The sequence below is a fragment of the Cryptomeria japonica genome, chromosome 7, assembly GCF_030272615.1.
Source record: "Cryptomeria japonica chromosome 7, Sugi_1.0, whole genome shotgun sequence".
NCBI lineage: Eukaryota > Viridiplantae > Streptophyta > Pinopsida > Cupressales > Cupressaceae > Cryptomeria > Cryptomeria japonica.
The window spans coordinates 181,401,856-181,473,944 of NC_081411.1; the positions used below are offsets into that span (position 1 = coordinate 181,401,856).

A 72,089-nucleotide genomic window follows, 5' to 3' on the forward strand; every position below is an offset into this window, starting at 1 on the left:
GAGAGAGAAATAGAGACAAAGAAGAGAATTTGGAGAAGACTCTCACCGAGCTATCACTTCACCTGCTTGACTAGTGAAGGTGAGAGTATAGTGCTTATTATATAGAAAAATATAAGCATATACATCCAAGGGGTGCATTAACTCCTATTCCCCATAAAAAGTGGGAGGTTTTACCTTCTTGGTAAATGCCAAAACATGTGGCATAACCTCCATACATAAAGACAAAAAAGGAGTTGAGAAAGTTGGCACATAAGGCCAAAAGAGGGTGTGAAACCCAACTACCCCATAACCCACTTAGGAAATGACAAAATAGTGGTTATGAGAGGTGGCACAACAAGCCAAAAGAGGGTGTGTAACTCAACTACCCATGTGAGGTAGAGAGTTACACATGTAGCTAAAGTATTTCACCGCGTGTCCTCATATAAACCACTCCTATTAACCTAAGCAAGCTTAAATAATATGTGTGTAGGAAAAAATAAATATCCCCTAACATAAGGAAAATAAAAAACCTACACTAATATATAAGAGGTATCTTTCACCAAGAATGAAGACAAAAATAACTAGGCTACTATGTTGCTATCCAAGTATGTTTGCACATTAAATTATACCACCTTTAATCACAAAGAGCTCTTAAAAAGGGAAAACTACATGTGTCTAATGGTGAGGAGCAATATAATAGGGCCAAAAGAGTATTAATGCACTACTTTTGAATCCAAACTTAGAAAAAGAATGAGATTACATGTAATATGAATTTGAGATGTAACACATAATTTTTGAACAATTTGTTTAAATGGAATACAATTATAAAAAGAGTGAGAATGACTTCAATAAAAGTTACAAAATACTTCCTTATTGTCATGTTTATACTTATTCATGTAGCTTATGTAAGGAAAAGTAATATTTTTATCATGTTTAAGTCTCTAGAAGATTCACTTCCCTAGATTCAAATGAGTGTCAACATAGATAGTTCTTTTCTCTTGTTGAATAGGAGGACAAGGATATGGTAACAAAATAGTTAAGGGGGAAAAATACTATGCCTTCTCTGGTGCATTGTGAAGGATATTTCATAGGGACTTTGTTTCCTTGTCCCATCTTTTCAAGACCTTGTCCAGTATATCTTTGTTTGGAAATCATATCATAGTCAATCTCATAAAGTTTTTTCGATTGTGAAGGTGAATGCATTTCATTATAGACCTCGTTGAAGTTTTCTATGTAAGTGTACTTTTAAAGAACAAAGAGATGGATAGATAGAGGATGCATACTTGTAGGGAGATTTTCATTCTTATCATTATGCATGTACACTTTGTAGGGTTGAAAAGATGTGTTTAATTGTTTTTATGTTAGGTGATATATCATGAAGGAAATCCTTGACATCATCATATCTAAAAATATGTTGATGACTAAAATAAGATCTTAGAGAATGAGGGGGATCTAAAGTGATAGCAATCTTATGATTAATATGATTAGCTCGTCCCTCTTGTACCAAAATATTCTTGTGAGAAGAGGATTCATCATTACTCTTCAATGGTTGCATCTCCATTCAAGAGATCATTAATGAAAGTATTAACTATTTCCTCATGATCAAGAGACACTCTAGGAGAATTACATGTATGATTTATTTCAATATCATCTCTAGGAGGATCATCAAAGGTCCCACTAGAAACATCCACTAAAGCTTTGATGGAATCAAAACATTTTATAAACTTCTTTAAGAATATCACTATATAAAAACATGAAACATTTATGAAAGCTTTAAGAAATAAAGTGAATTTAGGAAACATCCTTGAAATCCTCATGATGCAATACATTAGAGTGCTATGAATGAATGCAAGCAACATGAAGTGAAAGATATCATCATTTAACACATGATTTTGATAAATATAGCTAATAAATAATGTAATCATATGTGAAATTGCAAACCAATAATATTTTGTAAACTGCATAGTGAAAAATCAAATCTAAAAGTGAAACATCAAAAGTGAATGCAAGTATAAGACATGTCGGGCTCACCAAAATGTAAAGTTTTGTGAAAATGGGGTTCACTAGTCTAATCAGGCAAACTAGGAATCAAACCCCTTTGATTGCAACATCACATTGGGGAAACAACCAATAGACCCAACTTAGTAGAGTTGGGGATAATGATTGATTAATTTATTTTTGTTGATTTATTGTAATTGGATAAGATACGATGATTAAATGCAATGACATCAATTTTGTATTGCAAAGCTAGAAATAGGATTGGAAAAGAGCTAGGAGAAGAAACACTAAGGTAAGGTCACAAAAAAGAAGTATGAAATCCTAAGGGGTTACAATTTACAACACTAAAAATGGGTTGTTTCTTAGAATCTGTGGTACATAGAAACATTTTGTCTACACCTATAGATGCACACATGGTTGCAACATAGTAATCTCTCCCAGTTTTCAAAATCTTTGACCCATTTCAAAACTGTAACAATGTCACGGAAGTTGAAAAAATCATCAACTGCAATCAATAAAATTTGTTGCGAGGCATATTTTTCATTCTATATTTCATGGGGCTAAACTAACCATGTGAACACATTAGGGTGGGTGGATGAACACTAAGAGAGGCCTTGCTTTATATCACAACTATCCCAATCATTGTGGTTTACATAGTTATGATTATCGCAATGTTACAATGGATTATTATATGAATTAGGGTATCTATATAAATAAATCCAAGTACACACACATTTTCTTGTGATAGCAATGACTATAAGATCACATAATACTTTAATTTTTCTCAATGAGATAGTGGTATGAGTGTTACAGAACTCAATAGGTCATATGTATGTCACATAAGGTTTAAATAATATTTTGCTATCAATTTCATTTTGATAAGAGGTCTAAGAAAGGTCATGCGGATTAAATGAAGATGTGATAGTGTTAAAAGATAGTAGTATATGGGGTATAAGCAAGCAACATATAGGCCTATTAGGGTAATGCAAAGGAGATGTTAATAGGTGTCAAATCAAGAAGAAACAAGAATAGATGAGAGAACTAAGGATTTTTTGTAGGGATCTTTACACTGTTGTCAAAGAATCTAAAGAACATTATGGGAGATTGAGGGACTAAGAAAAGGAAGTCAAATAGTGAACTAGGCACATAGATGAAAATGTGCTTAAAAGGCTATGGGTAGAGGTTAATAATGAAATAAATTCATGTGTTGTAATTGGTGCACATGGTCTTGTGATAGAGTAGCCTAAAGAAATTAATGAGTGCTATCAAGTGACATGTGTGAAGATATTTTGTTAGGAAATGGTGACCTCATGAGAGCACACATTTAAGCCTTAAACAAATCCACAAGCCTATGAAAATTCTACAAATAATGTAAGAATGACATGGTAGAAGATAGTCCCTTGGATGAAGACTAAGCGAATAGTCAATACAAACTTCATCAATGTTTAAATCATCCTCTTACTTACAAGATGGAATTCGAAAATTTCTCTTATCATTTTGACTTTCATGTCTCTTGTTTGAAGAATTTCATGGCCAATATGTTCTTGCTAAAACTATTTTGCCTAAGCTCAATGCTAACTGAAGTATTACCCTCTAGTGCAAATCAATCTTGGATATATGCTTGCACTAGCTTCACAACCACATAACCACTAAGTTCCTAGTTTAGTGGCATGGTATGCACCTTGAAGATGCTAGTTGGGAATCACTTCACCAAGTCCAATAATTTACTTCCCCTAACTATTGAGGATAAATATTTTCAAAATGTAGGGGATGTTAGGACCCTTTAAACACTCTTATCCTAGTTCATTCTTTATTATGATAAAGAATTTGGACGCATAATCTTTTTAAGCCATCCATTGAGCTATTTTGAACAGTCCTATATGCTTGGAAAGCATTAATTAACTTTAATAAAATTAGTATAATAATAGGGCATAGTCTATTATTTTACCATCAATAAAATTATATTGCATTGACTATTGGTTAAAGCAGGTTGCCTCCTTACAAAGGCCTTGGATATTTGTAACATTTTTTTTCTATTCAATCCAATATAAATTTTGTGTTTCTATTTTAGAACTAATTTCTTAATATTTTAGGTTTTGACTAATTTATTGTAAAAATGATCATCAAACATAGATACAATTGAAAAATAGAATTGAATAATCATTTTGAGAGGTGAATTTTTTTATCTTTTATTGTTCTTGTATGAAACATTTTCATTGTCTCTTGCCAACTCATATGATCCTACTTTAGCATAAATATTTTTTTTTGAATTGAGGTAAGCCATTTATGTAAATGCAAAAGATGTATAGGATGTCTTAAATATATATTTCATTTAGACGATAAAAGATAATAGGATTTTTCTTGTAATATCATAATAGTCTCATTGACTGCTAGGGTTACTAGGAATTAAAGGTAGAAGACTATTTTCATATTTCTTGAGATTATGGTTTTCTACAAGTTTTCTAAAGTAGAAGCAAGTTAGAGAATGTAAAAAAGATTTCTTTATAATAATCATAAAACAAATCTTGTACTAAGAATTTGAATAATGACCTATTGTTTATGTCTTCAACTTCTAAGATAAATCTCTTGTATTACCAACATTTATATTATAACAATGACGTGGTAATAGTTGAGAAGGTCTAAAGCTTTTAAAAACTGAATCATTCAACTAATTCAAATCATAACTGGAGCCAAAAGATATGCATTTCAACTTTATGTAATTATTCATTCATTCAATTAATTACTTGCAATATAGATAATAGTGGTAAAAATGATTCATATTAACCAAAAATCCATATAGCCATACAATATTATATATCGATAAAGTATAATATATATCCAATAAAGCTATATAAGCTCACAACAAAGCCATACAGACATAAAATGTCACATATCTGTAATCTATAATATATGTTAAAAATTGCCATATAGGCATACAACAAAGAATCCTAAGGTAGTCATTTCCCTCTAGGGAAAAGAAATAGATCACAAGTTGCCTTTGATTATCAAGTGGATGGAAATGTAAATGGTGCTGATTTCTTTTGAGCTTGCTTACTCATCCTCTCTAAATTTTTTGGAGCTCCATCTAATACAATAAAAAGTATAAACATTAATATATATATATATATATATATATATATAGAATGACATATAATAGAATAATCACTTACCACATACAAATAATTATGTTGTTAATCTACGATAGGACCATGCTCACAATCTTAAGTCAAGCCCCTACAATAAGCATCAAGATAACAATTAAAGTACAAATGAGTATCATTAAATTTTTCAATTACAGATCAATAAGATAACGAATGTAATGTAAAATTTACTAGTATGTCTTAAACCTTTGTTAAATCAACCAAGCTTTCTACTGTTGTAACAACACCATATTCCTTTGTGCCATGAATATCAGGAGGAATACTTGATGTCAACATTTAAAAATGAAACAACAAATGTTACTCAACTATCAAAATTACCTAACATTAGTTTACAATACCATTAATGAATAAAGGTTACATGAGTGAAAGTTCACCAATGACCTTGACTACCAAGTGTTGTTGTCGAAAGTTGAACATCAACCTATTCAACATCGAAAATGAGTTAGAATAATACCATTCATATAAGGTCCAACAATTCAAATGCAATATTTATATTTATTTACTAATTACATACCCCATGGATTTGATGATGTCATGAAATAGGGAGGTGGAGGACCACTACAAGTAGGGTGAACACTCTTACCCTGAATTTTCATCATAATCATTCTAGACTAATTTAGTTAATCTTATGTTTCAAAATAAGATAAATAAATTAAATTAAATGAATTTATTGAACTTTACCTAACTATCAATGCCAAATGTTTCATTCAACAAAGCTTCTATCATGACCATCTGATTTGGTACAAATGTCTCCTAGGTAGGTTTATCTTGACTACTTTCAAAATCATAAACACATTAAGGTGTCCACCTTCACACTCTCCTTCACCTGAGTGAAAGTTCACCAATGACCTTGACTACCAAGTGTTGTTGTCGAAAGTTGAACATCAACCTATTCAACATCGAAAATGAGTTAGAATAATACCATTCATATAAGGTCCAACAATTCAAATGTAATATTTATATTTATTTACTAATTACATACCCCATGGATTTGATGATGTCATGAAATAGGGAGGTGGAGGACCGCTACAAGTAGGGTGAACACTCTTACCCTGAATTTTCATCATAATCATTCTAGACTAATTTAGTTAATCTTATGTTTCAAAATAAGATAAATAAATTAAATTAAATGAATTTATTGAACTTTACCTAACTATCAATGCTAAATGTTTCATTCAACAAAGCTTCTATCATGACCATCTGATTTGGTACAAATGTCTCCTAGGTAGGTTTATCTTGACTACTTTCAAAATCATAAACACATTAAGGTGTCCACCTTCGCACTCTCCTTCACTTGAGTGAAAGTTCACCAATGACCTTGACTACCAAGTGTTGTTGTCGAAAGTTGAACATCAACCTATTCAACATCGAAAATGAGTTAGAATAATACCATTCATATAAGGTCCAACAATTCAAATGTAATATTTATATTTATTTACTAATTACATACCCCATGGATTTGATGATGTCATGAAATAGGGAGGTGGAGGACCGCTACAAGTAGGGTGAACACTCTTACCCTGAATTTTCATCATAATCATTCTAGACTAATTTAGTTAATCTTATGTTTCAAAATAAGATTAAATTAAATTAAATGAATTTATTGAACTTTACCTAACTATCAATGCCAAATGTTTCATTCAACAAAGCTTCTATCATGACCATCTGATTTGGTACAAATGTCTCCTAGGTAGGTTTATCTTGACTACTTTCAAAATCATAAACACATTAAGGTGTCCACCTTCACACTCTCCTTCATAATGAAATGAATAGTCACATGCTCCAACTCAGGTCTAGCCAAGGGTCTCGATGCCTGATTTGGGTCATGTTGAAGGCCTACTCTATACTACATCAAGTGGTATTAGACCGAGATTCAATTCCTTTGGGAGTGGGAGTATTCCTGAAGAGCTTGGTGTAGCTAGACTGCCAACTTGAGATAGTCGTACTAGTTCTGAAGGAAGAATGCAATCAAGGATAGAGGGTCCGAAATGGACTATCTAGCCTTGCAGCCGAATCAAACACAAAAGAATGCAATCAAGGATAGAGGGACCATAATGGACTATTTAGCCTCGCAGTCAAATCAAACACAACAAAAGTAATTAAAAGAATAAAAAACTTTATTGATTCAAATTGGAATACAACATGCCTGGAAACCCTCTTACATGCAAATTACAAATTGGTGCACTGACCACAATCACATGCCCATAGACTGCTATAAACTTATTATTGACTATACGCAAAATTTATAAAAAATATAAAAAAAAAATTCAAAAATTATAAGAAATAAAAAAGACTATTTGAAATTAGTCCAAATTTCAATATTTGACATATTTTAAAATACTTGAAAATATATAACATATTTTTCAATAAATAATATATACACTATTTATTAAAAAATCATACTTTAAAAATAATATATACACTATTTATTAAAAAATCATACTTTAAAAATAATATATACACTATTTATTAAAAAATCATACTTAAAAAGATGTCCCATAAGCATAATCATTAGAAACAACTATAAATCACTCCGACTACACCTTAATCACCTAGTTCCAACGAGAGAAAAAATACAAAATCCTTTCTTTCGTACTCACCAATGAAATACGTTTTTTTTACGTTACCTTGAGATAATCAACAAATAACAGTGTTCTTATTTCTGATGTAGCTTATCAACAATTGTGGTCAAAGCGGGGAGAACTCTGCAATCATCCCATTTCCTCACAGCCCACGCACACCACTTCTTCGTTTTTAATCGCCAGGGAAAACAATATTCAATCCGCCGCTGCGCAAGGTCGACCAGCCTTGGGAAACAAAAGCGTTGAATGCCTCTACAGTCAAGAAGTTCCCAGCGATGTTGCTCCGTAATTACCGTGGTAACCGTAGTAATTATCCATTCTCCCTGTTCCAGGTCTTCTAAAGTCGAATATTTCATGTTTTCGCGTACGGTGCGACGAAGATCAGAGATATTGGCCTCGACCACACCGCATACGATTATTGCACTCCATGATCCCTCAAGATGACCTAATGTTTGAGACAGAGTGTCTGGATTCGCGCAGAAATGAGCCTCAGAGAACAGAGAAGGGTTTAAATTTGACTTCGCTTCACCCGCTGCTTTTCCAACTATTTGAATAAAGGCTGAGGGCACACTCTGAAACGAGTAAAGAAAAATCTCTTAGTTTTTACGAAGGAAATTATTTTCAATTGCAGATCCTCTTTAAACACTACTTCGAAAATCTGCAGAGTATTAATGAGAATAAAACTGATGGTTCATTATGAACTAAAAACCTATACCGTTGAGAAGAGAAATGCGATTGCATGTTAAAAGACAGGTTAAAGTTAATACCTTCAACTTGCGAAAGCAATCCTGTATTGCTGCATTGCTGTAAAATAGGAACTTTATTGCTTCTAATGCCTGCAATTCTTCAATACCTGCTATGTTTGCCAGCTTCTCACAAGACTCAATGCTAATACTCTTCAGGCAGCTCAATCTGGCAACACTTGGCAGCTCCTCAACGGTTGGACATTCACAAATATCTATACTTTCCAAGCAGCTCATTTCAGAAAGATTTGGCAACTCCTGAAGCTCAGGACACTCAGAAATGACCATGCCTATAAGCTTTGTAAGATTGCCAGTACTTGCCACTCGCTGCAATTTTGTGCACTGGTACACTGCTAGTTTCACGAGTGTAGTTGGCAGTGTTATGTTACGCAGCCTGTGATTGGAATGAATTTTAATACTTTCCATGCAGCTCATTTCAGAAAGATTTGGCAACTCCTGAAGCTCAGGACACTCAGAAATGACCATGCTTATAAGCTTTGTAAGATTGCCAGTTCCGACCACTCGCTGCAAATTTTCGCACTGGTTCACTCTGAGTTTCATGATTGTAGTCGGTAGTATTATGTCATGCAGCCTCTCACAGGAATCAATGTCAATACTTTCCAAGCAGCTCATTTCAGAAAGATTTGGCAACTCCTGAAGCTCAGGCAATACCTCAAGCTCAGGACACATGGAAATGACCATGTTTGCAATCTTTATAAGATTGCCAGTTCCGTCCACTCGCTGCAAACTTCTGCACTGGTTCACTCTGAGTTTCATGATTGTAGTCGGTAGTATTATGTCTTGCAGCCTCTTACAGGAATCGATGTCAATACTTTCCATGCAGCTCATTTCAGAAAGATTTGGCAATCGCTCAAGCTCAGGACACTTGGAAATGACCATGTTTGCAATCTTTATAAGATTGCCAGTTCCGACCACTCGCTGCAAATTTTCGCACTGGTTCACTCTGAGTTTCATGATTGTAGTCGGTAGTATTATGTCATGCAGCCTCTCACAGGAATCGATGTCAATACTTTCCAAGCAGCTCATTTCAGAAAGATTTGGCAACTCCTGAAGCTCAGGACACTCAGAAATGACCATGCTTATAAGCTTTGTAAGATTGCCAGTACTTGCCACTCGCTGCAAATTTGTGCACTGGTACACTGCTAGTTTCATGAGTGTAGTTGGCAGTGTTATGTTACACAGCTTGGGATTGGAATGAATTTCAATACTTTCCATGCAGCTCATTTCAGAAAGATTTGGCAACTCCTGAAGCTCAGGACACTCAGAAATGACCATGCTTATAAGCTTTGTAAGATTGCCAGTACTTGCCACTCGCTGCAAATTTGTGCACTGGTACAGTGCTAGTTTCATGACTGTAGTTGGCAGTGTTATGTTCCACAGCTTGGGATTGGAATGAATTTCAATACTTTCCATGCAGCTCATTTCAGAAAGATTTGGCAATACCTCAAGCTTAGGACACATGGAAATGACCATGTTTGCAATCTTTATAAGATTGCCAGTTCCGTCCACTCGCTGCAAACTTCTGCACTGGTTCACTCTGAGTTTCATGATTGTAGTCGGTAGTATTATGTCTTGCAGCCTCTTACAGGAATCGATGTCAATACTTTCCATGCAGCTCATTTCAGAAAGATTTGGCAACTCCTGAAGCTCAGGACACTCAGAAATGACCATGCCTATAAGCTTTGTAAGATTGCCAGTACTTGCCACTCGCTGCAATTTTGTGCACTGGTACACTGCTAGTTTCACGAGTGTAGTTGGCAGTGTTATGTTACGCAGCCTGTGATTGGAATGAATTTCAATACTTTCGATGCAGCTCATTTCAGAAAGATTTGGCAATTCCTCAAGCTTAGGACACTCGGAAATGACCATGTTTGCAATCTTTACAAGATTGCCAGTTCCGACCACTCGCTGCAAATTTTCGCACTGGCTCACTCTGAGTTTCATGATTGTAGTCGGTAGTGTTATGTCATGTAGCCTCTCACAGGAATCGATGTCAATACTTTCCAAGCAGCTCATTTTAGAAAGATTTGGCAACTCCTCAAGCTCAGGACACTCAGAAATGACCATGTCTCTAAGTTTGTCAATTCCTGCTACTTGCTGTAATTTTCTGGACCTGCTTACTGTGAGTTTGATGAGTGTAGTTGGCAATGTTATGCTGGGTATCCTTTCACAAGAATCAATGTAAATACTTTCCAAGCAGTTCATTTCGGAAAGATTGAGCTGAGAACACCCAGAAATGACCATGACTTTAGTTGGTAGTGTTATATTGTGCAACTTCTCACAGGTGTCAATGTTAATACTTTCCAAGCAGCTCACTCCGGCAAGAATCGGCAACTCCTCAAGCTCAGGACATTTACTAATGGAGATCATTTTAAGCTTTGTAAGATTGCTGATTCCTTCTACCATTTTCCATTTTCTACACTGGTGGACTGAGAGTTCGATGAGTGCCGTTGGTAGTGTTATGTTGTGCAGCTTCTGACAAGAGTCAATTTGAATCCTTTTCAAGCAGCTCAGTCTGGCAAGAATTGTTAACTCATACATCTCCTCACACTCACTAATGCACAGCTCTGTAAGATCATCCATTCCTACAATTCTTGGCAAATGTCTGCAACGTTGCAGAAAGAGTTTGATCGATTTTGTTGGTAGTGTTACGTTTTGCAGCTTATAACACGATTCAATGTGAATCGTCATCATTTCCGGATAATCACATATGGATAAATCTTCAAGCTCGGGACAATCACATATGGATATCCATTGTTTAAGATTATTGAGATGGGATATTTCTGACATATTTTGTAGTTCCGCACATCCTTCCAAGTGAAGAATCTTCAGATTTGTTGGCAAAGCCATTTCTTTCAGCTTTCCACACCTCAAAATGTGGATCTCCTCAAGGCAAGTTAGATGTACAAAACATGGCAGCTCTTCAAGCTGTGGACAATCCCATATCTTCAACTGTGCAAAATTACCCGAGACTCCTTTCAAAATCCTACAATCAGTCACCTCAAGGCGATTGAGCTTTTCACAATCAATAAGTGTAATCGTTTCCAGGCAATTTGGACCACAAATAATGGGCAACTCCTCAAGCTCAGGACACCTACTAATATAGAGCTTTGTAAGCTCTTTTAGATCATCCATTCCTTCAATCCTTCGCAATCCTCTGCAATTTTCAAGAATGAGTTTGTTAAATGTTGTTGGTAGTGTTATGTTGTGCAGCTTATCGCATGAGTCAATATGGATGCTCTCCATCCAGCCTAGTCTAGCAAGGTTTGGCAATTCCTCAAGCTCCGAACACTCACTAACATAGAGCTCTGTAAGATCATCCATTCCTGCGATCTTTCGCAAATGGCCGCAACATTGCACATTGAGTTTGACGAGTTTTGTTGGTAGTGTTATATTTTGCAGCCTCTCACAGGAGTAAATGTAAATGATTTCCAAGCAGGTCTTTCCGGCAAGAATTGGCAACTCCTCAAGATCAGGACACTCATTAATGAAGATCTTTGTCAGCTCTGTTAGATTGTCGATTCCTTCTAACATTTTCAATCTTTCACACCGGTGCACCGAGAGTTCATTGACTGTCGTTGGTAGTGTTATTCTGTGCAGCTTCTTACAAGAGTCAATTTTAATCCTCTTCAAGCAGCTCAGTCTGGCAAGACTGGGCAACTCACAAAGCTCCTCACACTCACTAATGCACAGCTCTGTGAGGTCATTCATTCCTTCAATCCTTTGCAAATGTCTACAACGTTGCATATTGAGATTCGTGAATTTTGTTGGCAGTGTTATTTTTTGCAGTTTATCACATGATTCAATAGTAACCCTCTCCAGGCAGCTTAATCCTGGACAATCAGATATGCATAACTCATCAAGCTGGGGACAATCACATATGGATAACCTTTCCACATCAAAGTTACCGGACACTCCCTTCACATTTTGACATTTGTTCAATAGAAAAGATCTGAGCTTCCCACATCCATCAAACGTGATGCGCTGGAGAGAGTTCATACTCTCAAGATGCAACTTAAGCTCAAGTTGCCAACACTGAGAAATAATCATTTGTTCAAGATTATTGAGATGAGATATTTCTGACACACTTTGTAGTTCTGTACAAGCATCCAAGTGAAGAAGCTTCAAATTTGTTGGCAAAGTTATTTCTTTCAGCTTTCCGCATCTGTAAATGAGGATCTCCTCAAGGCAAGTTAGATGTGCAAACCATGGCAGCTCTTCAAGCTGTGGACAATCCCATATCTTCAACTGTGCAAACTTACCCCCGACTCCTTTCAAAATCCTACAATCAGTCACCTGAAGGCGACAGAACTTCCCGCATCCATTAATTGTAATCCTTTCCACGCAGCTTGGACCATAAATAACTGGCAGCTCCTCAAGCTCCGGACAGTCACTAACGCACAGCTCTATAACCTCTTTAAGTTCAGGCATTGCTACAATCCTTTGCAAATGCCCGCAACATTGCACAGCAAGTTTGATGAGTTTTGTTGGTAGTGTTATGATTTGTAGCTTATTGCATGAGACAATTTTAATCCTCTCAAAGTGGCTTGCTTGGGCAAGGCTTGGAATCTCCTTAAGTTCTGGACACTCACTAATGTAGAGCTCTGTTAGCTCTATTAAATCTTTCAATCCTGCAATCCTTTGCAATTTTCTGCAATTCTGCACTTTGAGTTCTAGGACTGTCACGGGCAGTGTTATGCTGTTCATATTGCAACATTCAACAGAAATCAAATACAGGCAGTTCGATCCAGAAAGATGCAAATCAACCTCAAGCTCGGGGGAATTTTTTATATTCAGTTCTACAAGTTGTGTAAGGTCACATACTCCTTCTATTCTTTTTAATTCTATGCAAGCTTCCAATGTGAGCTTAGTGAGGTTTTATGGCAGCGTTATGGTCTGCAGCTTCTCAGATTTAATAATGGCAATATTCTCCAAACAGCTCATACCCGAGAGGCAAAGCTCAAGCTCCCTACACTCAGAAATTTCCAAGTCTACAAGCTTGGTAAGATGTGCAACACCCAAATCCTGGAGCTTAGGGCATGCATGAATATTCAATCCTACCAATTCTTTAAGAGCTGATATTCCTGTAAGATTTTTCAGTTCTCCACAAGCATTCAACTCAAGACGCTTCAGAGTCGTTGGCAAAGTTATGTTTTCTAGGTTTCCACACCGAAGAATGCGAATCTCCTTAAGGCATGTCGCATGCCCAAAAAATGGCAGCTCTGCAAGCATTGGGCAATCGTTGATGGACAGTTCGGCCAGATCAAAGTTACCGGATAATCCTTTCAAATTTCTACAATCCGTCAACTGAAGATAATTGAGCTTCACACAACCATTAATTGTAATTTTCTCCAGGCAATTTGCACCATAGATAACTGGCAATTCCCTAAGCTCTGGACAGGCACTAATGGTTACCATTTGAATCTTTGAAAAGTTAATGTTTGTTCCTGATACTGTTTCCAGATGTTTACAACCATCTAGCTCAAAAGATTTAACCTTGAGAGACGAATCAACTGTTATCCTCTTCAGAAAGTTCAAAGCCACCAGACGCAACTCAAGATGAAGCTTCCAGCACAAGGAAATGCTTAGTTCTACAAGCTTTGGAAGATAAGATATACCTGTCACACTATTCAAATTAGAACAGTTTTCAATCATAACTTTTTCGAGGCAGACCAGTTGTTCAAGGCTTAACCCGTTACGTAATGAACATCTACTAATGTTCAATTCTACAAGCTTCGTAAAACTGGATATTCCTCGCATACTTTTCAAATTACAATCTGAAATTGTAATTCTTTTGAGGTATTGCAGGTGGTCGAGGCTTGCCTCATCAAGCTGAGAGCATGCACTAATGTTCAATTCTTCAAGCTTTGTAAGATCGGATGTCACTGACAATCTTTTGAGATCTTTACAATCACTAATCTTAAGAGAATTTAATCTTTCAAAATCTTCACAATTGGTAAACTTCACTTCAATAAGATTTTCCATGCAAGAAAGTTCCAAGAATTGAAGTTTCGGACAATGATTTCCACTAATTACAAGCCTTATTATATTACATTGCTCGCTAATTTCTAGTACTTTCAATTGGGAAGGAGCCTGCAAATCAAAATAGAATTGTTTTGAACTTTCAATGGTAGCAAGGAAATAACCGTAACAAAAAGCATTTGGATTTGAAATTCTAGGATTTTATAATGTGATTTTTTATACAACATTTTGGATCATATCATCAGAAAAAAAAATGTCAACTCTCTTTTCCTTTCCTGGCACTTATATATGAAATGATATTTCAACCATTAACTTCTTTAAGAATCAAATATGACATTTTTATTTTTAAAACTATAATAAGTTTTTGTATTCTTCTTTAATATCGGTTTGTGATCATAAATATATACAGATATCAACAGATTATTCTTTTTCTTTCTATGGTAAAAATTTGAACCTACAAGGAATTAAATTTTTGGTAACCAAAAGAATAGAGGATTGGGTGCATGTTGAAATAGTCAGCATGGCAAGTATTACAGACGCGTTGAATATGGGAAAACTGCAAATAACATATTCAAAATGTGAAAATGATAATCTTTATGAAAATAAGGAGATCAGCATAATGGAATTTTGTAAGTAAAATATTTTGGAAAATGGATAAGTAAAAAAATATATAGAGAGAGGGGATTTGAAGGATTGTATTTTGTTTATATTAATTGTTATCCTTAAAAAATTGCACTCTATGCTAAGTTGTAGAACTTAGCTTTCTAGAGAAACATGGAAACACTCCTAGGCAATGGGTCACCTAAGACTTGGAGTGAATCTCTGGAGAAAGCTGGCTTCCTATCTGATACTTCACCTAAAAGAACTTAACTTGATGGGGATTATGAAAAATCAGAACTACAACACTTGAATTCCAAAATGACTAAAGTTGAATTTGCACAAGTCCTTACAACATGTCTCAGAATAAATATTTCACTAAAAGGCCACCACACACACTAACCTATAAAAGGAAGAAAAACTTCACAATTTCAGAGCCATATGTAGTATAGACACAATCAATAACCTGCATGAACATACTTTCTGCATAAAAGGTATAAAAATGAGACAAAGGTACTAGGAAATAAGAAATATTTCACAAATAACTTGATCAATCACCTGATAACACACAAAAATGCAATAAAAAGAAGGCAAAACACTTAATGAATGGTATCCAATGCTCTTTGTATTTCATATATCCTTGAGTTACAAAATCTGCTCAGTAATGCTTAGAGTCCTCTAAGACAGAAACTGCATCAAAATAAGAACCAAGTATAATGAAGTCCAAGAATGATTATATGGAATATCTCCCTCCAAAAACCCATGAGAATAGGGTTTCTAACTAACTTGGGCTGGATGCCTCCAAAAATCCTAAAATGTAGCAACTAGATCCTCACAAAAAGTGCTCCAAAAAGCTGAAAAGGTCAACTTTGACCAAGTTTACCATAAGCGCACCCCAAAAATACTCCAAGTTGCTCCAAAAAGCCTAAAAACCCTCCAAATGTCTCTCAACCTCCTCAACGACCCCTATATCTTTGACACATGATCTATATACTCTTTTGCATTATTTTTCCCTCATAAATTATAACAGCATTCCTTTTGACTATTCAAAAAGTAATAAATGTCAATCACTTTGCATCCCTAAATGAATAAATGATTTATACACATCATTTTAATATATTCCTCAATAGAACTTTGCATCCCTAAATGAATAACTGATTTATACACATCATGTTAATATAGTCCTCAATAGAAATTTGATGCAAGAGTTTCAAGGCATAGTAAAATATTACATTCTCAAAAGAAATTGATTCTAATATGAGAAATTTATTTATAATTTATAGGCCCAAAACCTAAATGCCATCGACATTTTTTAGGGTAAAGGGTTAACCCTAAACACAAAACGTGAGGCGAACACTTTTCTATTCATTTCATTTCTCATTCTCATTCTCTCGAAAACTCTTGGGCGCCAAAATGAGGGTTTTTCATCTTTGAGGTCTGATAGAGGTTTTGAAAATGATTTTGCAGATCGAGCTCCCTAACAAACTGCTTTAGGTGAGTCCCTCCACTACTCTAAGACTGCACATAGGAATTATTTTGGAAATGTTTATGTGATATCTTCTCAGATCACTGCGAAAACTTCTACCTTTGTGTTGCACTTGCTGTAGTTGATGTCTAAAAACAATGACTGTTTTCCTATGATCGTGTCATGATTAGGGTTCACTTGTGACTTCTTGCTTACTACCATTAGGTTTGTTCTTATAGTATGACTCTCAAATACTATCTAATCATTAATACTGCTTCTTAAAAGAAGCATTGTCCTCTAGAAGATATTGCTCCTTATAATTTACCCTTAACTGTCTCAGTTGTGATGCCCATTTCAAGTGATTCTTTCATGACTGTATTCTGTATGAGCAATTTGCCATCACTGTCTTTATATACTGGTACGTGAACTGTCATTGCATTTTCGATTGGTGAATGTCTATATTATCAGGATCATTCCCTTAAATCTGTTATGACTGCTCTCAAAGAGTTCATTGTGACAGCTCAAGACCTTGGTTGGACTGTGTATTATTCATTCATCTTCTATGCCCTTGTACAGTCCAAGGCTGTACTTGACTGTAACACATCCTTAACCTATATTATAATGCTTTACATCAATCCATGGATGTTGACTTCTTTTGACTGATTGTCATTCCCGACATATGTTATGGAGGAATTTTGGCTTGAATCCTATCCCTTCATAGAATTTATTGACTGTTAATGTAATCTCAATGAGACGTTTTGCAGCTTCTGTGCCTTTATATTTGTGATCTACATAATGCTCATTGATCTTTATGAATACTTGATACATGCTATAAATACTAGCATCTTGTGCTAATGACTGTTTCTTGTCACTTGTCATAATATGTTGTTGATCACTGTCTTATAATCATTTAGACTGTCTTATTTATATTTGGAGCTTTCATGACTGGCCTTAAGGATTTGGGCCCTCTGGATAATGCTTGTTTGATATACCATTTATTTCTTAGAATAAAGTAGATAACAAATGCCTGCAACATTCTGACTGTCTTTATTTCCTTATTCTAATTCGGCACTGAAACCTCAAGCTATATGCACTGTCTTCAGTGCTATCACTTACTATAACTAGTATTTCTTGTAGTCACCTTATTGTGTCTGTCATGGTATGATGGCTGCTTTATAATGCACTATCTTTTCTTTTAATCCAATCTTAATGTGTGAATGCTTTTACATTGTGACTGATTCATAATCACTTTTATGCTTTTGTGACCTTTCCACACTGTCATGAGCCTTACCTATCCACTGTCTATTACTCTTTAGATGATCCTTTAACTGTAGAATCCACAAAGCTTAAAGCACTAAATCTTGTCCCCCTTTGAGGCAGAACCTCCTTGTATGCCTTGTCTTTTGGATTGCTCTCTGTGAGTAAAGTGTTCTCAGCATTCTGATTTGTGTTGAATGAGATTACTGGTATAACTAGATACATTCTTCTCAAAACATCTTTGATTACTCTAACTATACAGGGTTCTTTTTGAAAGTGATCTTATGATTAAGCTTTGAGAATACACAAGTTACCTTTGAAGGTTCTTCAAGTTTCTGAAAGTCATATTTCTGTGTCAACACTCTATCACTTGTGATCTTTAATTACTCTAACTATACAGGGTTCTTTTTGAAAGTGATCTTATGATCAAGCTTTGAGAATACACAAGTTACCTTTGAAGGTTTTTCAAGTTTCTGAAAGTCATATTTCTGTGTCAACACTCTTATCACTTGTGACATTAGACTATAGATGACTCTTATCAATGATTCTATGGGCTTTGACAGTACTGATCGTGATCTTTATTAAACCATTGTTTTACGATGTATATCTTATACAACTGATAAATTTTATGCTATGTTGGTATCTCTGCTCACTGTTTTAAACCTTGTACTAAGAGATTGCCCTGACTTTGTCACTGTGTTCTTGGAAAGATGTGTGGAATTGATGTCGCTCATCATTCACCTATAATTTATGACTGTAACTTAGAACCTTGGGACTTTTGTTCCTCACTATTCTTTGTATGCTTTTGGCTACAAGGCTTTGGTCTCCACTATTCGGTGTATTTGCCCTGTTATATGAAGCTTACTGTTATATTCCTAGGCCATATTGTCCTATTACTGTCATAAATGGCACTGTGACTGCATTTTCAGAACATGCCCTTAACAGTGCTTGCGATCCTTGAACTGTATTTGATCATGAATTATGCTCCTCATCATGATTTTTTGTATTTGTAACGACGCATTCTAGGCTCAACCCTTGTGGGAAGCCCATTTTACTCCACATGCTGAATATGATTAGTCAAAAGAACATAATTTTTCTCTTGTAGTTGCACATGAAGAAAACAAGCTAGAAGACAAATGCATGTTTTGGAGGAGTATAATATGATGACTTGACTGTCTTCAGCTTCTTGTTCAATGTGTATTTGAGTCAGTATGTATATATATATATATATATATAGGGATAACTGTATATAGGATGCTTGAGATTTGTCACTGCTTTTCACTGCTTGGATTTTATGATCTAACATCATCCTCATTATTCAAAAGCAGGCACTAGGAGCTATCTAGCGCAGCGGGAGACACAAGAGACCAGAGACAATACACATAGCAGAGTGACACCACGAACCAATCATTCAGGCAACGACTGGTCTCAATTCTTATTTACATTTATTTACTTATTCATGTATATACTTTCTTCTATTCACATTGAATAAGTTAGTCTCGTGACTTATGTGAGACAAGTGTACTTTCTTTTATGATGAATAAAACTAACTTTCATATAGAAACTTGCGAAAACTTCTACATGTTGTCACACATTTGAGTAATTGCATGAAACTATCAGATAATTTTATACTTTTCCTTAAACACTTGAATGCAATTCAAAGAGGATTTTCTTCAGTTTCAAATCAATAAGCTCTACCGGAATGAGCTATAATGAAATTTAGGTAACACTAATATTGTGTCTTGAACATGTCATGTTTATTGCATACGTTGATGTTAAATTATAGAATTTTCTTTATCTTTAGTGATCATAAATTTCAAACATGTCTATACATGAAAGGTTAAATAAGAAATATAGTATAACCTCTTTATTAGTCTATCGCCAAGATTTCAAAAGAGAGATTATAAAGGAATTCATATAGAAGATAAACTTATTAGGCTTCCTCACAAATGTTTATGTTTACATAAAGCCATTATATGGACAAGAAATATTTTTTTATTTAGAGTATAGTTTAGGAAATATAGTTTGACATATTAATTCCAACTACGCTATGACTCATGGATATAACAAATAAAATGATCTCATCTTGCAAGGAACAAATAACTTGAGATGAAAACACATAAGTTTATATATGTATATGTATATATATTCGCCTAAGTTGTATTAATATGGATTGCATTCTTTTGATATAAAGTAGATCTAGAATATTTTGAGTTTAGTGTAATACTTTTCATAGATATTTTGGAAGGAGTAACTTGGAATGCTATGGATATGAAAACAATAAAAGGAGCAATAGTCTAGTTTATCCAATATCAATGTATGAAAGTTGTGAGAAAAGTTATTATCTTTGATTTTAAAAAAAAATACTTTTAGATAGAAATTAAGCTTCAGAAGTATAAAGTTCTTTGACTTATTTTCTAAGATAAAGCAATATAGATTCAAGCTAGGGTTTATCTTGGGATTTGATCTAGTCTTCTTCGTATATCTAAGGAATTACTTGAATGTGTATTGATCTTGTCATAATAATATCTCAAGTCTATATAATTTAAGATCATGTAATATTTTTTGATATTTTATTAATTAATTAGATATTTGGTTAATTTTTGGTTGTATGGCTGTTGAATATGAAGTAGCGGAGAAGGGTAGATTTCATCTATTAATCTACTTGTTGATAGTCAAATTAAAAATATGCTTTGGCTAAAGTCTACTAATCATTAGGGAATACTTACTATTTGATTATTTTTCTTTCTCTTTGCTATATCATGATATACTTACACTAGCATTTCATTATGCCTTAGAATGTTAGATATATCATTTTACACTAGATTCCATAACTCCAAACAATTCCAAATTGCAAATCATCCTTGTGCAGGGACAAATTCTTCATTCAAAGGACACCAATGAAGCATACACTTCATGGTTGGGTGGCAAATAACTTTAATGGTGTTCTCACATGGAGGTTGCATGTCAAGTTCTTTTATTATATAATTGTATGGAAGTTAAAATGACCATTGGGGCATTTTGTAAAAGGAAGTTTTTTCCTTTTGTTTATTTAAAATTCTTGTGTATATGTTGGAATCTAAATTAAATAATAAATAAATTTTAGTATTTAATAGCCACGATGGAACTCATGGATTCATTATATTTGATTTATTATTTTAATTCTAGGTAGGTTCGTACATAAAGTTAACAAGAGAAGAGAACAAATGAGTAAATAGTAGGCTGAGACCAACTAAATAGTGGAGGGGGGTGATGTGACATGAAAACCAAGACACAGCAGGGAGGAAATTGAGAAGAGTTAACTTCAATCTTAAAAATAAAAAGAAAGAAAGAAAATACAAAATATAAAAGAGGATGAAGCCCAAGAACTATTGAAAAATAGGAATGTTGGGTGGAAGAAAATGCGGAATGTTGGGTGGAAGAAAATGCTTTAAGACTAAAAAAATAATAATTTAAAAGTATGTCTCTGTATCACACGCGCACACACATGCATGCATGGACACACATGCGCGCGCACACACACACAAAAGAGGCTAAAAAATGAAATAATAAATATGTATGTGTGTATGACTACAAACATATTAGTACATTGTGTGAGCATATACACACATATATTCATATATAGATATACACATGCACATGTATATTTACATACTCACATATATATGGACATATGCGAGCACGCGCGTGTGCGCACACATATACAAGAGGACATATACTCATGTATATGTATATGTTGTGTGTGTGTGTGTGTGTGTGTGTAAGAATAAGCATGACATACATGCAAATACACACACATGTATATTTGCATACACATACATAAGAGGGATTGCAAGTAAAGATGGAAAAGCTAATGTGACGAAGAGAAAGGAGGTTAAAAGCACAAAATTGTGTCACGTTTCAAGCCAATTTATCAACACAAGTGAGTTTAAGTAACTATAAATAAAAATAAATTTTATTAAAACATATGGTTTATGGAGATTGAGCACAAGTGAGCACCTAGAGCATGAAATTGCTCACTTTACACGTTTTAAATTGAATGGTTATAAAAGAAAATATATAAAGAGATAGTTTAATCAAACTAAAATATTATTTTTTCTCCAAACTCAGGGATATTCCCCACCAAACACCTACATCACCTCTCTCTCCTATATTGAAGGTATCTCCAACAAATCCTCTAAGATCCTTCAAGGAAAGTGTCTATATTGTACCTTTAAATTCCTCTCCTTTAAGAAACCTTATCCCTTCTCTCAAAGACAATATAGATCCCCTTCTCAACTCAAGAGCCTACAAGGTGATGTGTTCTTGTGGCACCCCCTACATGGGTGAGATAAGTCACTACTCCTATAGCATTAGGACAAAGGGGCATAGTAACAACATCAAACATGATGATGCCTTGAAATCTTCCTTAGCTAAGAACTCCAAAACCAAATGCCATATCTACTTAGAAGAAACCCAAATTCTCGACAAACATGAAAACTATTTCAAGAGAAAACTCAAAAAGGCCATAAAAATCAATAACCACCCTTCTCCCTCCTCTCTATCACTTGCCTACCCATCTAACCTCTCTTTCCCATTGTTTTAAGATGAGGCACCTACAACTTTAAGACTTTATGTCTACTTCAATTTATTTATTTTTTCTTCTTTTTCTACCCTCCACTCTCAAAATTAACTTTTCTTTTTTTCTTTCTCCTTTTTCTCTTCTCCTTTCTCTTTGTCACATTAGTTTTTGATTTTGTTACCTAATCTCATTCATGCATATATGCATTACGCACACTTACCTACATGGACATATGTATATGTATGTATAAATGTATATGTGTATGTACGTGTATGTCTATGTCTATGCCTATGCATATATGATTGTGTAGGTATATGTATATGTATAGGTGTATGCGCACACACGCTCACGCAAAAATAAACATGTATATATGTGTGTTTTTATATATATTCACATATATTTTCATATAATTATTTATTTTTTATACTCACATGCTTGCATTCATAGATAGACATACTTTTAAATTACTTTTGCATTTTGATTTTTAGGCATTTTTCTTCTCCCATCCTTTCTCAAATTATTCTTGGGCTTTATCCTTGTTTCTATTTTCTTTCTTCTTTATTTCTTTTCATTTATTAATTTAAAAGTCAACTCTTCTCAATTTTCTATTTTTGCCTAAGTCTTCATGTCACTTTTCATCCCTCACAATTTAGTTGTTCTTGGTCTATTATCTATTCATCCATTCTCTTCTCCAACTTATTTTATTCTGATGATAGATTATAGAATATGATTCAAAAATGTTGATTAAAAAAATCACACAATCAAATCCAAACACTTTCGAATTCAATAATATAAACTATAAAAAATTTATATCTTTATTTTTGATAATAAGATTAATATAATTTTTTTTAAATGGAAAAGAAGAGAATACCTGGACATCTTGCCGCCACAATCTATTGAAATGACCACCGTTGATTGTACAACACTGCATATTTTGGAGTGGAATCCATGAAGGAATTGAATCGGATAAATATCCCTCCACATCCAGTTGAAGCAATAGCAAAGGAGTTGAAATCGCAGCACTGTCATCCAGTTCCCCCAATAGGAACGTAATTCTAGATTTAAGGGACTCGTCAAAAAAGGAATGGAAACACCTCCTTTTGGTTTGAATAAGAATGTTTTCAAATCCCTTGGGTTCCTGGATTCACAGAAGTTAAGATTTAGCATATCATTGGAGTGGATATATAGCAGATGTCTTAAGCAGGAACAAGCTTACCAAATTTTTAAGATCCCGAGGACGCCACAGGCGAGGAGGATGGCTAGGTTCGTTTGCCATTTCTCTTCCCAAGTCCCGCAGATGGTCATGCATTCTCAATACAGGCACGGAATCATTTATTTCTTCAACAAGACACCTGTCTTTTAATGTTTGCAGTCCATATTCAGCTTTCCATCCCGATGCCTTCCATACTCTTATGGCAGTGTCCGTCAAATTATCAACAAAAAAGCATGCAATATCTATGAAAATTTGTTTTTCTTCTGTCTCTAAAGCGTCATAGCTTATTTTAAGTATTTGTTTTATGTCTACATGCAATCTCTCGCCATACTTGTCCAGCGCTATCCTCCAGTAATTTATATCTTGATTATGAACATGCCTTCCCAAAACTTTTAGAGACAGAGGCAAGCCTCCACAAACACGTAAAAAGGCATCAACAAGATCTTCATATCCGGTAGCCGGATGTGGTTGGGAGAAAGCATGCAAACTAAAAAGATCTCTGGAATCAACTTTATCCATTCCTTGTAAGTGATAACAAACCTCAACTCCGGCCCTTTTAAGCACCCCTACATCACGGGTTGAAATAATTACAAGACTATTACCAGGTTTCTTTAGCAAATCCATTATCATAAAAGTCTCTAACTGGTCCAGGTGATTAATATCATCAAGAACAACTAGGAAGCTCGGAAGTTCGCTTCTCTCTATATGATCAAAGATAGAACTTGACCCTTCCTCTGTACTTTGAAAACTGGGCTTTTTTACACCAAAGAGATCTTTGAGGAGTTGCTTTTGCAAAGAAGGTAACTTGCTTCTAGCTGAGGCTTCCCGGACATCAAATAGAAAACAGGCTCGATCATATTCTCCACGCTTTCGGTTAAACAACTCTTTGCAAAGAGTTGTTTTGCCTACCCCACCGATTCCAAAAATGCCAACGATCCCAGCCTTCCCTTTCCTTTCATTCTGTCCACGCTTGATTTCAAAATCTTGTACAAGCTTCTCAAGGCATCGCCTTTGAAAATCTTGTACAAGCTTATCAAGTGCTACTGGATACTTGGCAACATGCAAACGTTTTCCCCTCTGAACTTCCTTTTGCACTGCTATTACTATCCTTTCGTAGTCACTGACGCTTCACAAGGGAAAGGGGAATTTGATGAGAAATAAATTTTACTTATTAAAAGCAACCAAATATTATTTGCAAAGGCTTAAATCAAAGTAGAATGGAAACAAAGAAATCTTACTTCAAATCTTTTATTTCGTGACCTGCGGTAAATGAAATATCTTGAAGAGCTTTCTTCCAGACATCAAGCTTCTCCAAGTACCTGGATTTGTTCTGGTATTGAATGAATGCATCAGCGTACGCTCCCTTTTCTATGTATCGCACTTCCCAGGGTTCCACCCCATAAAAAACAGGAATAATCTTAGCTTTAGTCTGTTGCATGAGAATCAGCTCCTGCAAGCACCAAGGGGATTCTGCATATCTCTTGGAGATGATAGCGATATGAACTAGCGCAGAGTTGATAGCAGTCTCAATGGCAGAAGGAAAGGATTGTCCAAGTTCCATCTCTTCCTTGTCAAGAAAAGCCCGTATTCCTAACTCCTCAAGAGACTCGTAGAGCGGAAGAGCCAGAGTTTGTTTGGAATCAGGGCCTCTGTGATTGATAAACACATCATACAGTGTTGTCGAGTCAGAAGCCTTTCGCCTCGTGCCTGGAGGTTCAATTCCTGAGAAGCCATCTTTTCTTTTCTTTGAGTGGGATGATGATGATGAAGATGCCATTGGTTTTAGCTCAAATGCTTACTGCACTTTCAGAAATGTGGAAGAGGAAGAGAAGAGTGAATTGCACTAGATTGCAGTTAGCATATAGATAGAATAGGCAGGTTCATTAGTCCCTAGAAGCAACGAGGAAAATAGGGAGAAGACCGACTTGTAAGTTGTACAAACGGAGAAATTGCATGATTAAAACCAGGAATGAACGAAAGAAAGGTTTGAAAGTTACTTTGTGGGCCACTTAGAAAAGTTGAGAACGACGTAGGTACTTAAAACCCATGTGTTACGAAGGAGAGCCACGGGTCTACCAGACCTATCTATTCACATGGCTGTGTCTTTTCCTCTGTTTTTCTTCATTACAAACTGTACATTAGCGTTAGTGGCTGTCTTTTGCGTTCTTTTCTAACGCAATGGGATCACCTTGCGAGATACGCCATCTCTTTGGCTTTACCCATTTCCCACCACGTGCATGCCTGTCTTTTCTGCCGTCTTAGCTTTACTTCCATAAAAATTGTCTGCAAGAGTAGTGGCTGTATATTGTAACAGAAAGATAAATTGCGCGCAATACGGATTGGCTTTACCCATTTCCCACCACGTGCATGCCTGTCTTTTTCTGCCAAAGTAGTGGCTGTCTATTGTAACAGAAAGATGAGGGAAATTGCGCGAGAGGGTTGAAAGCAATACGGAAAGTTATAAGAAATTTTATTCTGCACTGTAAAATAGGTATCACGCTTGTTTAAAGTGAAGTATCCACCAACCACGCTTGATTAAAGCGAAGTATCGAACCACTACGTTGGAAGAAAGGAAAATTCGAAGTGATGATAAGCATCTCTAACTTTTCAACAAACTCTTCATTGAATAAATTATGTCATTAGCTAGCTATCAAGATATGTACATAACTGTCCTTGTTGTTTTTGAAGACATCACACTCTAAACTGAAATGTTTTGTTGTTTCCCCATGTCTGGAAGTGCAAAAAATACACACTCTTTCTTCCCAAACTTCTTTTGGCTTTTTAGGAAAAAGATATATAGTCTAAAGACCTGGGACTTTTCTCCACATCATATAGAAATGTTAATATCTTTTCATGGGTTTAGTTCTCTTCACAGGTTTAGTTTTATTTAGATTAATTTTTATTGGAATACAAATTATATTCAGATTGCCATTCTTTCCATTCTTTTTTCTATCTGCTGCTAACAGAGATTTCAGATTGTTATTTTCTGCTAGTTTGGAGTATATTTTTATGTGAAGCATTTGAAGATTGCAGCTTTCTACAGAATCAAAATACGGAAACAAAAAAAAAATTGATTCAGGTGAAATCAATTTATTTATTTGTACAAGAATTTTATATCTTGTTATATTTGGTAAAGTTTGGCAAGAGATTTTGAGCAATCTTTTAAATTTGCAAACTCTACAAATTCTATATACATTTATTTTCAATTTACAATGCAGTCCATTGTTTCATTGATTGGGGAAATATTAACTGGAAAAGATACTTGGTTGGAATGGCATAGAAAAGTGGAAAATACATTAATTTTTAATGATTTATGGTATAAAATATGTGATGGAGATACCCAACCTACAGAACCAACAGATGTTAAAGAAAAAGAAATTTGGAATTTTGACAAATTAAAAAATTTATTTGATTCTCATTCAGAATTAGAATTTATTCAATTACAATTAAAATTGTTCAATCTTGAATTAAAAAATGGTGATATTATGAGTTTGGCTTCTGAAATTAGAGCTATAAAACAAGATGTTAATGTTGCTGGTGGGAAAGTTGATATTTATCTCACTGCTTTTATTAAGGCACTCCTTCCAACACATTCTACTTATCTAGAGTCCCTTCAAGCAAGTAACCAATTGAAAACCATTACTTTTGATTTATTGGTTGAAAAGTTGGCTGAACGTGAAAAGCTTTTGGAAGGAAAATAGATAATACTAATGAAAATGTTTGTTTTGCTCACCAAGAAAAACCTCTAAATAAGAGCTCTTCAAGAGGAGGTTATAATGATAGAGGCAAAGGTAGAGGTCAATGGAGGAAAAATGATAATCAAAATGATAGGCAACATTTATATTGTAAAAGATGTGGTAGAAAAGGAAGTCATGAAGCACATGAATGCAAGTTGTCATGGGATAAGATAGAAAGTTTTAAAGAAAATACTTTAAAGCAAAAAGATAAAATAAAAGTTTATAATGATGATAAACACTCAGATGATAAAATTCCAGGAGCAGCCCAATTTGCTTGTGATAGTGATGGTGATCAATATGTGCTTTCTGTTTTTGACTTTGCATCTAATTCCTCATGGTATGATTCTTGGATCTTAGATACTGGAGCCACACAACATATGACATTTCGGCGTGATTACTTTGAGGAATTTCATGAAAGTGCATGTGGTCCAATTTATTTAGCTAATAAATCAAGTCTCAAACCTATTGGAAAAGGAACTGTTCGGTTTAAGTTGTCTAATCTTCCAGACTTTGTGCTTCATGATGTATTGTTTATTCCTCAATTGCAACGTAATTTGTTATCACTAGTATTGGTTCGACAACAAGGCTACTCTATTCTGTTAAAAGATGGGCAAGTTATTGTTAGAAAACAATCAAATAATCAAATTGTATTCACTGGATGTGAGGATGGGAGATTATTAAAACTAAATGGCACTTCTTTTTCTAAAAATTTTGCATATCTTACTGAAGAAGGTAGTCTATCTCCTGTTCTTTTATGGCATGCAAGACTTGGGCATATTGATTATGATAACATTCATATCTTGCAAAAGCATGGTGTTGATGGCTTACCTATTTTGCCTAAAACAATTGAAAAATGTGAAACATGTATTCTTGCCAAGCAACATAGAAATTCTTTTCCTTGGTCCACTTGGAGAGCACAAAGAAAATTGCAGCTTATTCATTCTGATTTATGCGGGCCTTTACCAATAAATTATGTGGGAGGATCTAAGTATTTCATGTTTTTTATTGATGATTACAGTCACATGACTTGGATTTATTTCTTGCAACAAAAATTAGAAGCTTTTGAAATTTTTAAAAGGTTTCGTGTTATGATTGAAAAGCAAGCTCAATCTCAAATTGGTACTCTTCGAACAGATAATGGTGGAGAATTTACTTCTCTAGTTTTTTAGGACTATCTATGTCAAAATTGAATATGGTCCGTGCAATGTTATATTTTAAAGGAATAAAATTACATTTTTGCGCTGAAGTAGCAAAAACTGCAGTTTATCTTTGTAATAGATCTCCATCATCTACATTACATCAATCTATTCCATATGAAGTGTGGTTTGGATATCCTCCTTCCGTTCGACATCTCTGCATTTTTTGTTCCACTTGCTATGCTTTAATTCCCAAGGACAAAAGAAGTAAGTTACAGCATCACAGTATTAAGTGTATTTTTCTTAGTTATTCAGAATCTTCCAAAGCATATTGGTTGTATGATGAAGTCAACAAAACTTTCTTTATTACATGTGATGTTGTATTTGTTGAAACCTCCAACATTGCTAAAAATGATGAATGTAAATTCAAACAGCTTGATACAATTACAAATTTGTCTCCTTTCATAGAAAACTCGTGTGAGATTCCACATATAGAATCTATATCTCCAAGTGATCTAATTCACGTTGCTCCATCAATAAATGACCAAGAAGAAGCCCATCATGATGAGCTTGAACTCTCTGAACTATTAACCACTAATACAACATCTAGTAATGAAATGGTCACATCTTTTGTGCAACCAAAGTCTTCTCATAAGTGGGCAAAACAAGTCCAACAAACATTGAAAGATTTAAGACCTGATGAAATAGGTAAAACAGGTACGAGAAGCTCTTACAAAGCAAGGCTCCAAGCTCAAACCAATAGAGCAAATAACTTGGAGGCCATTGGTGAACTCAATCTCATAATTGACTCTGAACCATCATCTTATAATGAAGCCAAAAATATTACAGTATGGAGGAAAGCTATGCAAGATGAGTATGATGCTCTTTTGAAAAATGGCACATGGTAGTTGGTTGATCCTCCACTTGGTTGTAAACCTATTGGCTACAAGTGGATTTTCAGGAATAAATATAAAGCAGATGGTACACTTGACAAACACAAAGCCCAACTTGTTGCCAAAGGTTATGCTCAAAAGGAGGGGATAGATTATGATGAAACCTTTGCACCTACAACAAAATGGACCACCATTCGTGCTTTGTTGGCCCTTGCAGCTCAATATGGGTGGAAAATTCACCAAATGGATGTTAAAACGACATTCTTAAATGGTGATCTCAAAGAATCAGTTTATATGACTCAACCAAATGGGTATGCAGTCAATGGAAAAGAACATCAGGTATACAAGCTTGTCAAATCATTATATGGTTTGAAACAAGCTCCTCGAGCCTGGTATGAAAAACTTACCAAGTATCTTTTAAAGTTGAATTTCCAACATTTTGAATTTGATGATGCCACACTTTTTGTTAAAAAACTTGATAAGATTATTGTCTATCTTATTGTTTATGTGGATGATTTATTTATCACTGGTCCTGATGAGAATAATATTCAAAATATGAAAGAACAACTGAAGCAAGGTTTTGATATGACTGATTTGGGCCATCTTCATTACTATTTGGGTATTGAGGTAACTCAAACATGTCATTTTATTTTTATCACCCAACAAAAATATATTGGTGAACTTTTGCATAAGTTTGGCATGGCTGATTGTAAACCCCTTAGTACTCCTATGGAGCAAAATCTTAAGCTCTCTTCATATGACCCTTCAGCATTGGTTGATGCAACTATCTATAGGAACTTGTTGGTAGTTTGATTTATGCTACAACTACCCGTTCGCATATTTCTTTTGTTGTTGGAGTTCTTTCAAGGTTTATGCAACAACCTAGAGAAACTCATTGGTTAGCTGCCAAGCGCATTCTTCGCTATTTGCAAGGTACTCAACACAATGGGCTCAAATACTCCAAGACAAACCAATTTTCTTTGGTTGGCTATTCTGATTCTGATTATGCAGGTGATTCTACAGATGGAAAATCTACATCCAGGTATTTAATGTATCTTGGATCCGCTCTCATCTCTTGGAGATCTAAAAAGCAATCTGTTCCAGCTACCTCTTCTTCCGAAGCTAAATATATGGCCACCTTTGAAGCAACTCAGGAAATCTTATGGTTTTGAAGAATTCTTGAAGACTTGTAGACATCACAGATTTCATCAACTCCACTCTTCATTAACAATCAATCTGCTATCAAAATGGCTAAAAATCCAGTATTTCATGATCGCACCAAGCACATCAATACAAAGTTTCATTTGATTCGGCATTATGTGAAAGATGGCACCATATACCTTAAATATTGCCCCACTGCAAATCAACCAGCAGATATTCTTACCAAGGCTTTGGGTAGATAAAAGTTTGAGATCTTTAGAGAAATGTTCGGCTTAACCCCTTTAGTTTAAGGGGGGGATGTTAATATCTCTTCACGGGTTTAGTTTTATTTAGATTAATTTTTCATTAGTTTATTTATTAGGTTTTTCTGTTCCGGTAGTTTTGTATAACAGTTTACAACTATTTTTGCCTCCTCTTTATATCTACTTGTTTATTTTATTTTGAATGTACAATTTTTTTATTGGAATACAAATTATATTCAGATTGCCATTCTTTCCATTATTTTTTCTATCTGCTGCTAACAGAGATTTCAGATTATTATTTTCTGCTAGGCTAACAAGAAAAACCCAAATCTACATAAAAAAATGTTTTTTTGTCCAATTTTTTTGTGATTTAACAACAATATGGAGACAGATCATGAGGATTGACCAACTAAAAATTTAGTACAAATCTGTTGTGTTGTAATGCTCTTAGTCCATATTCAGCTTTCTATCCCGATGCCTTCCATACTCTTATGGTAGTATGCTTCGATTAACCAACAAAAAAGCAGGCAATATCGATAAAAATCTATTTCTCTTCTGCCTCTAAAGCGTCAAAGCTTATTTTAAGTATATTTTTAATGTCTACATGCAGTTTCTCACCATATTTATCTCCGCTATCCTCCAGTAGTTTAAATCTTGATTATGAACATGCCTTCCCAAAACTTTTAGAGACAGAGGCAAGCCTCCACGCGCGTAAAAAGGCATCAACAAGATCTTCATATCTGGTAGCCGGATGGGGTTGGGAGAAAGCATGCAAAATAAAAAGTTGTATGGCATCTTCTTTATCCATTTCTTTTAAATGATAACGTACCTTGATTCCGGCCCTTATAAGCACCCCTTCATCCTGGGTTGTAATTATTACTAGACTATTGCTAGGCATATGCATGATCCGTAGGGCATCTAACTGTTCCAAGTGATCAATGTCATCTAGAACTATTAGGAAGCTCCAAGAACTGCTTCTCTTTATACAATTAAAGATACTATTTGACCCTTCCTCTCTACTTTGAAAACTGGGCTCTTCGACACTGAAAAGATCTTTGAGGAGTTTCTTTTGCAAAGGAGGTAAATTGCTTCCAGCCGAGGCTTCTCGGACATCAAATATAAAACAGGATCGATTATATTTTTTACACTTTCGGTTAAACAACTCTTTGCAAAGAGTTGTTTTGCCTACCCCACCCATTCCATAGACGCCAACAATCTGAGCCTTCCCTTCCCCTTCATTCATTCCACAGTGGAATTCAAAATCTTGTACAAGCTTATTAAGGCATCGTCTTTCAAAATCTTGTACAATCTTGTCAAGTGCCACTGGATGTGCGGCAACATGCAAAAGTTGTGTCCTCTGAACTTCCTCTTGAACTGCTGTTACTATCTTTTTGCTTTCAAGGTTACTGACACTTCAAACGGGAAAGATAAATTTAATGAGAAATAAATTTTACTTACTAAAACCAACCATATATCAGTTTCAAAGGCATAAAATAAAGTAGAATGGGAACAAAGAAAATGTACTTCAAATTTTTTATTTCGTGACCAGTGGTATATGAAATAGATTGAAGGGCTCTCTTCCACTCATCAAGCTTCACCAAGTACCTGGATTTCTTTTCGTATTCAATGAATGCATCATGATACACTCCCTTTTCTATGTAGCGCAGTGTCGAGGGTTCCACCCCATAAAAAATAGGAATAATCTTAGCTTGACCAAGGAGACTCTGCAATTGCATATCTCTCGGAAAAGATAGCGACATGAACTGCGGCGGAGTTGATAGCAGTCTCAATAGTAGAAGGAAAGGATTGTCCAAGTTTCATCTCTTTCTTGTCAAGAAAAGCCCTTATTCCTAATTTCTTAAGGGACTTGTAGAGCGGAGGAGCCAGAGTTTCTTTAGAATTAGGGCCTCTGTGATTGATAAACACGTCATATAATGTTGTTGATTCGGAAACCTTTCTCCTTATGCCCTCAGGTTCAATTCTGGAGAAACCACAATGTTTCCTCTCCTGTGAATGGGATGACGAAGAAGATGCTATTGGTTTAGAAACTTTTCTCCTTATGCTCGGAGGTTCAATTCCTGAGAAATCGTGATCTTTCCTCTTGGATGATGAAGAAGAGGCCACTTGTCCAGCACAAATGCTTAACGCACTTTTAGAAATATGGATTCATATGGAAGAGGAAGATAAGAATGAATTCCGCTAGATCGGAGTTAGCATACATAGTATAGAAAACAGAGGTGTTGCAAGCAGGATCATTCATTCCTTGAAACAAGGGTAAACAAAGCTTAAGAAAACAGACAGAAGATCGACATGTAAGTTGTACAAACGAGAAGTTGGATTTTGATTTCAACAAGGAAGATGGATTGTCGGTCACTAGTGGAGAAGATGAGAACATGCATTAGGGATGCATTAGGGTTAAGGAGTTAGTAGTGGATATAGTTAATTTTGTGTATCTTAAGTTCTTAAATGGTTCATCGATGATTTTGTTTTTTGTTTTTTTTTGTATGCGACTTAACTACTTAAAATTATTGTTTTGGCTTGTGGATAGAAATGATGCACACTGTAAAATTCGTTATGTGCACAAAGGTCAAAAGTACAAATTTCAAAGCATGGTCCAATACATAATCACCTTTGCGTCAATAGTAGATAACCCAAAATAGCCAGTAGTAGTAGACAAATGCCCCAGCAGTTACGCACAAATGTCCTAGTAATGGACTAATTATGGTCAAAAAAGCTAAAAAATTATCCACTATTGGTATATGTGATATTTATTAATGGACCTCCCATTACCATTTTTTGGCTCTTACTATGTCTACTAATGAAGCGTGAGGTTGACAAAAAGATGACGGTTATTGGTCCTATGTCCATTATTGGCTCCTTTCCCCTGGCCAATTTTTTTAGTGTTGTGACAATATGGGTTTCCATATGGGATCCATTTATGGGTAAATAATTTGTTATTTTAATTTAAATTATTAATAATATATGACTTTATAGCATTTTTTTTTTTGCATAATATGCCACCAATTCCTAATGATGAACAACTATTAAATTTGACTTAAATTTGAGAGTAATATGGGAGCCTCCCACCACGAAGTAACTTAAGCTTAGGAAAGGTCGTAGTTTTAGTTTTAAAAACTAATTTCTTATCATCAATTTATATTTTAAAATATTCATTTTAAAATGATAATTACTAGTTTAAAATTTATAGGTTTTATAACAAGAAGTCAAGTTATCTAAATTGTCAAGAGGAAAAATGTTTTAAGAGAGATTTATTGCTTAAAAGTAATAAGTTGCATATAAATTAATATGTATTAGGCATTTGTTATTAATAAGTTTAATGGTTGTCTTGAAGAGTTGTTGTTCAATTCATTGAGCACAACTTATGTGGGTGATGGTACGTTTCCACTATAGCATCTACAAAGGATCAAATTTTAGATGACATAATTGAACCATGTTCAACCTCTATGTAACTTTCATGAATTGGATCCCCCTACTTATGATAACTTAATTGAATGGCATGAGATCATTCAACTGCCTTCTTTGATTTGACTTTGTAATCTTACTCCTTTTTCATGTAGTCTTTTTTGGACTTCTATTCATTCTTTTTAATCCTTGTAATATTTTCTTTGATCAATACAAAAAAACTTAATTGCAAGACAAATTCTAGTTTAAATACATCTCTCAACTTATAATATTGTGATTCACTATATGTTAGAGTTTAGGAAGATCCAGAGCAAATACGAATTAACAATTATATACAGATACAAACACAAAAGATGAAGAAAAATACATAACATAGATAAAACAAAAGATGAAAAAAAATAAATAACATAGAAAAAACAAAAGATGAAGAAAAATAAATAGCATAGATAACACAAAAGACGAAGAAAAAAACAAAATAAAGATATCATCTACATCAACACACACAAGAGAACACCAGATATTTGTGTGAAAACTCATTAGGGAAAAACCACAGAGAGGGTTAACTCTCAATTATAATATAACTATTTATAAAATATTACAAGTGATCATTGCAAGCCTCGCTGCTTGAGGCTCACTGCCAAAATGAAAAGGCTCACTACCAAGAGGGATTACCACCAAGAAGAGAACAAACAAAATGAACTACTAAGATTGCACATTACATATGCATGAATTACAATTCCAATTAAGCTCAGTAGATAGACTTCTCATACTTCATTCATTCTTTAGCTATCTGTTTGAAGCCACTTGCTCAGCAACATGTGAACCAACAAGTTCTTCATAATTCCCAAACTTATCTTCAGTGAGATCTACTTGAAGCCTAAAAATTTTATTGGCATATCCATTTCTCGATAACCGAACCTTTTGAGGTAACACAACTTCCATTAAGCAATGATCAATATCTACCAAGAAAGTAATGGTATCTATGTACTTCTCAACACATATTTTTGGGATCCTATATCTCAAAATTAAGCTCTTCCGAAGTTCATAAAATTATTCCTTGCATACCCTGTCTCTGTTATTTAGATTGTCTAAATGTATTTTAATTTTCTTTCCAACCAGTAAACTCGCATATGAAGCAACATTCTCCTTCAATGAATTATAAAAGCAGAAATCGAGGCATACAATCAATGATCTAAAGTGAAAGGGATAACCATCATTCTTAGTCAACTCAATATTACTAAACACTTGTTGTCTCAATAACTCACACAAATCATAGTTCATTCTTGTCTTAGCCATTTGATAAGAAACATATACAACAATAGCCAAAGTAGAACCTTCTATGTTTCGAAAATAAATCTTATAAGTAATGCTCATAGCAACATATCTTACCAAAGGGTCTAAAACAATGTCAATTCGTAAAGCTCTTTGATCTCCAATTAAACCTATCAAAGCTTGAAACTCTTTGTTCCTTACCAATTTCTTTGCAAGTACAATTCCATCCGAACAAAGACTAGTAACAACCTTCAAAGCTTCCTTTGTAATTTGATATAGTCTGTCTAGCCAAATACAGTCATCATGAATTTTGCTAAGTGAAATCTTGCCCATTTCTTCATCGATTAGCATAAAAAATTCACTCCAAATATCCAAACCCTTATTCCCTAACTCGATAATTGACTGTAAATTTTCCCTAGTTCAAGAGAGTCCTCAAAATTCTTGATTTTTACATTGTCATATCCTCAAATTGCACATCAATAAAATTATAAATATATTCAAGACACACCACCCTGGTCAGTATTGATGAAAATGCACTAACTGAAAAGCCTCTTATATGTTCTTTCATGAATTTATTGAATTCAGGTTGGGATTCATCTTCATGACTAATAAATTTACTGGAATCCATGAGATAAAGATTATAAATACCTTTGCAAAGATGATAACAATTTCTCTTGAACGCTTCTTTTTTCTTCTCAAATTATCAATTCACCAATAGCAAAATAATAAAAAAATCACTTTAAGTACTTTGAAGAAAGACATCGAGTTTTACTACCAAAAATTGTCAGGTCACCCAAAAAGCTGCTAAACCATCATGTTTGTGTAAATAGTAACTTTTCAAACCTTTGCAATCTATTGCACAACAATATTTTATGTTGCAATCTTCATCAGGAGTTCAGAGACATCATCATACTCAATATATCAATTTGTTGTGACAACAACATCAACTCATTTGGTCAGGAAAAAGGTTCTTAATTATAGCTCCCCCTAAGCCAAAGCTTCCAAAGTAGTTTCTAGAGGGGATTTCTGCACTAGAGCTAGATGTAGCAACATTCTCTGTCAAACCCATTTTCTTCTTTCTCTAATTATTTTTCATTTCATTCCTCACTTCTTCTACATCAATCTTCTTTATTGCTTCTATAGCTAGGAAATCAGAATAAAGCATCAAAGCCTAAATATTAGGTAACCATGAAACATAACAAGCAATGAATATGAATCCTAATACATTCAATAAAAGAACAAAAGATAGGACATTCAAATAAAAGGTGCAAACCATCACTAGTGTCTCCCTTTGTTGACCTCCATTGTTCTCCTTTCACCTTCAAATGAGATTTTGTGGATTTCACCTACAAGTGCAAATGAAAGTGGAAAAGCAAGTTGACAATGAGAGATGAAAAGAAAGTTCACATAAGATTACTCAAAGCATGGTTGTCGAAAATGAGCAACGGGAGCTCAATTTAGAGAAAAGAAGATTTTGAATCAATGGATGGGATTAATCTGGAGATAGGAAGAATCAGTGGCTAGGATCAAACATATTGTAGAGTTTACATTAGGAGACAAAGAAAAAGCGGAATAAATTCAGAATCAAATCGAGGAAGATAGAATCAAATTGAGGAAGATGGAATCAAATAGAGGAAGATAATATGGGGATTTAATAAATAAATAAATTGATTATCCTCGTATTTTTCCAAATTGGTAGGTTGAAAAGATAAATATGGGATAATTAATAAATAAAATTTGTTAATTATCTGCATATGAGAATATAAATATGATAAATTAATAAATTAAATTTATTAATTTACTATTCATATTTAAAAATTAATTAATCAAATTAATTGAATTTATTTAAATATTGAGATGAAATATTAGACTAAGGGGCAAATAATTAATTTATTATTGTCATAGGATGCATGATGAAAATTAATGGCCTGACCAAAATGAGCTATCTACAACTTCATTATTTATTACTAAATTGTCTCTCTTTATATTCAGGTCCTTTTGCATACTTTAGCAATGTGTCTAACTTTATTGCAACTGAAACATTTGATATTACTCTACTTTGAGTTCCTTGTGGTTGTTTTAGATATGCATTTATTATCCTTGTGTCGAAAACCACTGCATAACTGACAATAACCATAGAAGAATCTATTTCTTCCATCCATAATTTGATTTATGCAATTACTAGCCTTATGACCAAATTTCTTGCACGCAAAACAATGAATATCTCAATTTACTCTATTTATACATTCTAAAGTCTCTTGTCCAAATTTATTAGAGGAGAAACAATAACCATTAAATGAGGAGTACCTTTGAGCATTAGGTTGTCTGACCGAAGGTTTCTTTGTGGAGCTTCTTTGATTCTAGGGTTGTCTACCTTTGTTTGTTTCTTCAATGTGGAGTGATCCCATAATACTGGGTTACACTTTTTAGCTAAACTTGACACTAAAATCAGTATTTTGAACCTGATCTTTATTTTCTAACACTTATAGCCATTAAACCATTAAGAATTTGAAGATGAAGTAAACTACTGATTTGTGAAATTTTTCATATTGGTTCTAAATATTTTTTAAAAACAATAATTAGATATGAATTGTTCATATTGTTATGTAACTTTTAATAACTTATAATTTACAGTAATCAATATTTTTTAGAAGTGGCATTTATTCTATAATGCGAAACATTTTTTTTAGCAAGAAGAAAATTCTAATTTTTAAAATATGGATTTGTCACACGAATATCTAGTGGAAGGATATTTTTTTAGTTAATTTGGGTAATTTTAATTTGGACAGAGGTGTATTTCGTAGTACATAACATTTTTGGTATGCATTTGAATTAAATTCTTCTTTTTGTGTTGAAATAAGGATATCAATACCTAGGGAAAAGATATTTTTTACAATTTTATTTCTCTATTTTTCAATTTTTTCGTATGTGTGAAACACAATCCTTAATGTTTCATGAAAAACCTACATTCATAATAAATAAAACATAAATATATTAATGAAATTAAATATATTAAAAATTATACTATTTGGAAAGCTTATAATAAGGACTACATACTTAAAAACATATATTTTTTAGATGAATTCCTTTGACCCCTTGAAAGCAAATGTAAAAGTGTTTTTTATCAGAATTTTGATAGGTGCGAAGGAGACTCCATTACAGGTAAGATTTAAAGGTAGAGAGGTTCTATCCAAGAGACTTTGATCTAACTCTCTTGAATTAATTACTTCAAATGGGATCTTTGAACACTTAAATCATTATATTTTCTAAAAAATTATGATTTCAACAAAAATCGGGATGTGCCAGAAAGTGTAACCCAATATTATGGGATCACCTTGCACTGCTCCAATTAAACCTTCTTCATCTTGCCTTTATCTTCAATTTTTTTATTTGAACATTCTACAGCTTCAAAACCTCTAGAGATTTTTGCATAGCCATCATTTCCTCGAGTTTCTTAGTACTTTCCTTGAATTTGTCTTCAAATCTCAGGGTTACAACTTCTTTTTCCAATCTTGTGCATTCTTCAGTCTTTTGTTTGATTAAGTCATTTAGACATTCTTCTATTTTCTTTCTTTCCTCAACTTGTACTTTCAAATTCACAAATGTTTCATTTTCTTGCTTGAATTCCTTCCTAACCTCTCTATATCTTTCTCAAAATTTCTTGATTTGTCCTCTCATCTTTTTGATGCACTTGTTTACTTCTTTGATATTCTCTTTCAAATTTTTGTTTTCACTTTCCATGTTCTCAAGATCTTGAAGAATATTTTGTAACTCTCCATCCATAAGAATTTCTTCTACACCTAACTCAAGAGCCATCTATTCAACCAAGAAGATCTCCCTTTAGCAGTTAGGCTAATAACAAGGGACCAAAGCTCTGAAACCAATTGTTGAACAACTGAAATATTGAGAGGATGTGTGAATTAGTATTCCCTAAATGTCTTTTAAGATTATCTTGTTATTACTACTTTGCAAATTTATTTCAATTAGAAAAAAATGAGTGATTAAATGAACAAAACAAAGATATCATCCACATCAACACGCACAAGAGAGAACCAGATTTTTGCATGGAAACCTGTTAGGGAATTACGACAGAGTGGGTTAATGGGTTAACTCTCTATATAATATAACCAATTATAGAATATTGCAAGTGCTCATTGCTTGAGGTTCACTACCAAAATGAAAAGACTCGTTGCCAAGAGGGCTTACCACCCAGAAGAGAACAAAAAAAATGAACTGCTAAGATTGCATCTTACATATGCATGAATTACAATTCTAGTTAAGCTCAATATACAAACTTCTCATACTTCATTCATTCTTCAGCTATTTGCTTCAATCGCATTTGATAAATCTATCACACTTTTGTCTCTATATCTCGATTTCCCGTTATATCTCTTTTGTATAGATACAGATTCATCTCATCAAAGGAATACATCTCATCTCATATATATATGCTGATTCATATATCAAGTCAGTCATTTATGCCTTATATGCAATATACATCATTTGTTTCACTTGCATAGGCTAACCAAAGTTATAACAAGAAATTAAAGCCAACTAGGACATACATGTTATCTAAAAAGTTTAACCATGTCCCAAAAATCCAAGGTTGGAATCAATCAATTAAAGAAATGCGGATGTCAAAACCAATAGTTTTGTTTTGGAGGAATAGGGCAACTGACAGAGTGAATTGCTAAACCAAGCATCTCACCTTCTGAAGATATAAAACTAGTGCAATCTAGAATATAGGTATATCTAATGTGTGTGTGTGTATGTGTGTGTGTGTATGTGTGTGTCACACTCTCACACACACACAAATATATATACATATACATATATATACATACATAAACATATACATATATACATACATATACATATACATATACATATACATATACATATACATATACATACATATATACATCATATATATACATATGTATATACATATGCATATACATATATACACACACACATATGTATGTATATATATACATATATACATCATACATATACATATGCATATACATATATATACACACATATATGTACATATATAGATAAACATATATATATATATATATATATACATATACATATATATACATATATACATATATAGATGTATATATATGTGTGTGTGTGTACACATATATATAGATGCAGAGATAATCCAAAGTATAATACACACACACACACACACACACACACACACACACACACATATATACATACATATACATACATATACATATATATGTATACATATGCATAGATATACATATATATATGTATACATATGTGTGTGTGTGTGTGTGTGTACATATATATATGTGCACACACACACATACATCTATACACATACTTACATATATATATATACACACACACATATATGTATATATACATTTATAGATGTATATATATAGATATAGATATACATATATACATATAGATATATACATACATGCATACATACATACATATATATATATATGTGTGTGTGTGTGTGTGTGTGTGTGTGGATAACTTTAAGAAACCCTCCTTGGCTAAAGGTGTAAAATCCTGGTGAATCTTTCAATATTTTGGAGAAAAATATTAATTTTTTTTGGTGATTTTTTTAAATAGGGGGAAAATATTAAATTTCGTTGCCGAATTTTTCTCAGTTGCGTAAGAATTGTATGAAAATTAAGGCAAACTTTTCATTCTTTTTGAGAAAAAAAATTAATTTTATTTGCGAATCTTTTTCTTTTGCGTGAATTTTTTTCAAAAATTAAGGTGAATATTTCATTATTTCTAAGGAAAAATAATAATTACATTGGTGATTTTGTTCATATTGCATGAAAAATGTGGAAAAATTAAGGCGAATAATTCATTATTTTTGGGGAAAAATAATAATTGCATTGGCGAATTATGTTTTTCAATCACATAAAAATTGTAGAATAATTAAGGCTAATCTTCCATTACTAATTGGAGAAAAAAACTAATATAACAAACACATCACATCTTAGATGTAAGTGTCCTGCATATCTGTATGAAATCTTTTAGAAAGTCACTTTTTGGCACGTATGAAATCTTGATCGAGGATTCTTTGCTATCCTTTTGCATAGAAAACTAAAAACACTACATGTGTCAGAGAAAAAAAATATGAAGGATAGCACATATTTAATATTCAATGAGAAGCTACCAGTATTAATCTGTGTTGAGGTTTGTGAGTCATGTACAAGTGTCAAGACTATTGAAATGAAAGCTTTCTTATGTAATGAGAGAAAAGTACATCTCACACAAATTAATATAGTATGTGGAATAATCCAAAGTATAGACCTGACAGTCAATTGTCTTCACTTCGCAATTCAAGAAATGGGGTCATTATTTGCATGCTGCATTGTAGAAGATAAACATTTTCTAGAGATAAGTTTTTAGGAAGCATTGTTGTTTTGATTGCAGAGGTTTTAAAATGAAGTGCATAGAAGGTGCGGTTGAATTCTGGCATAAGGAGATATGGTTGAAGGTTTGCAGATGCCATGAAGTAAAGAAAATTGATGACTTACCTTGTAGCTAGAGGGTTATTAAAATAGCCAAATATAACCAAAGGGTTATTAAAAGGCTCGAGTGCAACTGCAGGCTTTGGCTGCAGTTGCAAATAATTCTGATCTCTCTAGCAATCGCCATGTCCCCCTTATAATGTGTAGAATGTAGAGAGAAAGCTAGACTTGAAGGCACAAGAGATGCAGTTTTGGAGTCAAGCATCCCTTCTTGATCAAAACTCTCAAAGTTCTCCCCTACCAAGAAATGCAATGAGAATCTTGTATCCTGGTATTCTCTGCATCAATAACCACAAATGTGCTATAGTGGCATGGCTCATAAGGTAGTTCACATTCATGGAAGATTTTTGTGTCTCTAAACCAAAGCTTTCATGAATACTAGCCTCGAGGTTTTGTGGCATTGCAATACATGTTACACATTCTTGTAAAAGGCCAATAGCTTGTTGCATTCCTTATGATTATAAAAGGAATATCAAGGTTGTAAAGAAGGATTCTATAATTTTCTCATCTCCGAGTAGAGTAGAACTAGAAACGGGGCTTTGTCTTGTCTTGTGTGTAGGATGGTTTCATGGTGAAAGAATGTACACTTTCTTTCAGTAGTTATTCAATTAGTTCATGAATAGACTATTATATTTATTATTGTTGCTAACATTGTCTTCATTTGTACTTTCAGATATTACATGAATGATGAATCATAATATTGAGAATATTTTGATTTGTCTTGGAAATTTCATTGTCAATGTTTGACTATGTAGTGTGAATGTGAATTTCCTTCAAGGAAGGAATTACATTCTATTTGCAAGTTACTGTAAGTCTGGAGTAATGTAATGGATCTATAAGAATAATTTGTGCAACTACACATGAAATTGTGTTAACGCTAGGCATTAATGCTCAAGTGACTCACTATTATGAAATTATCTGTTGCTTGGGTTTGCATTCTTGATCTCATATTTGACTCTGAGATTTGTTTTAGAAATACATCAAAATCAAAGTGCAATTTCCTTTGTTTCAGAAATACATCAAAATCAAACTCCAATTAAATGTAGAATAATTAAGGCTCGTCATTCACATTTTTTTTTGAAAATAACCCATATAGAAAGTGTACTGCATATCCATTGAAATTAGAAACATACTTTTTAGCCCATATGAAATCTTCATCTCATATTCTAAGCGATCTTTTCCCATAGAAAATACTCCTCATGTCAGAGGACTTTGTGCTTGTCATTTTGATGAAGAGTTACATGGGTACGAATGTTAGCTTGTTCTTGAAGAAAATATTGAATTGGCAATTAAATGATTATAGCAGACTGATGAGTTTTGATCCTTCCATTAAGTGGCATGAAGACTTGCATGCCAACATGAAGATTTTTGATTCTTTGGAAAGGAAAAAAGGTGAAAAGGAATATTTAGAACTTCTAAATTTAGAGGTTCGAGGTTTTTCATAAATTGGTAGCAGTTGAGTTGATCAAGGAGCATTATAAATATTTCCCTCTACACTTGTTCAAGAATAGTATAAAAAATGGAATGCCCATATGTAGATGTTTCATGTGTGTTCATAAGATATAGGTTTAATGACACTGGGTGGAGAATATTTTAGGAAGGCTATATATTTATAACAACACAACATAATTCTTTGTAGCTAAAGGGACTTTCAAATTGGAGGAGATAGCTAAAGGGATTTTCAAAGGCCATCTGCAGTTGCAAATAACCTTTCATTGGCTGCCTACATTTGCTCCCTCATCTCCTAAAGCCTAAGAGCGAGAGGGAGCGGGGAGGAGAACAATGAGGACAAGGAAGAGTTAGCTCTAGCAAAGAGCCTGTTTAGTTAAAATTGATAACTAAAGTTGGACCCCTATTCTGATTACAATACCCATCTATGGAGCTCATCCACTAGTTTTTATAGCTAGGATCTTGCATATATTAAACTCCTCTAGTTTTTATAGTTAGAATCTTTCATCCATAAAGTTATCAGCAATGCGATGGTGGCGCAACTCAAGTAGTTGAATTTCAACAGTATTTTATTCTTCAAGGTGGTACATGATAGTTTCATGATAGTTTTATTCATATGGTTTGATAAATTATCTTGTTCTATTTTAGGTTTCATATTGGGAATATATCATTTCCATGCGTAAATAACAAACATATGTCAAATGAGAACATGGCAATTGTATACAGCCTAAAGCTTGTTGTATTCCTTACTCTTATAAAAGGAATTCCAAGGTTGTAATTAAGAGAGTTTTTGGAGGGAATATTGGTCTCTTCGGAAAAAGGTATAGTAGTAATAGTGTATAAGTTAGAATGTGGAGTCTTGCATAGTGAAGAATGTATATACTCCTTCAACAATATTAATTAGTTTATGATCTGTCAAGATAATTACTACAAATATAGTCTCTAGAATGTACTTATTGATCTCACATGAATAATAATATCAATAGTTTTGTTATTTGTCTTTGCAAATCTCTTGTGAAAGTGAAATTTTGTTTGTTGGTTTAAGTACTTGTATCAAAAATTAGAAAAATAAAAAAAAAAGATATATATACTATTAATATATATCGTGCAAGACAACTTATGGTAAGTATACATTTAATGGGACATTTATGCTAAAGCTAATCAAATGCCTTTAAATTAGGCATTGGGGTATTACCGTATTTTCACATTACATGTTCGAGTTCAAAATACTAAGGTGGGAGTGATAGACATGCCAATTATGCTTAGGGCAATGAAACCATAGGCAATGTTTGTAGGTGAAGTCATAGATAAATGGTTAGGGGGGGTCTTAGTGAATGACCACCCGTACTTAATGCATGCAATCAAGATAGTGCTAGGGTTGGAGTTTCTGATGGCGTATCACAGGCATAGGGTCAGTTCAGATATTTTGGCCTTTTTTCTTGCCATGTTGTTATATGTTAGGGTGTCCAGGGAGTGGGCGAAAGAAATCACCTAGATAGTGTTTGAGCATACATATTTGTGAGACGTTGATGCAGTCATCAACAATGTGGATGAGAACCTCCTCATTCCCCTCCCATGGAACTATTACATTGGAAGGGTTTCTTAATTTTTGATTGTGCAAACACAAGATGCGCAGTTGTTGCAGGCACGAAGGAGTGATATACTATGCAGTATCAATTTCCTCATGTATGTAACCAAATTCAAGGAACTTGAGGAGGATGATTGGCATCGAGACTACCTAACCACTGAAGGTTTGGTAGATGAAGATAAAATTGATGAGGAGGATGCGGCTGAAATTGTAGGGGCACTGGAGCTAGGGAGTGGAGAGGAATGGATTGAGGATGACAGACACAGTGTGGATGAAATTGCAATAGGTGAAGCTCATGCTAATTCTAGATAGGATTGCCCGGTCATCTTACAAGCCAAGAAAGTCAAGGAGGAACATGAAGCTGCGGAGGCAGCAAGACAAACTGGGAATGTCTCCTAGCCTTGAAGTATGGTGCAGATGCTTCATTCTATTTTGATGCTTGAATTTTGTATTGTGGGTTATGGGTTGTTATGGGTGATCATTGGAAATGCCACCGAGAATGTATTTTTGGATACAATCCAAATACTGTTGTATTTTTTTAAATCTTAATATAATGGGTGCTAGCCTTACTTAGCTATTCACTTATAAAAAAAATTTGTTCAAATGATTTATTTTAGCAAATCTTTCAGTATTTTGGGGGAACCGGAATATATTATAATGGTTGTTGGCCTTGCACAACTATTTACTATTAGGGTTTATCAAATTGTCACTTTATGGACCTATTGGTAGGTAATATGATATTTTATTGATTTAAAGCTTCAAAAAAAGATTACAAAAAGATTGGAGTCATCAAATAACCTCCATCCAATCCATCTATCTATAACCGAAACCACCGAAGCCAACTCTGAAACAAACCCTAATACCCACCTCCCATCCTCTTCTTGCGAGCTCTTTGCATCTCACCTTCAGCTTATCCTCTTGCCAGGGAACAAAGGGTAGTGGGTCTGTAGGCTCTGTTGACCCTTTAGAAATAATGAAACCCACTCCCGGAACAAACCACTCCCAAATTGAATCCATCCCTCCCAGGTATTCTTCCACAATTAAAGTTTGCAAGGCCCTCTTCACCTTCTCCACATCCTCTTCAAATTCTAATCCCCATGCAACAATAAGGGAATGGATTTCCATATTATTCCTGTATCTGTGACTAATATGAATAATCTCCTCTCCTAGCAAGAGCTTCACCGCATCGACAAGCCTTTTATCCTTGAACAAGAATAGGCCCTTCAATCTCTTATCTGACACTTTGCCCATGAAGGGCACCAATTTCTTCTTTGTTTTGAATGTGAAACTGGATTCCATGTTCCCTCTGCAATAATGTCGACACCCCTTCAATTCAATATTAGCCCCTACTCTCTGCAACACACTCTCTCAAAGAACTCTTAAACATTTTTGATAGAAATGGCCACCAGAAATGAATAAATAATCAATACTCCTCACATCCTACTCCGTCGTTGAGAGCCAAGCTCATCAATGATCTGCCATCAATGTGTTGTTTGAGCTTTGTTCTACAATCAATCCGCACAATTCAGCATTAATTTCACATCTATAAGTGGGAATGAGGCACTTCTTGATTTTAAATTTATTCATTACTTGGATTTAAATACTAGATTAATTTATTCACTTGTGATATTAAACTACATTAAATTTTATCTTTAATTCTCTTTCCGCTATCCATATAATGAGCTGCAAGTGCTATTTAACTGTAAATCTGTAATTAATTAATCAATCAACTTAATGACTGTTGGATGATCGCAGATCAACGACATAAGCTCTATTTCAGCCCGAAGTTCTAAAGGACAAAGGTTTCTTCAAAAAGTCACCAGAATAGAGATAGGTCTGAGCATTGTCTAATTAAATATTATAAATTATATACTTAATTAACGAGGAGGATAGATTGGTCCAACCCTTTCTGACGTGTCCTTTGACCTCGAGCATGCATAATCTTATTGGTCCACTTAAGAAGACCCTGACGTCGACAGGGCCCATGTGCCATGTGTGTGGCGGGGCTGCAGATTTAAGGTGAAAGAGCATCTTGATCTAAATGGGCAATTGTGCAAAGATCTGGACCATTGATATCAAAGAAAGTGCACTACAGGGTAAAATATGAAAATCATTCATTTTAATTTTTATTATATTTATATTGTGAGTGTGATTCTCACCATGGTTTTTCCCACACTGGGTTTTCCAGGTAAAAATTATGGTTTTCATGTGTTTGGTGTTTTTTTGTTTCATCTTGCATTGATGTTTAATTTGTTAATGATAATTAATAAGTACTTCTGATTAAAGAAGTTTAGGATTTGGTTTAGACTAATTCACCCCCCTCTCAATCTTGTGGTGTTTTCAACATAAAGGTTAGGTCATAATCCATAGCATCATATTCACAAGCATATGGATTAAAATTATTACATATAGGTATCATAAATACATCCATAATTGTCTATAACATCATAGTATAAAAATGTGTGTGTGTGTGTGTGTGTGTGTGTATGTGTATATGTGTAACTATCACGTAATAGGTACATACATCTATGCATGCTAAATATTGACCTATTTGTAAACCCTAAAGATCCAACCACTAACCTTAGATCTATAAACTAATTCAACAATTAACCAATAGAGAAATAAAATGAAATAAACAAAGTATAAATTTATTCATTACTTATATTTAAATATTAAATTAATCAATCAACTTAATGACCGTTGGATGATCGCAGATCAACGACATAAGCTCTATTTCGACCTGAAGTTATGTAGGACGAAGGTTTCTTCAAAAAGTCACTGGAATAGAGACAAGTCTGAGCATTATTTAATAATTAATTAACTATTATAAATTATATACTTAATTAACTCTAAGTCTATACTTAATTAATTTTAATCGACGACATAAGCTTTATTCTGGGCCGAAGTTGTGAAGGACACAGGCTTCTTCAAAAAGTCCATGGAATAGACTTAGAGACACGTGTGAGTTGTTAGGGTTTCAAGCATATCTGAAGAAAATATGAACTAACAATTATATGCAGATTTAAATACAAACGATAAAGAAATAAAACAGGACACAGATAACATAGAGATTTAACGTGGTTCACCCAGAATGGGTTACGTCCACCATACACAACCGTCTAATCTTTCTTATTATCCAGCAAAAATAGTACATCAACCTTACAATGCCTTAAACATCCCAGCCGCTTATAACATGTGTTTTTAGGGAAACAAATAAAGTCGGCCTTTTTAGGGTTTTATTACAATGTCGGTTTTCATCAACAAAAAATGGCAAAAAAAAAATTCTCGGGGGCGCCCGGGGCCCGGCCCGACCCCGGACCCCGACGAGAATATGTGATGAGTGTACAGTACTTTGCTGATCAGTCACCACATATCAACATGAGCACTGTCAGGAATGAAAGGTCTTAATAAATGAATGCTTTTAATAAAAGAAAGAAAGAAAAAGAAATGAATTTTAACCACAGTTTTTCCCTTTGAGGAAGCTATTGAAATTAAGGGAGATAGGTTCTGTGGAGGGTGGAGATTCATCTCTGCTTCCAAGGCAGGGGATTGGTTAGCATCAACCATCCATAGTTGTTTTCCCCAAAGGATATGCTATGGATCAGACTTGAGATATCATGTGGAAATGGGAGGATCGTCTGGAGAATAGGATTGGTGGAAGTCATGCAGAGATGATCGAGCATGCATAGGAGTTGGATAGGGGATTTAGTCAGATAAGGAATATTAGTACCATTGTGGCCTTTGGTGGTTTTGACAGTTGTATCATGAAGTTGATTATGGACAATCTGGAAGGGACGTCTCCTAGGTCTAGAACAAAGGGTTATAGTACTATTTCCTTTCCCAATACTATCCATGGAAGACTCCAGAAGGAGCTGTGCTATAAATGGGAGGGGAGATGGATCTGAAAGTTATCCAAATTGATTGGGAGAGCCACGTTGGAGGCAGACGTTGAGAAGATTGTTGTAGAGGAAATGATTCATCACGGGGGAAGCATGGTTCATCATTTCAGGGTGAGTTGTATGTGAAGAGATGAAACTCTACAAATGCAATGCAGACAGTTATTCCATATGGATGAAAGAGTGTTTTTCATAGTGAAGAGCTTCGTCAAATGCATGCTTGGTGTAGGCAGGCACTGGTGTGATGGATTCACGTGTGAGGCTGTAATTAGCCCATTGGTAGATATTCTGGATTCCAAGGAGGTGTGCATCTAGAGGATTAACAGGTTCATTTAGGCAGTTGATGGGCATGCAGTAGCCAATGCCATTATGGAGGAGGATGACTTGGGGGCTAGCATGTTTCACACCTTTTTCAATCCTAACAACTATGTTTTGTCAGACTCTGAGGATGATTCAAAGGAGGATGGATCTGTTGGATCCAAGGAGGAGGAAGAGGAGGTTGTTAAGCATAAGACTGAAAAGATATAGAAAAAATCATTCATTGAAGAAGCTTGGGAGGTTTATCAGGTAGGAGTGATAAACAATAACTTCGCTCCATTTCAAAGGATAATCGATAGGGGGGATAACTAGATCTCAGAGGCTTCCACTAGAGTTGTGATGGAAATTGTAGAGCAATTGGACATCATTTTATAATATATCTAAGGGGGATGAGGATATGTGTTTTTATATGTTTTTGGAGGGGGTGGTCGCTAGCATAGGAGGGTTTGTTAATAATGGAGGTCAGATGTAATGGGTAGTGTATTAGGAAAATATGATTTTAATATCTATGTAACTTGGTTTGATTTTAATATAGGGAGCTATCCCCATAAAGATAGCACTTACCACCAAAAAATAAAACCAGTTAACTAGTGAGATTCAAAAATTAGAATCCAAATTCGGGGGTGCAAGAAAGTTGTTTCAAATTCAAATTTTCTGGTAAGTTCCTGAGAAATACATAATGAACTCAACAATGCAAACAGATAGAGATGAATTTAGAATAATATTATAACACTTCAAAAATATGATCACTTACCTTTAGGTCACTAGCAGTCACCAAAGCAGTCAACAACAATGGTTGTTCCTAGTACACTTCAAAAATATGATCACTTACCTTTAGGTCACTAGCAATCACCAAAGCAGTCAGCAACATTGGTTGTTCCTAGTCTGAAACTTCATTAATGATCTGAATTGAGAGCTCAAATTTGACCAAATTGTGTAGAGATAAATTTGATCTTTGACTATATTTATATCAATCCTTATTTGGCAATTTCGGCTGGAATATTATATGGTATATAAATATTTGGCAAATCACACTTAACTATAACACGTCTTATGCAATTTTCAATGCAGTTATGGGTCATCCAGTTAATTGGCAATTATAATGGAGTTGGCAAAAAATAGGGTGAATTGAGACATGCTTCCGCAAAATTCCAGGCGAATTGGGTCCTCCTGGCCAATAAATCTTTATATGACTATTGGCGAATTATGACCATCTATTAAGATAACCTCAGAAAGTGTAGGCGAAAATATTGAATTTACTGTGTGGAAAATGTAGATTCTATTGGCAAAATCTTGATAGAGATACAATTAATTACATTAAAAAATTGGCTATTGGGTCGTGCATTTGACGAATATTTATAAAGTTTGGGTGACATGGCCACCCTCGATCGATACAATATATTGGCCATTTTTCAAGTCGCCAACATGAAATATTTGCCACTATTTAGTAAACCCTGTATATATATATATGTGTGTGTGTGTGTGTATATATATACATATATATATGTATATATATACATATGTATGTATATATATATACATACATATGTATATATATACATATGTATATGTATATATATATATGTGTGTGTGTGTATATATATACACACACACACATATACATATATATACATGTGTAGACACCCAAAATTGTCCAGTCTAATTAAATAAATATTTATTTATTTAATTATCTAAGCTTAATTCTTCTATTAATTAAATAAATCTTTATTTATTTAATTAATTCATTTATCTTATTCTAGCCTTATTTCTCATTTAAATAAATACATTTATTTATTTAAATTATCCTTTTCCTAAATTAAATAAATATCTTATTTATTTAATTGATCACACTCCTTCTATTAATTAAATAAATATTTATTTATTTAATTAATTCATTAACCTTTTCTACCCATGACACATGTCATTCATCTCTTAATTCATACACTACCTACCCCTTACATTATTTTATTATTTCTTTTACCTACCCTCTAATCATAGCCGACCTCCTTTTACACCTCTCAATCTTATCCCTCCATTTCATATAGTGTCTTCTATATAAGGAGATGCTTCCTTCATTATCAAACCCCCCCGTTGACTACTTGGCTACACTACGCTTTTGAACATAGGTGATCCTACTTGCAACCACATTTCATTCTTTGTTGAGCTCTTGTGCACATAAAATCTGAGAGCAAATATATCCAGCAAGATCAATGGAGATAGGAAGAATGGAGATCCAAACCCTATTGGACATGTGATGGTATAATCTTTGTGATTTCATTTGATTTGCATTGTCTTAGGTAATCTTCATATGTTATGGTGGATCTTTGTTGTTGTCAGGCTAGGGTTTTGTGGTTGAATTCATTTAGCCTTTCAATATCGTTATTATTGTTATCCATTTTCACCATAAACATTTTGGCATGCCTGGTGGGACATGAATTTTTGTTAGATCTATGTTTTTTGCAGATTTTTCTAACCCTATATTGTTGTTTTGTAAAACAATTTGGAGAATAATCTTGTGCAGCTAGGGTTTTGGACACAAAATCAAGATCTTGGAGAGATTTGATCATATCTCACAAACGGCTTAAAAAATTTTGCACCAAATTTTTTTTGCAAGTTGAAGAAAGTATTAGGAGCCCTCAATCCAAAATTCTGAATTTTTGGAGCACATTTTCATTTTCTAAGAATTTTTTATGATTTTTCATAAAAAATTAATTTTGAGAGCAAATGAGAGAAATTTTTGGATTTTCTTACATTTTTGGAAATCTCACATAATTATACACAGGATCTATTCTTTGTGATTTTAATTTTGATGCAAAATGTTTCCCTAAAAATTGGATCTTTAAAAATTAGGGTTTTCATTTATTTTGATCAGATCTCACAAACGGCTTTGAATTTTGGTATAAAATTTTTTTTGCAGTCAGGAAAAGTATCAAAAGGATTCCATAAAAATTTTAGAGTTTTTGGATTAATTTTTCAATTTATAAGATTTTTTTATGATTTTTCATAAAAAATTAATTTTGAGAGCAAATTAGCGAATTTTTCAGATTTTCTTACATTTTTGGAAATATCTTATAATTATACATAGGATCTGTTCTTTGTGATTTAAAATTTGATGCAAAATCATTCCTCAAAAATCAGATCTTTGAAAATTAGGGTTTTGCATTATTTTACTCATATCTCACAAACTGCTTGGATTTGTTGCAGAAATTTTTTTATGCAAGTTTGGAAGACCATCAAAACTCTCCAATAAAAATTTCAGATTTTTTGGATCGATTTTGCATTTTATATGAATTTTTTATGATTTTTCATAAAAAATTAAGTTTTGGAGCAAATTAGCAAATTTTTTGGATTTTCTTACATTTTTTGAAATCTCTTGAAATTTTACAAGTGGTATTTTTTTTTATGATGAATCAGATCTTTGAATTGGTCAACAAAATGTATTGTTGAAGGCCCCTATTTCACAAAGTCTTTTGGATCTAAAATTTACCTAACTTGTGTGCTTGCAGGAGGGGTGATTATTTCAAACAATCCAAACTACTAATAAATCTTTGTTGCAGGTCCTTGGCAAGGGTTTTTAGATTTTTATTGTTTGCCTTGTTTTCAGAGACTAGCAAAACACTTCAATTGATGCACTAAAATTGAATCATTGTCTTTTGTGTCTTGAGCAATAGGCTCTTTTTGTTTAATCTTTAGAGGGTTTGTCTCCCTGTGTGGTCATTAGGACTACTAGTGAGGAGAGAACGACCCAAGTGGTAGAAAAGAAAAGCCATCTTCTTCCAAACCACTATAAATAACTGTATTCATGGTGAAAACTATGGATAACGTGTGCTGATTAGTTCATACTCACACTATGTCTCCCCATAAACCCGTTTGATCAAATTTATTTGATCATTTGTAGGGCGTAACCCCTACCGACTGGGAGCCTTCTATATTTACAGAGCTGAAAGTGCTGCATGTATGGCCACACGAGCGAATGCCCTTACTAGCACCTTTTTATTTTAGAAGCCAAAATCCTTCTAGTTGTTGAGGTAGGAGGTTGGACCTCTGGTAGCAGCCCACACACATATGGTTCTTAGTAGAGATACAAAGTTCGCCACAAGGAGTTTTTGTGGGGACTGATGCTTGGCTGCTCTGAGAAGTGAGTGCCGAGGGTGGAGCCAGTGAGGTGAAGCATCTAAGTATTTGCTCTGAATAGCGTAGCCTCGGGGGTAAAACCTCATGTGGGATCAACAACCATTGTCTTGGATAGCCATCAGAATTGTGCTTGACTTATTTTAAACATTCAAGACCAAACAACAAAACATTGTGTCTTTTGTGTCTTCAAGTGTATGCAAAACATTTTTACATCAAACAACACACTTTTCTTGGAGTCATTTTGAGTTTAAACACTTGCAAACATTGAGTCCTCATCAACATTGTGTCTTCTTGTCACAAAAAACAATCAAACATTCAAATTTGGTCACAACCAACAACTTCACAAATTGGAAAAATTTTATAGTCCAGCAAACAAGAGCAATCAGTTTCAAAATTCTTGAGCTTCCTAGGTTGTTTCTCCAGGTTTTCATCTAGCATTCAACCTATCTTTGGGTCTCACAAAGTCCATCATTGTTTTACACCTTACATTACATTCACATTTGTCTAAACTTGAGTCAAAAGGTCACTTGCTTGTCCTCATCATACTTTGTCAACACACTACATACAACAACATTTTATTAAGTGGTCCCTCATCAAGGTCTATCACCTTTGGGTCTCATTTGGTCTTACTTAGAGTTAAGGTCAACTTACCTCATCAAGAGAAACTATCCTCTCTTTGGAAGCCACACCTCCTCTACTACATACATACTTGGTCTTATACTTTGGACATTGCAAGTACACCTCAAATTCATTTACATTCCATCCAACCCTTGGTCTTCCATACTTTTTCCATTTTCATCTAGTCTCACACATCTCGGTCAATACCTAGTTCATGGTTGAAGCCCGTCTTCAAAAATCTAGGAGAGAAACTAAAGAGGCTGAAGAGTCTGCAAACATGAGTTCTTATGAGTATGACAATGATATATTTTTCAATTCTGATCATACTATATTACTTGACATGGATGCCTATAGAAACATTCCAAATGTTGAGAACATGGACACTACAAACAACAATGATACACACAATGATGATATGGACAAATTTTCAGTACATTCAACAGATGTGGAAGAATCCATTATGGATCCCCGTTTCAATCGATTGGTTGAGGAAATAATGAGGAGGGATAGACAATACTTCTTACAAATGATGGCACAAAGTGGAGCCAAGATACCTCATGATTTTGACATGTCTCAAATAATGGAAAATCGACCTTTGCAACAACCTCACTCCAACATGGCTCAAAGGAGGCCTAATAGTGGAGGCAATAGAAGACCACATCTTGTGCCTGAATCACCATCATCTTTGTTTCAAAAACTAGAGGTCCCACATACACATGGTCAAACATATGATACTCACCTTCGCAGACCATTATGGAAGTCTTATGTAGAGAAATATGCTCAATCACATATCAATGCTAAGGATCAACCACCAAAGCAATTGGATATTCAAAGGCCTGCTCAAAATTTGGACACAAGGAAACCCCACGTCAAATTTGGGGGCAACACACTAGAACAAACTCATGACATGCCTGTAGAGTATGGTATACATGGACAAAGCAGATATTTCGTTCCTCAACATGACTCTATACCAAGTGGTCCATATACGCAACATCATTATAGACCTCCTCCATATGAACATGTGTATGATCAATATCATCCATATATGCAACATGCTCCTCCTCCAATTGGTGCTTCAAGCATGGGGTATGGTCCAGGAAGTCAGTCTTCACCGAAGAACAATTTGGAGCAACAAATCAGGGACTTACAAAATAAAATGGAGGATATAAATACACCGAAGCCAACTTACACAATGAGAGACATATGTCCCTATCCATTTGACAAAAGCATGCAAATGCCTCCATTCTTTACACACTTTGTGACACCTAAGTTTGATAAGTACGGAGGAAAAGGAGATCCTAAAGCACACATAAGACAATTTTTCATAGCTTGCATGGAGGTAGCAGCAGAAGAGACATATTTGATGAGATTATTCCCACAAAGCTTAGGTGATCAAGCTATGGAATGGTTCTCCCAACTCCCACCTGGAATTAAGTCATGGGGTGACTTAGCTAAGGCATTTATCCAACATTTTTCATACAACATAGAGACAGACATATGAATCACTACTTTGTGCAACACCAAGCAAAAAGAGGGAGAGTCTTTTGCATCATTTTTACAAAGATGGAGGAATCTAGCTAGCAGATGCTCTTGTGAAATTCCACAAAAACAAATGGTAGAAATGTTCACCCAAAATGTTAACAAAAAGATTGGTTATGACTTAAGGAAAGCTTGTTTGTCCACCTTCATGGACGTCATTGAAAAAGGCTTAGCAACAGAGAAGGTCCTAATTGAACAAGGAGTCATTAAAATATTCAAAGAAAATAAAGAGGACTTTAAAGGAAAAGACAAGCCAATATTTTGGAATAAAAACAAGAACACAGTCAATGATGGTGTTGTTGATGCCAATATAGTGCAACCCAAATTCATTTTTTCCAGATCAAATCAGGTGAATACTCAAACAACTTCTAAATCACGAAGGAAGTACACTCCATTGGGAGAACCATTTGAGTCAGTTTTCAAGAAGCTAGTGGCAAATAAGGTAATCACAATTCCAGATTTTCCTCCATATGAACCAAATTGGTGGAATGATGATGAATATTGTGAATTTCATAAGAGCAAGGGCCACAAGACAGGAAATTGCCATCAACTGAAGAACATCATACAAGATCTTATTGATACAGGAGACATTGAGATTGAAGGACACTCCTCCAATCAAGAACATGAGATGTTTAAGGAACCATTCCCAAAACATGACAAGGGAAAAGCTGCAGCCACAGATGACCAGACCAACTATACCAGAGCATCTTATAACTATGATTCAACTATCAATCACATGTCGATGGACAATTATGTCTCTACCATTATCATCAAGGACAAAACACTAAGAATTCTACCCAAAGACCCAAGATTGTCCTAAAAGGCATTGGATCTTCTTCCAAACCTACCTCTGAATGTCATGTTACAACCCGTCGAGGTAAATTCACTTTGAAAGGTGCTCCAACCAAAAACACCGCTTCCTCATCAACCAAGCCTGAATATGACCTTGTAGAATAGTTAGGGAAGACACCCGCGCTCATCTCCATTGAGCTCTTATGCATATCCCCCACACATAAAGCTATTCTTGACAAAACCTTGAGAGACACTTCTGTCCCTACCGATCTAAACGTGGACCAGTTTCAAGCCATGGTGGGATACCTTTCCATTCCACACTCCCTTACATTCACAGAAGCCGATGGCGCCTCCGTAAGTCAGCCACATAATGCACCATTATACATTGAAGCCTTCATACACAAACATAGAATCAAATGAGTCCTAATAGATGGAGGAGCAGGTCTAAACATTTGTACATTGAGCACTATTAAACAATTGGGATATTTTGACAAAGCTGTGAATTCTACAAACAAAATCACCATCAAGGCATATGATGATGAAGAGCATTCATCCAAAGGCACAATCACCTTACCTTTCAGAGTTGGGCCAGTTACAAAGGATGTGGTTTGTCAAGTCCTAGACCTGGATCTCACATACAACATATTACTAGGATGTCCTTGGATTCATGAGATGAGCGCAGTACCATCTACATATCATCAATGTATCAAGTTTCCACATAATGGAGTTGAAGTGACCGTCAAAGATGACCCAAATCCATTCAAATATTGCAACAATCTGCACCTAGATCAGAAATAACAATTCCAGTCAATCGACAAGCTATTCCATCTTCAGCATATGTGGATCCAGAATCATTGAAAGCTTCTACATAAAAACAAACAGAGATCAAAGAAAAGTTCAAGTTTAAAGACATGGGATGTGGTGAGTATATCTTTCATGTTGATCAACTCCCACTATCTCCTGAGGTATTCAATCGACAGGGAAAATCTATAAACAATTTGCAAGGAATTGGGTGTGAACCACCTAGTGTTGTGGCTACTAAGTCTGAATGCAAATCTCCTCTAGTGGTGCAAGCATCTCTTGATATCAACAGTCCTAAGAGTGGTTCCTGCGAAGAATCTATTGAGCATATCGCCAAACCTCTTGAGAACTCACATAGCTTTACCATATCATCCACTCATTCCATTTCCAGACCTCTCCCAAACTTGGATCAACAAGAAATACAAAAGCCCTTACTCATTGGGGATAAAAAATCAAACTTTGGAAAGAAAAATCTAAAAGTCAAAAATAAAGAAAAGTCCTTTAGTCCATATCAAAATTAAAAGCTATTGGACTATGCAAAAATCAAAGTCAAGGATAAAAATCCTATGAAGCAAAAAGAGAAAGAGTTGATCTCCTCTAATATCAAAATAACTAGGGGCAAAAGTTCTACAATTTCAAGTCAAAAATAATACTTGTTGATCCTATGTCTCCATCATGCTATCCTACTTTCACTTATTTTCACAATCATAAGCCTTCATCACTCATCTACTTGTTCCACACATCCTTTCCCTTCTGGCGATACATCATGGACCTTTAATGGAGCTTCCTTGAAGGACTTTGTTATCAGGGATGCCCAAACTTCTTTAGGTGACACGCATATGGGAAAACATAGTCCACACACTAGTAATTCTATCTCAGTTCCTTTATCAAGGAAGACAGTCACTCGAGCTACACATCATTCAATCAAGCAACAATGTAACTACAATCACAAAGTCAAGCCTCACACATTTGAGGTAGGTGATTTGGTTCTCAAAGAAAATCCTAAAAATCAACAAGACAGAGAGAAGAAGGGCAAGTTCGAACCAAACTGGCTTGGTCCTTACATCATTACAGCAACATATGGATCTGGGGCATATCAGCTCTCAACTATAGAAGGTGAACCTTTGGAGGATCCTATCAACAGCATGAACCTTCACAGGTTTTACACATAGCTCTTCAGAATATCCTAATTCAAAAATACAAAAAAAAATAAAAAAATTTCAAAATACAAAAAAATCATAAAATGAAAAAATCGTTACTTGGTGAAAACCTGGCAAACAGGCACCTTGTGACACATAAAAAAAAATTGAAAAAAAAAAAATAGAAAAACATTTTCGCCCAACGGTGAAAACCACTTCGGTGGCGCCCTGGGAAAGTACCATGGTGAAAACTGGGTCACCAGTGTCATGCATAGAGACATTGCTCCTCCCTCCTTCAGGATTCTCTTTCATCACTTCACTTTGTACACACTCACGACCAATTCATCCATAATAAACTTACCCATTCTCATCATGGCTTGTTATTGATCTACCCAAGATTGGTTAGCCGCATCCATAATAAACCTCCCTTTCCCCCTTTTTTAATCCATAATAAATCAACTTCTATCTGTGGCTAAGGCAAATCCTACTTCTAGTGATGGGTGTGGAACTGAGAGCATAACATGTTCTGAGAAGTACTGTCTCTTCCAACCTTCTTCAGTCTATTCGTGCACAATCCACAATAAAGCAACATTTGCATTGCCAATCCACAATAAAGTTTTGTCTTCTCCACAATAAAGTATCAGTTTCATAGATTCAGTCAGTTTCAAATGAGACATAGCAGCAACAATGGGCTTCAACAAATCAAATCTTTCAACAGACTCAGACAACATTATGGTTCCGTGCTATCTATCCTTTTTGTGAAAGTAAACATTGTGACCACAATCAAATAAGACTTATACAAGTGACAAGAGACACTAACCTTGAGGAATACAATGGATGTTGGTGTCGAGTCTTGGTTTTCTTTTGATTTTATCTTTTGGTGACATGTTTTTTAGCTTTTTCAGGATGTCTCTGACTAGAGGTTCTATCTCCAGGATGTCTTTGACTAGAAAGGCGAGGATGGGGTATCATCACCTATTTGTATTTGTTGTCTGTGGATTGTCTTTTAGTAATGCTATGACTTGTCCACGGATATGAGGACACTGAGAGTCTAGTGTGAATTGGGGCATTCCTTGTTTGTAACTATCTTATCTCCATGCAAACAGGTACAATGACTTTCTGGGTCGAACATATGCCTTGATTGTCATAACCTACTTGCCATAATAAAGCTCAATGATGATAACACACAAGAAGCTCTTTCACTTTCATATCTTCTATCTTCCATCCCCCTTTCTTGATTGACTTCCATCATCCTTCTCGAGTCCGCGTAGCTTGCTATCACATGACTGAGTATAATGACACACCAAAAACATTTGCATTTCATGTAGTTGCATCTACATTACCACAAATAAGCATTTCATACATACATATAGATATCACAACTGCATCACATCCTGCACACAACACCTGCTAGCACAATTTAGATTTGCATTATCATATTCATCTGCATTACATACATTCACATTTGCATCATGCATACACATATAAAACATAAAAGAACAAAAAAAAATATATTGCATTGCATCATATACATATTTGTATCCATATCATAAGCATCACATAAGAACATCTCATCACATAGGTACACATGCATATAGCTGCCGCAAAGATGAATCATCTCATATATATATATAAAGTGTCATGATACAATGATGTCAAAATCATATGGCTACAATCACCCGCAGGTGTCTACATCATCATACAAAAATGGTACAATACTGATACATAGGGAGCCCTCTACGACTATGATGAATTCCCTCCCTCAGAGCTGGCTGGCCTCGACGGAGTCTGAGACCTAGAAGGACCCGCCCCAAGATCATCTCTCTTGGCCCCTGTGTCCTCTGCAGCCACCCCTCGTGTCACCCTATCCGGACAGAGGAACCCACTGATAACTCCTGCCAACATTGTTAGTAGTGCTAATCCTGTCCATGTCATGGTATCCCATGCCACATGTCCCACCCTCATCTCCAGTCCCGAATCCTGGAACACTCGTCTAAGGGCATCCTATCTCCGTCTCGATCGTACAGAATTAGCTCCCCATCGATTGATATCCGCAGAATCCTGTATATATCCTCCAGGGTGACTGTCATCTCTCCCATCGGCAAATGAAAAGTGCAAGTCTCAGAGTGCCACCTCTCCGCTAGTGCAGTCAGCAATCCCATGTTCACTCAAAACTCAGGCACATACATAATAAATCGCAAACCCATAACCTCAATGGCAGCTCGATCCTCAAATGTCAGCTTTGGTCGTAACCTCTGCGTCGACAGGAATCTCTCTTGTGACTCCAGCATAGGCAAATACTCCTGCAGTCACACAAATCAATCATCTCAGTCCTAGTGACACTCATTGTTTATCACAAAGTGTTGCTTCTATCCTAGTGGTACTCCCTATTCATCACAAAGTACTACATGTTTGGCACTCCCTGTTCATCACAAAGTGCTGCTCACTTTTGCACTCACTGTTCATCACAAAGTGCTGCTCATATTTTAGTACTCCCTATTCATCACAAAGTACTATATCTTGGTACTCACTGTTCATCACAAAGTGCCTTGATCTATCCTATCCTAGGGCCTCTGCTTGAGTGAATCCTCTTGAGAAGTTTCCTAATTGGCAACATATGTTCTATCATAGAATTGTCAATCTTAGCCCTATTTGTTATCCTAGTTTTCCCTAGAGGACCTGCTTGAGTGTATCCTCTTAGCAGCTTATCCAATCGACAGCGTATGTTCATCACAGAACTGCCGATTTGACCCAGAAGACACAAATTCACATTTTTGGACACAAATGTTCTTTCATGACATAAACACTTTTTTAGACCGCATAAACGTGCCTGGCACCAATGCAGACGCGCCTACACATTTTTGACATTTTTTGGATGCTATTCTAAGCACATTTATTACTCTACCTAGCATGCATTAATGACAACAATAAATGCATCAAAGTACAAGGAGGTTTTGTGGTACTTACTCGCTCACCTGCCTCTGCTGGCCTCTGGAATCGGCGAACGCGGTCGAATCTGTGCACCAATGCCATCGCTACTGACTGCTATTGCTCTATCTCGCTCTACACTCTGATCTCTTGGATGTGTGGATGACAATGAGGATGTTTTCCCCTGGTGGTCTATCTTATAGACTACCCTAGCCCTAGTCTCCTGTGTCAGTCTTCGTTATCCCGTGACTTTGTCACTTTATCTGGTCAGTCCATTCTAGCCTTTCTTTCTTATCGAGAGATTATCTGTGGTCTTTTCACACATTTTCATCCAATCTCTCAAGGGGGCATATCATTCCCATCTTGGGGCAACTCTATATCAGTTCATCTTATCTTCTTTGAAACAACGTGACAAGCCGCATTGTCTCAAAGAGGGGCAAAATGTAGACACCCAAAATTGTCCAGTTTAATTATCTAAGCTTAATTCTTCTATTAATTAAATAAATCTTTATTTATTTAATTAATTCATTTATCTTATTCTAGCCTTATTTCTCATTTAAATAAATACATTTATTTATTTAAATTATCCTTTTCCTAAATTAAATAAATATCTTATTTATTTAATTGATCTCACTCCTTCTATTAATTAAATAAATCTTTATTTATTTAATTAATTCATTAACCTTTTCTACCCATGACACATGTCATTCATCTCTTAATTCATACACTACCTACCCCTTTCATTATTTTATTATTTCTTTTACCTACCCTCTAATTATAGCCGACCTCCTTTTACACCTCTCAATCTTATCCCTCCATTTCATATAGTGTCTTCTATATAAGGAGATGCTTCCTTCATTATCAAACCCCCCCGTTGACTACTTGACTACACTACGCTTTTGAACATAGGCGATCCTACTTGCAACCACATTCCGTTCTTTGTTGAGCTCTTGTGCACATAAAATCTGAGAGCAAATATATCAAGCAAGATCAGTGGAGATAGGAAGAATGGAGATCCAAACCCTATTGGACATGTGATGGTATAACCTTTGTGATTTTATTTGATTTGCATTGTCTTAGGTAATCTTCATATGTTATGGTGGATCTTTGTTGTTGTTAGGCTAAGGTTTTTGTGGTTGAATTCATTTAGCCTTTCAATATCGTTATTATTGTTATCCATTTTCACCATAAACAACATGTATATACATCTATGTATATATGTATATATATGTATATATATGTATATATACATGTATATACATCTATGTATATATGTATATATATGTATATATATGTATATATACATATATATACATATATATATATGTATATGGATGTATATATGTGTGTGTGTGTGTGTGAGTGTATGTATACATATATATACATATATATGTTGGTAATTGACACTCATCAGATTCATTTTGTTGTCATTGACGGCAACAAGATCATATGCAAGTCATATATTGACATTAGGAGGCATATACCGATAGACATCGGCATTAGAGTATCTAGGATTATACCAGCACCAACACCGGCATCAGTACTTCAAGGAAGCCGACATCAAGGAAGATTTATTTAGAAAATCATTTTGTAATTATTGTCAAGGCTGACATTGAATATCTTTTGTAATGCATTGTAAGTTGACATAAGGCATATTGTTTGTAATGGGTATATAGGTCAGTTTGCTAGGTCATTTTGTAGTGTGTGAAAAGTGTGTGACATAGGAGAATATAGAAGAATTGTATAATGCAACCTATATATGTATGTAGATCATTTGTATGTGAATGTTATATCATGTAATGATCTATAGATAGTTTGGAAAGCATTCTTGGAGGAGAAGAGATACCGATAGTAGTGTTCAAGATTTATGAACCAGTACAAAGCAGAGCTAGAACCGGAACTCTATTTGGCATAGTAGATGCATTTTGTGAGTTCATTTTCAATTTTTTACTTTAGCATAAGCTTGTAGTCAGTGAGATTCTTGAGTGATGAGCAGTGTGCTCTAGACAATGTGCCTTCCTGCATGTGCAGGCCCCCATTATATGTAATATCTTTTCATATGGCTAGTGAATTGATATTGTGGGTCATAAATCACACCGTGGTTTTTCCTCTTTGAGGTTTTCCATGTATAGATTCTATGTGTTATGGTGTTTATTTATGTGGATGGTTTATTTGCTTCAAGTTATATGTGTATTTGTTTACCAGTTTATATGTGTATGGTATAAAAGGAAAAAATCTTATCATACCGGTAGAATACTGATTCACACCCCCCCCCCCCCCTCTCAGTGTTCTTGGATCCCAACAATTGGTATCAGAGCCTGGTACCTTGAAAGAAGTTTAACAGCTTGAGGAAGATCTTGAAACCAAAATCTTTGAACATGGCTATGGAGAAGCAACTTGAGATGGCTATTGAGGATTATGATGTTGAAATGATGAAGAACTTGAAATTGCAAGATGAATTGAATTCTGCAAATGGATTCATTCTTATCCTACAAGAAAGGTTTTCATCTGCTCAAGCCAAGAGAAAGGAACTTTTGCAAAACCCAGATGATGAGGAGAAGAATGCACTTAAGGAACAATGTCAGAAAAGAAGTCAAGCAAACATGCTCATGAAGAATGAAATGCAAGATATGATTATGAGGTTATCAAAAGATATTGAGGACAAAAATAAGAAGGAAGATAATCTTGTTATATCTTTGAAGAACAAATTTGATGAATGTGGCAGATTGACTCACGAGAATAATTTGTTGAGAATTGATTTGGCACACTCTCAGAACAATGAACAAGAACTTGAAAGACAAATAACTACTCTAAGAGATGATCTGACTACTGCAAGAGAGTATAAAGAAAAATTCAGGATTAGTGTTGCACAATTGGTTGACTTATTGAAAAGACAAAAGCAGATTGATGATTCTAGAGGACTTGGATTTGTACAAGGTGAAAGCTTTGGTACTTCAAATGAAGATCAGACAACCGGTATGTAGAACTCATCAGAACAGAGGATACCGGTAAGGCAATCCAATGCTTATAAATTCAATGGTAGATGTTTTGTTTGCAATAAATTTGGGCATATGGCTAAACAATGTATAAATAAAGCAAATCAAAACTACAATTATGTTCCCGATCAATGCACAAATTGCAAGAAATATGGTCATAGATCAGAAGATTGTAGAATGAATGTTAAATGTCATGCATGTGGAAAGTTTGGACATTTTTCTAATCATTGTAGGTCAAGGAATGACACCGAATATGTCAAAACAATTCAAAAGAATAATATTACATGTTATGCATGCAACAAAATAGGTCATATTACTAAGTATTGCAGAAGCAAGACTCAGCCGATTAGCAATGATAAAGATAATGAGAAAGGAAAGCAGAAGGTAGATGAAATACAACAAGATCACACCAAGAGATAGGTTAGAAAATCTGAAGAACCAAGTTGAGATGGATCTACATTGGTAAATCCACCAGTAGAACAGAGCATTCCTACACTGGCAGGAAATTCCACCGATAACTAAGGCATAGGCCTTATGGGTTGACAAATTCATTGCAAATATTTCTTATTCCTTGGAGGAGATCAGTAGAGATCTAGAGAGTTGAGTTCATCATTGTTGAAGGTTCACCCGACATAAGACTGTGAAACCAGCATCCAGTAAGGTACATTGCAAAGCATTTATGATAGATAAAGATTACGGTTTTATCCGCTGATAAAAAGGGAAAGTGAATTCATTTTCACTCACCCCGCATTCAAGCATTCAGAGCGAAGTAAAGGCAAATTTCAGGGGAATTAAGAGCGAGCAAAGGCATTCTGAAAGGATTTCAAGCAATTATCTGAGAAGCACTAAATCTTCCACCGGCGTTCACTTTCAGGTATTCTTCAAAAATGGCATCTGGATCTTCAGCTCCTACTTTCATTGCAAATCCAATCATTATTGAAGTTAAGGATAGGCTGAGGCCCATATTCAAGAAAGTTCCCTTGATTGCTAAGAAAGAAGACTCTACGGGAGCATTTTCTAGGGTTCCTGACGACATGATGTAGGTTGAAGATGTGAGGGCATACATTCACTGCACCCTGGAGGATCTAGGCACATAGGACATCAAAAGCATGTATCAATTTGTGATACTGGGCAGCTTTAGAACCTTCAAGTCAGAATACAAAGCAATTGAGGATCTAGGGTTAACCAGTATTCGGTACATACCAGAATTCAAATATGAGGTCATCAGATACATTCTAAGCAGGGTTCACAATGAGTTCATCTAGCTGGATCGGCCTTACATGATCACCAAGGAGTTTATTTAAGCAGTCACTAGCTTACCCAAAGTTGGACAAGAACCTGGCAAGAAAATTTCCAACACTAAGGTTGAGAAACTCGCCTGTGTAACTCCTGATAGCAGATCAATGAGGATCAACACAATCACTGACACTGATGTGAAATTTGCAAGCATGATAATAGGCTATAAGGCAACTCAATCTAATCGATTGAGCTCTGTTGCTAGTTCTTGCATTCATGTTGCATATCAGATGTTGAGGAATAATGCAAAATATGATTTATGTGAATGGTTGAGGAGTGAATTGATGTTGAACCTTGGAAAGATCAAGGGAGTTAAGAAAGGAACTTTCATATACGGAAACTTGATTGTTTGTTTAATGCTTTACTTCCTAAATGAGCTACCCGATCTAGGGAAGAAGCGTTGGGCTCATGACATACTGGTAGGTATATAGATCAAGGAAGCAATCACCAATCTTGGTACTGGCAAAGATGAGAAAATTTGAGGTTATTTCAAAACATTCCAAGAAAACATGAGCCAGAGGGAGAGAATATCAAAGAACATTGTGGAGAAGTACTCCATTGATATCTGTGTTATGGTGAAAACTGATGAAACTCTTATGGAAGTAGTTGAACCAAGGACCATATGGGTTACATAGCTTGGATATGAGGTGGATGATAGCATTTTTGAACTCTATGCAAAAATATTGCTAGATGTGTAATGCCCCACCAGGAACCCTAAAGGAAAACAACACAACTAGGCAACTAAAGGGTGAAATAAATTTTTTTAGATTAAGTGCATTAATTATAACCATTGCACATCTAATAACACAATGGAAGACTAACACATGATTTCCTAAGGGTTACCAATGAAGATTAATCGTAGATTATATTAACACCATGGTTAATCCAATTGTCCATTTAATTAGATAAAGTAAATGCTTAAGTTTAAAACTACACATACATCTAAATTCCATAATGAATGAATCAAGTATTTCCATGCATTGAATTTTCCATAAATCATTTATACATAAGATCAAAGCAACTGAATTAACATACATTCCACTGACATAATATTACAATATCCATAAATACATGGCTTCCAATAATGCCATAGATTACAAAGTCACAATATCAAGGTTACATAAAAGTTTGATACAATGACCACAAGGTCTCAACTGAACAATGATCACAAACATGAGTTGGTACATGAACCACGAACCAAGAAATGCCAGTGAAGCCTTTCCTCGCCTGAAGATATAATCCAGAACATCCGATGGGGAGTGGCACTACCACCCGACCATGTGATCCCGAAATGGAACCACCCCATCGTGCTAAGAGATAGTAGAAAACCCTCAAGCAAGCAAAGTAAGACAAGTATGAAAGAACTACAAGACTCTGCAAACATCCATGTGACTCAACTCACAAAACACTAGTGACTTTAAGGAGAGATTATCATCGCATAGCTTGATGGTTACCATGGTAGGCCTCCTAGGTCCCGACTCTCTGTCCTGGTAACCTCTCCTGGCTTCCGACTCCAACTAAGTCTCATGTGGACCCTACCAATCCTTTCGTGAAGACAAGGTGGTAAGTTTGTCATTCCAGGCCTTCTTGTAACATTATGAGCCCTGCACTAGCACTTCACCTATGCACGAGGTACATTATCTTAATTAATATTTATTCCACTCCCCCCAATATATTATTAGGTTATCACTTTTTAACTGACTTTCGACAGGTTATCATGTCATCCACTTTGGGCATGACCCCCGCTTGAAAGCCACTCTCTCTCATAGGACACTAACAAAAAAGGTCTCTCTACGGGAACTCGATGGTGAAATAGACAGTCATAACTAATCCCGACAAACCACAGGTGAAGGATACACAATTACTAACCCAAGATTGACCATTTGGACAAAACACACAATGGCTCACATCAATATGGTTATACAACAATGCCTGACCAAGGAGATATAATAACATAGGACACAATGACAACTCAACCAGAATTGCAATGGAATTAAGCTTGACTGCAAACACCATTTACACAAGATCCTAATATAGGCAATCTTTCCTTAAAACAACCAAATGCATAAATAACTTGCAATTAAAGATTTTCCAGAAAATAAGAAAATACAATTATATTAATACAAATAAATCAATTTGTCATTTGTCCAATAAGGTTTAAATCAAGCACATAAAATTTAATCTCCTAATGTTTTCAAGCATAAATATAAAATCTCTAAATTTACAAGCTTTTCTGAAAACACCAAACTATAATTTATGAGCTTTTCAACCAAGAAACTAATCTGTTTCCAAGAAAGAATGCTCCGCCGGTGGTGCTTTTTCTGTCATCCACATCTCCTGCCCAATTTGCATCTGTGTATGCACATAGATCAAAGTTTTCATCTCTAGGATACCATAATCTAAGATTAGTAGTGCCTTGTAAGTACCGAAAAATCCTTTTTACTGCTGATTCATGATTTTTGCTAGGATTACTCTGAAATCTTGAAACAATACATACTGCATTCATAATATCATGTCTTGTTTGTGTTAAATACAGTAAACCTCCTATCATAGATTTATACCTTGTTGGATTAATAGGTGTAGATTCATCTCTTAAAGATAGTTTGTCATTTGTAGTCATAGGTGTGCTTACCGGTTTAGAGTTCTCCATCCCAAATTTCTTAAGTAACTCTTTTAAGTATTTTGATTGACTCAAGAATATACCTTTTTTAGTCTGTGAAATCTGCAATCCTAAAAATAATTTTATTTCACCAATCATAGACATTTCAAATTCTTGTTGCATTTTAATAGAAAATTCTTTACACAATCCATCTTCTCCTCCAAATACTATTGTATGCAGGAAAAGTGGGTCGATAGAATCGACAACTATATCATCAACAAAAACTTTTATAGCCAAGATGTCATCATTAGTCACTTTATAGTATAAGTTACTGTCAGCATTACCCTTAGAAAAACCAATTTTCAAAAGATACTTATCCAATCTTGCAGACCAAGCTCTTGGAGCTTGCTTCAATCCATACAAAGCTTTCTTTAACCTGCAAACCATATCTTTGTCATCTGTTAAAGAAAATCCATCAGGTTGTTCAATGTAAACTTCCTCCTCAAGATCTCCATTCAAAAATGCACATTTAATATCCATTTGATATACTTTGTAGTTCTTATGTGTTGAAAAGGCCAAAAACAATCTAACTGCCTCAATTCTAGCTACCAGTGCAAAGGTTTCATTATAGTCAACTCCTTCCTTTTGAGAATATCCCTTACACACTAGTCTTGCTTTATTTCTTATAACCTTACCATCTTCATTAAGTTTATTTCTGAATACCCATTTTGTTCCAATTACATTTTTATCTTTAGGCAGGGAACTAATGTCCAAGTGTTATTTTTCTCAATTTGCTCTAATTCTTCTTCCATAGCTTTAGTCCAATATTTATCTTTACATGCCTCACTAAATTGATGATGGTTCAATTTGAGAAATAAACATACCTCTTCATTTGCCAATTTTCCTCTTGTCATAACTCCTTTGTACTTGTTTCCAATTATCTGATCTTCAAAATGATTCAATCTTACATACCGGGGTGTCTTTGTTTGTTGTTGTTCTTCAGTCATAGTGGAATTCTCAGATGATACCGGTGTAACTGGATCTTCACTCTGTACCGATGGATTCAGTGTAGGTTCATTTGTTAGAATTTCTGTTACCGGTTCTGAATCTATATACCTTGAAGTTCCTCTGAATTGTTCATCAATTTTTACATTTGTACTCTCAACAATTTTTTGCAATCTCTTGTTAAAACATCTATATGCTTTTCTCTTAGATGAATAACCAAGAAATATTCCTTCATCACTTAGGATCAAATTTCCCAATGTACTCATCTCTTCTAATGTAGCATTTGCTTTCAAATATTCTGAAATATTTAAGAGTAGGAGTAATACCAAACCATAGTTCATGAGGGGTCTTACCGGTTTCACCTTTGATGTGAACTTTGTTGAATGTATAGACCGTTGTACGTACTGCTTCTCTCCAATACACATGTGGTATATTTGCTTCTGATAACATAATTCTAGCTACATCCAAGATAGTTCTATTTTTCCTTTCAACAACTCCATTTTGCTGAGGTGTCCGAGGTACTGATAGTTGTCTTTTAATTCCATTTACTTCATAGAATGCATTAAATTCCCTAGATGTAAATTCACCTCCTTGATTTGATCTTAAACATTTGATTTTCTTACTGGTTTCATTTTCAACCATTGCTTTGAACAGTTTAAACTTTCCAAGTGCTTCTGATTTTTCTCTGAGAAAAGTAACCCAACACATTCTAGAATAGTCATCAATGATTAGCATGAAATATCTATCACCTTGTAAGCTTTTAGTTCTAGCTGGACCACATAAATCAGTATGAATTAAATCAAGAGCATTATTAGATTTCTCTAGAATACTTTTGAAACTAGCTCCAACTTGTTTTCCAAATTGACATTCCTTACATACTGTATTGTGAGGTTTGACAATCTTAGGTAAATCTCTAACTACCTTGGTAGTACTGATTTTTACCATGCAATCAAAGTTTACATGACAGAGTCTCTTATGCCATAGCCAACTTTCATCTATATGTGCAATCAAGCATGTCTTCTCATTGTTATTCAAATGAAAGATATTACCTCTAGTCTGATTACCAGTTGCAATTTCTAGACTAGTTCTGTTCATGATTTTGCATTTTCCATTCTTAAATTGTAACTGAAATCCTTTCTCAACTAATTGAGCAACACTCAAAAGATTATGCTTTAAACCTTCAACATAGTAGACATTGTCAGTGTTATGCTTACCATCAAGAGATATTGAACCCTTACCTTTAATTTGACAAGCTTTGTCATCTCCAAATCTTACTAAACCGCCATTATATTCTTGAAAGTTCAAGAATTTACCTTTATCTCCTGTCATATGATGTGAGCATCCAGAAGCAATGATCCATTCATCCTTTACTTCAATTTTAGCTGCTAGGGCTTGTTCTACCAATTGCACTGCAGGTGCCGGTTGATCTTCTGTTATAGCAACAAAAACCCATCCATTGTCTGTCGGATCTTCATCAGAATCATCAATCACTCCTTTATCAACAACATAACAAGATTTGTCCTTATTTTTCTTAAATCTGTATCTCTGATATTCAGGATTAGGATTGTATGTCCTTATAGCTTCTTCTCTTAGTCTAGCATGTCTATCAGGGCATCTTGAAGCCATATGACCAATCTTATTGCAGTTAAAACATTTAAAGGGTGCTTTACCTTCATACTTACTTCCAACTGGACCTTTAGGCATTTTTCTTGCAAATAGTGCTTCAAGTTCTTCAAGTTCTTTCCTACTTTCCTCAAGTTCTCTTGTATAAAAGGCTTTCCAATCAGATTTATCAAATGATGATGCAGATGATATTGATGCTTTGAAAGCTAAATCTGTCTTTATAGTAGCAACAGGACCGAATTCCTCAATTTCAAAAGCTGAAAGTTTTCCAATCAATGTATCCCTAGTTACTGATGTATTATACATTGTTCTTAATTCATTTATAGAAGTAACCTTCATTTTATATGTCGGTGGAAATCCTCTTAAAACTTTTGAAACAATTTTATCTTCACTTAAGGTTCCTCCACAATATTTAATACCCAAAACAATTTCATCTTTTTCCCATAAAAGTAGAAATTCTTTCATCTTCTTCCATTTTCAGATTTTCATACCTGACCCGAAAGCTTTCAAGTTTTGCAATTTTGACTATGGAATATCCTTCATTCAGTGTTTCGAAATGATCCCAAATAGATTTATCAGTTTATCTATCAGATAATCCCATGATTTGCTGATCTGTTAATGCGCTCAAAAGTGCTTCTCTTGCTTTGCAATCATTATCCTCATCTTTAGTCAAGTTAGGTGGAATAGGTTGAGTGGTAGTGGCATCAGTATAGCCATTCTTTGTAACTTCCCAGATGTCCTTTCCAATGCAATTCAGATGTATCTCCATTCTGATCTTCCATATCCCATAGTTGGTTCCATCAAGTTTAGGATTGTCCTTCCTGAAATAGTTAGTAGACATTGGATCTCCTCAAGTTGTTAAACTTCTGAAAAAAGAGGACTTAGCTTTGATACCAATTGTTAGGTCCCGAGGACAACTGAGAGGGGGGGTGAATCAGTTGTCTGATAATTATAAGCCAAAATAACTTAAACAATTTACTGCTAAATACCGGTGGACAGTCTGTTATACTGGTGGACAGATTTAACAGATAAATGTAATACCGGTAAGGATTCATGCATGAAAATAAAAGACAAAGTCATCCACAACACATAACACCAATATTTGTACATGGAAACCCTGTAAGGGGAAAAACCAAGATGGGAAACCTTACCCACAATCAGATGATACTACTACAGATAGTAAGTGTACATAAATGGGGTCTATACATGCAGAAAGGCCAAGCGCCTAGAGCTCACTGCTCAAACACAAATGGGAGTCACACTAACTACAATTGGATTGTTAAATCCAATAAGAATGTACTGCTCAAAATAGCATCTTCATATGCTAGATTCAGTACCGGTGTAATGCTGATATGCTTTCACAAAAACCTAGCTTCACCTTCAAATGATATATGCGTGTA

The 72,089-nt window shown here is 34.8% G+C and overlaps 2 protein-coding genes across 20 annotated transcripts; both read right to left on the reverse strand.

Moving 5' to 3' along the window:
• Positions 1-4,733: 4,733 nt before the first annotated feature.
• LOC131048451 (uncharacterized) lies at positions 4,734-13,191 on the reverse strand. Of its 18 annotated transcripts, none has more exons than XM_059207771.1 (10): positions 8,488-13,191; positions 7,766-8,292; positions 6,589-6,658; positions 6,433-6,495; positions 6,121-6,190; positions 5,820-6,027; positions 5,653-5,722; positions 5,497-5,559; positions 5,148-5,211; positions 4,734-5,062 (listed from the first exon to the last, which is right to left on the reverse strand). In XM_059207771.1, exons 1-2 carry the CDS (start codon positions 13,189-13,191, stop codon positions 7,795-7,797), a joined length of 5,202 nt encoding a protein of 1,733 aa, XP_059063754.1. In that variant the 3' UTR covers positions 4,734-5,062; positions 5,148-5,211; positions 5,497-5,559; positions 5,653-5,722; positions 5,820-6,027; positions 6,121-6,190; positions 6,433-6,495; positions 6,589-6,658; positions 7,766-7,794. The 18 variants fall into 18 exon arrangements, 15 of the variants coding, with proteins under 15 accessions (XP_059063754.1, XP_059063755.1, XP_059063761.1 ...); XM_059207772.1 differs by having other exon boundaries at positions 6,415-6,495; XM_059207778.1 differs by having other exon boundaries at positions 5,965-6,027; positions 6,288-6,495.
• Positions 13,192-13,362: 171 nt separating this feature from the next.
• Positions 13,363-25,545, reverse strand: LOC131855776 (disease resistance protein Roq1-like). Of its 2 annotated transcripts, none has more exons than XM_059207783.1 (4): positions 24,798-25,545; positions 23,563-24,679; positions 23,218-23,484; positions 13,363-14,577 (listed from the first exon to the last, which is right to left on the reverse strand). In XM_059207783.1, exons 1-4 carry the CDS (start codon positions 25,334-25,336, stop codon positions 13,363-13,365), a joined length of 3,138 nt encoding a protein of 1,045 aa, XP_059063766.1. In that variant the 5' UTR covers positions 25,337-25,545. The 2 variants fall into 2 exon arrangements, with proteins under 2 accessions (XP_059063766.1, XP_059063765.1); XM_059207782.1 differs by having other exon boundaries at positions 23,563-24,685; positions 24,798-25,543.
• Between the last annotated feature and the right edge of the window lie 46,544 nt (positions 25,546-72,089).

Coding starts and splice junctions, on each gene's coding strand:
- LOC131855776 (XM_059207782.1), bottom strand. CDS start 25,336: ATGGCATCTTCATCATCATCATCCCACTCAAAGAAAAGAAAAGATGGC. Junction 24,686..24,797: donor CACGAAATAAAAGATTTGAA/GTAAGATTTCTT, acceptor TCCCTTGTGAAG/CGTCAGTGACTACGAAAGGA. Junction 23,485..23,562: donor CTCGGGATCTTAAAAATTTG/GTAAGCTTGTTC, acceptor CTGTGAATCCAG/GAACCCAAGGGATTTGAAAA.
- LOC131048451 (XM_059207780.1), bottom strand. CDS start 13,191: ATGAACAGCATAACACTGCCCGTGACAGTCCTAGAACTCAAAGTGCAG. Junction 8,293..8,487: donor ATTGCTTTCGCAAGTTGAAG/GTATTAACTTTA, acceptor TACTCGTTTCAG/AGTGTGCCCTCAGCCTTTAT.